At 46.4% G+C, this 72,089-nt stretch overlaps 1 long non-coding RNA gene across 2 annotated transcripts; it reads right to left on the minus strand.

Annotated features, from left to right (window-relative positions):
* Positions 1-20,915: 20,915 nt before the first annotated feature.
* LOC144772623 (uncharacterized) lies at positions 20,916-38,967 on the minus strand. Of its 2 annotated transcripts, none has more exons than XR_013599811.1 (3): positions 38,728-38,967; positions 28,281-28,636; positions 20,916-23,396 (listed from the first exon to the last, which is right to left on the minus strand). It is a non-coding gene; the product is annotated as an uncharacterized LOC144772623 (long non-coding RNA). The 2 variants fall into 2 exon arrangements; XR_013599812.1 differs by lacking the exon at positions 38,728-38,967 and adding an exon at positions 32,624-34,122.
* Positions 38,968-72,089: the final 33,122 nt, after the last annotated feature.

The following is a 72,089-nucleotide window of genomic DNA, read 5'->3' on the forward strand; positions in this document are numbered from 1 at the left end:
GTGTAGCGCCCTCAACATTGGCATGTCTGGTCCAGGCCCAATTCATAATGCGCTAAAGTACTGATTGGTGGCTGGTGACTCTTGCTAGGGGTCGCTGTGGTGCCGGGCATTGACCCCAGCTATGTCTCCATCATCATCCTCTCCTGCTGGCCCCAAACTTCATGTGACCCCTGTGAGGTGCCACAATGGACTTTGATCTCCTGGTGCCCGTAGTGGATCCCCTTGTTGAGGTGCTGGGTGTGTAGCTGAGACCAGTCATGGGCAGAAACAAAACAAAAGTAGTGCAGGACTCGGAGCGGGCTGGCTCCCCACCTTCTGAGACGTCCTCCATACAATCTTATCGGACTGATGATGAGGTCTCTTCTCTTCCTCCCGTTGAAAAGCTGGATGTGATACTCCTGGATATCCGTGAATCTCGTGCCACTATAGCGCAACAAATTGGCACTATCTCCACCGAATTGAATTTGCTGAAGCAGGATCATAAAAAGTTGGCGGATAAAGTGAAAGACATTTACCACTCAGTTTCAACGCGGCAGCCTCAGGTAAAGGAACAAGATACGCACATTTGGCTCCTGCAACAACAGGTTGAGTCCTTGCAGCCCCGGGCAGATGATGCTGAAAGTAGGGCCCGATGCAACAACCTCCATATCGTTGGGCTCCCGAAGGGTCCACACCCCACGACCTTCATTGAAGATTGGTTGCGGACCAAAGTGGCCCCCACTGGCCTGTCGGCGCACTTCACGGTAGAACGGACCCACAGAGTACCTACGCACAAAGCTATCCTGGTGCTAATCCTAGACCGCTCTTGGCCAGAATCCTTAATTACAGGGATCGCAATGGTATTTTACAAACAGCACGAGAAGCTGCCCCTATTCTCTTAGATAATACCAAAGTATCCATTTTCCCGGACTATACACTGACAGTCCAATGCCTGCGTTCCTCGTTCATTGAGGTCAAGACCCGATACTGCACTGAGGGATTGACATTTGCTCTTTTGTTCCCTGCCAAACTCAAAATTATTCATAATCAACATGCTTGCTTCTTTGAGATCCCGGAAAGCGCATGGGAATGGCTGGATAGGAATTTCACAGACACTGCCTGTCCTATGCACCCTGCACAGCTACAGCCAAAACCGCGGCGCCTCCCATGCTGTAGACGGAGGGGAATCACTACGCACAGTACTGTATGTAATACTCCTTTGCAGCAATCGGTGCTGGAGAGCAGACGGGCGGCCCTCCGCTCGGCCTGAGCATTGCGAACTCCCATGCGCCTATTAGCATCAGCCCATCAGTGGAGCTATCCTCGGACTCAGACTCTGTTGGCAGTTTGGCTTTATTTCCGTCTGTGTCCACCCAGCTTAGCAATGATCCACTGGTTGAATAAGTGATGTAATTATGCTGTATCCTATGATGTGAAGAGGGATGTTTCACTCTGATCTCTTGGTAACTGTCCGTCCCCGGTTGCAAGCGCAGACCTTTATGTTTTATGCTCTGCCACATTTGTTGTGTTATGCTTACGAAATGGGCGGCTCCATAAGAGGCTGCTGGGTCTCATATGTTGTATTATGCTCCTATATTGGACAGCTCTGTAGGAGGCTGCTAGGTAAGCTTTAATGATGCAGTCCCTGGCCCGGCCTGTTTTGGATTGCTTTGCGTTTTTATAACTGGTTCTTGCGTATTTACAGTGCGTAGCCCACCCCACTGGCGAGAAGCCTTTGTTTCCTTATTCAGTGAGTTATGTGCCTGGTTTGTGCACAATTTGGTCGACCGAAGTTTAATCGTTGGACCCTGTATTGGTTCATTGTTGTTTTGTATATGCTACTGATCTGTTTCTTGGTGCTCCTGTGGGTGTGAGGGTGTGGGAGATGGTGGGCAGCGGGTAGGACGCATGGCTGGATGATATGTCTGTAACGAAATCATACATTTATCTCCTGGAATATACAGGGGATGGGTTCTGTGCAGATGCGCCATCGGGTGCTCAATTACACCGTTGTCGAGCACAGATAATATGCCTCTAGGAAACGCATTATAGGGCCCGATGTAGGTAATCCCAGATTACCGATTCTTAAATACCGAATCATACCGATTCGGTATTTAAGAACTGGCAATCGGGATGTACCAAATTAATTACCGAATCGGTATGATTCGGTAATCAATTAATCGGTATTTACCGATTCTGTAATTGCCATTGATTCCTATGGGCCTTGAGGCCCATAGGAATCAATGGCAATTACCGAATCGGTAAATACCGATTCGGTAAAATTACCGAATTTGCAAGAGGGACAGGGTGTCACTTTGACACCCTGTTGCACCCCTGATTCTGGCTTGTGTGCCATGTGGCACACATACATGCCCTTAGGACATGTATGTGTGCCACATGGCACAGGTGTACATGCACAGATGTGCATGTACACAGGAATTCGTTATTTACCATAACATAGTATGTCATGGTAAATAACGAATTCTTAAGGGCCAGTGGCACTGTTTTCAGTGCCACCTACATCACAAATTTGAGATTCGGTAAATTTACCGATTCGGTAATTTACAGAATCTGTAAATTTACCAATTCTGTAAATATACCAAATCGGTAAATTTAAGGCCCCCTACATCTCAATCACCAAATACCGGTCGGTAACGGCCGAAATCGGCCGTTACCAACCGGTATTTGGTGACCTACATCTGGCCCTTAGTGTCTTCTGAGCTTGCCAAAGTACAGAGACGATGGAGGGGGCAATTATATGGTACTGTCTATTCTGCCTTCCCCCGTGGAGTGGCAATTTGTCTGTCGGATAGTAGGATCGACGACCAGAGGAGATATGTACTTTTACGGGGCATGCTGGATGGTATTGTGGTGGTCTTGGGATCAGTTTATGTGCCCAATACGGATCAAGACGCTTTCCTTTACCGCCTTTCGAGAGCCCTGTCAGACTGGGCACACTACCTGTGGATACTGGGTGGGGATTTCAATGATGTATTTGATGTGGATCTTGATAGATCACACCCCCCCTTGGTTAGCGTAGCTTCCACTACACAATCGACCACCTTAGTTAATTGGACGAAGGGGTGGTGACTGTTGGATGTATGGAAGATGCAACATGTTGGTATGCGTGAATACTCTTTTTATTCTTATCCACACTCCTTGCACACACACTTGAATCATTTTCTGTGCTCCCCAGACTTGTTCCCTAGTTAGCACATACCACATATTTGTCTGGTGGCTTAATGGACTAATGCATCCACTGCAGGTGCCTATGTTCGGCCTCATGGTCACAGGTTCAAATCCTGGTGGGTTCACTCAGCCTTTTATCCATCTGAGGTCAATAAAATGAGTATCATCTCCGTTCATAATCCCCTGGAGTTGGTGCTTAATTTGGGTCGAACCCCTGCGCCGATTCCCACGTAGTGTCTACATCCACTCCAACTGGAAGATCGGATTTACCGGGATACTTTAGATACCACCATTACCACTTATTTTGCGGGCAACAAGGGTACTGCGTCCTCTAGGATTGTTGAATGGGAGGCGTTCAAGGTAATAATCCGAGGTGCCTCTATGGGGACGTTATGTTATGTTATGTTAGGGGACTCTTATATAGCACACGACTCACCCGGGGGCATCTCGGCGCTTGCTTAGCAGATAACAGGAGGCAGGAAAAATAGGAAGGCGGGTGGAGAGAACAGATCAATACAGAAAGGCCTTTTGTGTTTCCTAAAGACCAAATAGGAGGTGCATTTGCGTAAGGCCTCTGGAAGTGAGTTCTAATACTTGGGGGCAACATACAAAAAGGCTCTGCCTCCCGTGCGGGTAAGACGGATACGAGGGGTCTTTAAAAGGGCTAATGAATTAGAGCAAAGATTGCAGCCCGAGACCAGTTTAAAAAACTTCTTTTGCAAGTAACAGGGACCCTTTCCCTTTATTGTTTTGAATGTGAGGCAACAAATCTTAAAATAGGACCTTTTTTTCACTGGAAGCCAGTGAAGCTCTCTGAGCAGAGGAAGTGAGGGGGACCCAAGGGGGACGGTTTAATACCATCCTAGCTGCCATGTTTTGGATCACTTGGAGCTTAGCTAATAGTGTCTCGCCTACTTCTGCCAAAACCGCATTCCTGTAGTCAAGGCGGCTCATGATCATCGCCTGGACCACCGTTCTGCGATGTTCCAAAGGCAGGTAGGGAAGTATCTTACACAGAAGACGAAGGCTATAATAGCAAGAGCCAATAGTGGTTGTGAAATGGTCCTTCATTGTAAGCATTTGGTCCAGTTACAATCCCAAGCTTTTTCCTGAGGAGGCTGGAATGGGGGCTACTCCCAAATGGGGAGGTCACCAGTCAGCCGTCCAGATGTTTGATGATTTGCCCAGGAGCCTAAGCTTGGTTTTTTTCGGGATTTAGTTGAAGGCAGCATTCTGTCATCCACTTTGAGATGGCAAGCATTCCAGCAGAGAAACGCAGTTTTTCATATGCAGGATTAGAACCCATTGGGAACAGCAGCTGAGTATCATCAGCATACGATATTATTTCAAACCCATATGGTTCAACAATCTTGGCAAGGGGACGTTAAAGAGCGTGAGACTGAGACACGAGCCCTGCGGCACCACCTTATCTAGCAAGAATTTTTGGGACAGATGGGGAGCCAGCATTATGGTTTGCCAAGTGTCTGATAGGAAATCACTAAGCCATTTTAAGGCTAAGCCCCGAATACCACACTCATATAATCTCTCCACTAGCAGTCGATGAGAGACAGTATTGAATGCTGCTGAGAGGTCCAAGAGGATCAGTATCATTGATCCTCCTGCATCAAGAGTCTGTCTTATGGAATCAGTGACAGCCAAGATGTCTCCAGGCTGAAACCAGGGCGGAAGCCCGATTGTGAAGGGTCAAGGATCATATTGGATTCTAAGTAAAAACGTAGTTGTTTATTTATTGCGGTTTCCAATATTTTTCCAAGCAAGGGCAACAGAGATATTGGTCTATAATTACTGAGGACTTGGGGAACGGCCGTCGGTTTCTTAAGGATAGGCCGGACATAGGCTTCTTTCCAAACAGAAGGGGATTGAACCTGATAAAACTGAACAATTGAAAATTGGTGGGGATTCAGCGAGAAGCCGTACGTGATCTTACCGACCACGAGAGTAAATTACAATCGATGGAAGTCACTGCACAGTCTGACGATGGGAAAGAGCCGGACCTCCAAGAAGCAAGGGTCAGATATGCTGAATTATTGGAACACTTGAGAGTGATAGATTTGCATGCATACACGCTGCACACTCATGCTGATTCAGACAGGTCTGGTATGCTCTTGGCCAAGTTAATTAGACCACATCCCTCCCCCACACCTATTCTAGCCATACATAATGCCCAATACGAATTGCTCACCACACAAATGGACATTAATAGGGAATTTTGTGATTATTATACAACTCTTTATGCTGCTCCCCCTCATGACACCACGGGGGCAACTACTGCATTCCTGGGGGAGGTGGTACTTCCTACCATCACAGCAGCCCAGGCTGAGGAGTTTGCAGCCCCTCTAACTGCTCCCGAAATCCGTTGTGCTATACAAGAAATAGCCCATAATAAGACCCCGGGCTCCGATGGGATTCCCATTGAATTTTATTCTACTTTTGCAGCATCCATGGTCCCACTGCTCTGGAGGAAGGTGCTTTACCCTCTACCACACGGGACGCAATAGTGACCTCTTTGTTGAAACCTAATAAGGTTTCAAAAGAGCTTTTGGCGTATAGGCCCCTATCGATCCTTAATACGGAGTACAAAATTCTTAGTAAGCTATTGGCGACGCGACTGCTCCCCTTACTCTCCACTCTAATTCACACCGACCAATGCGGATTTGTGCCTAACCGCGGTACTTCCTTGAACATAAGTCGCCTATATGCCCTGCTGTACTCTGCCCGCAATTGCTCCCCCCTCGCCAGCTGCCTCTCATTAGACATACGCCAGGCGTGCGATTCTATAAGCTGGTCGTACATGCTGGCCACGCTGGTTAAATATGGGATTCCCCCTGCTTTATTCAATGGGTTAAGCCCCTCTACACCGGACCTATGGCAGGGCCATTACCAGCCCCAATATTTCTACAGCATATGATGTGTATCGGGGTACGCGGCAAGGTTTCCCGCTGTCGCCCTTGTTGTTTGTGCTTTCCCTAGAGCCCCTGGCATAACAGCTGCGACTTATAGTGGCACAATAAGGCATCCCTGTGGGTCAGCTCTGCCACTCCGTTTCGGCGTATGCAGACGACATGTTCAAGTTCAAGTTCAGGAATTTATATAGCGCACTACTCACCCAGAGGGTCTCAAGGCGCTTGGGGAGGGGGTTCATTATTTATCGAATAGCCAGGTTTTAAGTTCTTTTCTGAAGGAGATGTGTTTTTGTGTAAGGCGGAGGTGAGTGGGGAGTGAGTTCCAGGTCTTGGCCGCCAAGTAGGAGAAGGATATGCCTCCCATGGTGGATCTTTGGATACGCGGAACTGCGGCGAGGCCTTGATTGGAGGATCTTAGTTGGCGGGTGGGTGTGTAGAAGGATAGTCGAGTGTTGAGGCATGCGGGCCCTAGTTTGTAGAGGGCCTTGTGTGCGTGGGTGAGGAGACAGAATGTTATTCTCTTGTTGACGGGAAGCCAGTGGAGGTCTTTCAGGTGGCTGGTAATGTGATCTTGGCGAGGGATGTCCAAAATGAGTCTTGCTGATGCGTTTTGGATGCGTTGGAGTTTTTTCTGTAATTTGGCTGTAATTCCGGCGTAAAGGGTGTTTCCGTAGTCTAGTCGACTCGTAACCAGTGCGTGAGTGACAGTCTTTCTAGTCTCGGCGGGGATCCAGTGGAAGATTTTTTTGAGCATACGAAGAACGTTGAAGCAGGAGGATGAGACGGCGTTGACTTGTTTGGTCATCGAGAGTGAGGAGTCTAGGATGAAGCCAAGGTTACGTGCGTGGTCTGTGGGCGTAGGTGCTGAGCCCAGGTCCGAAGGCCACCATGAGTCATCCCAGGCAGAGGGGGATGATCCAAGGATGAGCACTTCCGTTTTGTCTGAGTTAAGTTTTAGGCGGCTGTTTTTCATCCATACGGCTACTTCTTTCATGCCTTCGTGAAGATTGGTTTTGGCGGTGTTGGGGTCTTTGGTGAGGGAAAGGATCAACTGGGTGTCGTCAGCGTAGGAGATGATGTTAAGGTTGTGTTGACGCGCAATGGAAGCGAGTGGACTCATGTAAACGTTGAAGAGGGTGGGACTAAGTGATGATCCTTGCGGTACACCGCAGATGACTTCGGTGGCCTCTGAAATGAATGGGGGAAGTCGGACTCTCTGAGTTCTCCCAGCTAGGAACGAGATGATCCAGTCCAGGGCTTTTCCTTTTATGCCGATGTTGCTGATGCGTTGTATGAGGGTGCTGTGACAGACAGTGTCGAAGGCGGCGGAGAGGTCGAGTAGAATGAGGGCCACTGTTTCTCCGTTGTCCAGTAGTGTTCGGATGTCGTCTGTTGCTGCGATGAGGGCGGTTTCGGTGCTGTGTTTGGCTCGAAAGCCGGACTGTGAGGGATCGAGGGAGTTGTTGGATTCGAGGAAGGTGGCGAGTTGGCTATTGACGGCTTTCTCGATGACTTTGGCCGGGAAAGGGAGGAGGGATATGGGACGGTAGTTTTTAAGTTCAGAGGGGTCTGCTGTGGGTTTCTTCAGGAGGGCGCTGACTTCGGCATGTTTCCAGCTTTCTGGGAAGGTGGCAGAGTTGAAGGAGCAGTTGATGACGTCACGGAGATGGGGTGCGATGATGGAGTCTGCTTTGTTGAAGATGTGGTGGGGACATGGGTCGGTTGGCGAGCCAGAGTGGATGGAATTCATTAGGTGGGTGGTGTCTTCAGTGGTGATTGGGTTCCAGGCGCTGAGGTTGTTAGAGGGCGGTTTAGGATCTGAGGGGGGTGGAGAGGATTCTTCGTTGGAGCTGTTTTTGAAGCTGTTATGTATGTCGGCAATTTTGTTGTAGAAGAAGGAGGATAACGAATCGCAGAGGTCTTGGGAGGGAGTGATGTCGTTTGAGGCTGCGGTGGGGTTGGTGAATTCTTTGACGATGTTGAATAGTTCGTTGCTGTTATGGGCGTTGTTGTCGAGTCGACTCTTGAATGCTGATTTCTTGGTGGATCGAATCAGCTGGTGGTGTTTGCGGGTGGCTGCCTTGAAGGTGGTCATGTTGTCGGTGGTTGGGTTTTTTCTCCATGTTTTCTCGAGAGTGCGGCATAGCTTCTTGGATTTCTTAAGGTCATCGTTGAACCAGGGGGCCTTTTTGCTTTCTTGTTTGGTGTGGTGGTTTTTCAAGGGTGCTAATTCGTCAGCGCTGTGAGTGATCCATTGTTTGAATGTGATGGCGGCTTGGTTTGGGTCCGATGAGAGGGCGGGTGCGTTATGGTTGAGCGATGTGAGGAGTTGGTCGGTGGTGATTTTGTTCCATTTTTTTCGGGGAATAGGTTGTGGGGGGTTGTGGGTCGGGGTGGTTTTGTAGCTGAAGTGAACACAACTGTGGTCCGTCCAATGGAGAGCTGTGGTGCGATCAAAGGAGATGTGTTTACTGGAGGTGAAGATTGGGTCGAGCGTATGTCCGGCTACATGGGTGGGGGCGTTGACCAGTTGATTGAGGCCGAGGTTGGCCAGGTTGTCGAGAAGGGTGGTGGTGTTGTTGTCGTTTTTCTTTTCCAGGTGGAAGTTGAGGTCTCCCAGTAGAATGTAGTTCTCGGACGCGAGGGCATGTGGGCTGATGAAGTCGGTGATGTCTTCGCTAAATTGTTTGCGGGTTCCTGGGGGTCTGTAGATGAGGGTGCCTCTAAGTGTGGTTCTAGGGTCGGTGTGGACTTGGAAGTGGAGGTGTTCGGCGATTGTAAGGTTATCGTCGGAGCTGGTCGTGACCTTGATGGTGTTCTTATGGACGATGGCGATGCCTCCTCCTGTTTGGACGGTGCTGTGTTTCCGGATAATCTTGTAATTGTCCGGGATGGCTGTGGCGATGTCGGGTGTTGATGATGCGTTCATACATGTTTCAGTAAGGAAGGTGACGTCCTGAGATGTAGTGTCGAGTAAATCCCACAGTTCGGTGGCGTGTCTGTGAACCAAGCGGGTTTTCAGCAGGATGCACTTCAGGTGGTTAGAGTCGGAGCAGCGTTTGGGGTTGGAGGAAGTGGTATAGGACTTGAAGCTGGTATATTTGCAGGGGTGGCAGGAGAAGGGTCCGTGGGTGTATCCTGGGGCAGCTACGCAACAATGTGGGATGCGTCCGGGGTTGAGGGCAAGGAGGGTGGCGGCGGCATATGTTATGCGGGAGGAGTGCGGTTTGCGGGGGCCAGGAGGTCTGGCGCTGGGCGCGGTCCAGGCGCGGACGGGCGTAGAAGGGCTTACCTTTGGCGCACCTTCGGCGCGCATGGGGTGCGTCCGCTGCGCGTGAACGCTGCGCGATAGAGCATCTGTCATAAGAGGATAGTGGAAGGGGAGGGGCGAGGGAGGGTCAGCTGGGAGGCGGGAGCGGGGAGGAGACACGGGCTGGGAGTGGACACAAAAACAACAACAAAATGGCCTCCTAAATAGAAAAATGAAACGGGGCACAGCCGAGGACCGGCAATCACAACAATATCCAAATGAAAAACAGTATCAGGCACAGAGCAGCGCAAACGTGAGCAAAAGCAAGCAGCTTGTTCAATTATGAATCCCCAACAGGCTGGCTATGTAATATGAAATTGTCAATGTGGCGCAGGAAGGGCACTGATAGCGCTTAGCGGTAACGATACCAGGCGCTGAGAGAGTGCGCTCGATCAAGGGTCCAGCAGGGTAGCAGGCAGCAGTGAGGTATGCAATCTGGCAGCAGGCGTGGGAGCGTGGGTGAGCGACCGCTTCGGGGCTAGCCCAGGTGGTCACAGCGCTAGGAGGGGAGGAGGGACGGTCTTACTCTGTCTGTGGGTGGGAGGGTCAGCTGGGAGGCGGGAGCGGGGAGGAGACACAGGCTGGGAGTGGACACAACAACAACAACAAAATGGCCTATCCAAATGAAAAACAGTATCAGGCACAGAGCAGCGCAAACGTGAGCAAAAGCAAGCAGCTTGTTCAATTTTGAATCCCCAACAGGCTGGCTATGTAATAAGAAATTGTCAATGTGGCGCAGGAAGGGCACTGATAGCGCTTAGCGGTAACGATACCAGGCGCTGAGAGAGTGCGCTCGATCACGGGTCCAGCAGGGTAGCAGGCAGCAGTGAGGTATGCAATCTGGCAGCAGGCGTGGGAGCGTGGGTGAGCGACCGCTTCGGGCTAGCCCAGGTGGTCACATGTTGCTCTACTTTGCAGATCTGCATGTAGATATGACGCTTATCGCCTCCCTGTTTGAACAATTTGAGTAAATTTCGGGATTGTGCCTTAATGCTTCTAAATCAGTGGCCTATTCCTTCTATGACACCTATACACACCCCACACTACAATTTGGTCCACTGCAGTTTAGGGTGGCACCTATTACCTTTAAATATTTGGGGATTCATATTTATAGAACTGCTTCAGACATAGTTGATGGGAATGTTGTCCGAGCACTTAACAACCTCAAATCCCAAGTGGCGTTTTGGAATACTTTGCCTTTAACTACTGCAGGTCGTGTAGCTCTCTCTAAGATGGTTATGCTCCTTAAACTACTGTATCAATTTGCACATCTCCCAGTACCACTTCCTGCTTGGATCTATAATTTGGGGACAGGGCTGTCATGCCCTTGCCAAACTACAACTACCTAGTACTGAGGGTGGAATGAGTGTGCCAGATTTTAAAGCATACTCTAGAGCCGCCCAATTATAATGGTTGGCTCATTGGCTGGCTGTTCATAATTTATTTGAAATAGGTTATTCGCCTGCTTGCTTACGGGCTGGAACGCTCTAATCCTTATTATGCCCCGAAGTGACTAAAATTAAACTAGGTGACGTAGGAGCCAAACAAAACCTGCAGACTTTGTAAGGAGGTGCAACAAGAGGTTGCTGGGCACTTCCCTACCTGCGCTGGACTTGCCGCTTGACCTGGGGGGCTACTGAGACCTGCTGCAAGTCTCCCCGCCGCAGCTAGAACCAACACGTGGCCGCCGAGGGGGGAGACTACAGCCCCCAGGTCTCCCTGCTCTATCACCCCGCCCACTTCCGCCCACTTCCGCGCCCGGAGACGCTCTAAGGCGAGGCACTTCTCCGGTGGAGCGGGGGCTTTATTTACAGTAACGGAGGTGCAACAAGAGGTTGCTGGGCACTTCCCTACCTGCACTGGACTTGCCGCTTGACCTGGGGGGCTACTGAGACCTGCTGCAAGTCTCCCCCGCCGCCGCTAGAACCAACACGCGGCCGCCGAGGAGGGAGACTACAGCCCCCAGGTCTCCCTGCTCTATCACCCCACCCACTTCCGCCCACTTCCGCGCCCGGAAGCGCTCTAAGGCGAGGCACTTCTCCGGTGGAGCGGGGGCTTTGTTTACAGTAACGGAGGTGCAACAAGAGGTTGCTGGGCACTTCCCTACCTGCGCAGGACTTTCCGCTTGACCTGGGGGGCTACTGAGACCTGCTGCAAGTCTCCTCTGCCGCCGCTAGAACCAACACGCGGCCGCTAAGGGGGGAGACAACAGCCCTCAGGTCTCCCTGCTCTATCACCCCACCCACTTCCGCACCCGGAGGCGCTCTAAGGCGAGGCACTTCTCCGGTGGAGCGGGGGCTTTGTTTACAGTAACGGAGGTGCAACAAGAGGTTGCTGGGCACTTTCCTACCTGCGCTGGACTTGCCGCTTGACCTGGGGGGCTACTGAGACCTGCTGCAAGCCTCCCCCGCCGCCGCTAGAACCAACACGCGACCGCCGAGGGGGGAGACTACAGCCCCCAGGTCTCCCTGCTCTATCACCCCGCCCACTTACGTCCACTTCCGCGCCCGGAGGCGCTCTAAGGCGAGGCACTTCTCCCGCGTCGCGGGACGCGCGCGGCCGCCGCCGGGAGAAGCCCGGGACAAGGGCGGGACCGTCTGTGGCCGTCCAGGGCCGGCAGAGGCCGGGCTGGGCGGTTTACAACCATTACAACGCAACTATTACAACGCAGTGCTGTTACAACGCAGGTTTTACTACGCATACCATTACAACGCATTACACTGGGGGGCGCTCCAGGATAGGGAATACGTTTAATTTACTATCCAACACCTTCCCTAGTGTCCACGGTGACTGGAGTTGGAATAGTAAATTAAACTATTCACTATCCAGCATCCCCAGGTGTAATGCGCTGTAATGGTATGCGTAGTAAAACCTGCGTTGTAACAGCATGCATGGTAAAAGCATGCGTTGTAACATCATACATTCGGCTGGGCCCTCCCCCCAACAACTTTCGACCAGGAACGGACTGGAGAAAATATCTGGACCACTTTGTCGGTTAGTGACAAGAAGGGCATTTGCCTATTGTGCTAAGGGGCCAACACGAGACTGATTTGGGGGGCCACTGATTGACAATTGGGTGTGGTAGCGGGTGGTTGCAACTGACTGCCAGCGCCTTGGCACCTCTGCTAGTTATTGTTTATTTACCTGTTATTGCCAGGGACACATAGTCTATCACTCCGTATCATCTATGGCTGGCACGGTTTAAACAAGGTCCTCTAAGCACACCAAGTGTACAGCCGCAGACCCCTGTCGAAGCAGTAACCCAAAGAGAATACCGCCCCTGATTGGTGATAAACCGACAGCAATAGATAGAATGCTGCGCTAAGCGATAGGGGAAGTGACAAATGAGATAGAGCAAACCGAGAGACGCCTCTCAATAAACCCCCAGATAGATCTAACAGCCTCGCAACTGGATGGGGACTTAGAAGCTTTAGCAACCCCACTACATGCTCCACTAGACCCTGAGATTACTGATATTCCCTGCGCACAAGGGGGGACCCCATTCGCCCAGGAGACATCCACAAGGGGGAGACACCACCTCAAACAGGCAAGAAAAGCAAAATCAACAGCAAAAAGACTAGGAGAAAGAGGACTATACCCATTGAGGTCCCGCTTGAAAATTCCCACATAGAGGCAAGGGGACATTTAGGGGGCGAATCAAACACACAAGTCCCCCCAAAGTGGGTAGCTCAAATTATATCCAACCTACAGAACCATTTACAGCAATTCATTGCGACCCAAACAAAACTAATTCTCAATAGGCTGGATAAGGTAGTTGCTCTGGTGAAAACAAAGGGACTGGATGGTGGCCCCAACCCCCTCCCCCCATGTAACATCACAGTGGGGGAATCCATGCTTATAAGCCCAGACACGCTACCAACAAGTCACCCTTCAAAAGGGGAAAGTACCACTGCCACGCTCCCACCGCCCCCCCGACACACACAAATGTCATGCTTGGCTCAGGTTTCCACAGGTCACGCCAATATCCCTAGGGAGGTTACTCGGGGAGCGTCAAAAGGCACCCATCAAGTTATGGTTCACAGACAATCTTCGCCTTCACCTATGACCTGGTGTCAAGCTGAAAAATCTATGCCCAGTCCACCCACTAACACGCCAGTATGTCTTAACTTACCCCCTGATGTAGCCCCATACGTAATCATTTTAACAGGAGTACCGGAGCTGAGACCAGACCAAACAGAGCCCTATGGTGAGCTCAAAAACAAAACCATGTTCTGGCTAAACAAGTATAGGCCCCTAGTAGGGAACGAACAGGGGGAAATCTAGATGGTACGCAGGGTGAATTGGGTGGGAAGCATTCCTAAGGACCACGGCGGGGATTGTGTGGTAGTAAACTTTCGGAACCAGCGTGTCGTAGACCAGATATTAAGTTGGGGCCCTGTCACAGATTCGAGCAATATTAGATCTATGCTCTTGAGTTTTTTCTACCCCAGGGGACACCACAACACGGGGTGGGCAAAGGAAGGTCAAAGCAGCAGGGAGTGGAACCGGGACGGGTTCAATGGGACGGAAATAGAATGGAGCATATACAGTGATCATAACCCCCTCGTATTGGATCTAAAAGGCCCGATTACTAAAAGCAGGATCCGAGGGGTAGGCACTGTAGAGAGGGCAATAGACCATGGGAGGCGACTCAGATGGTCCAAAATTAATGGGGTCACTTTTTATAGATCTCCAATGGCAAAAGGGGAAGACGCATTTAACGTGTGTCTTGATCCCCTGTTGCCGTTGTAAACGCATTTGAGGAGATGGCGCACTTGATCAATGGTCTATTAAAAACCACCAAGAACGTGAGATCAAATACCACCCCTAGATGGTTAGATAAAGACTGTTCACAGGCACACAAAGAGCTGAAGTCTAGTTTAAAGTCTTTACCCAGAGATAAACCCTACATTGCCCAATGCAGGCTGGCATACAAACAGGCATTAAAAAAACGGAAATTTTGCCTCCAAACGCAAGCATGGGAGGGCCTAAGGGAGGCTGCGGACAGAAGGAACCTGACAGAGTTCTGGAAAATCATTAACAAACCGTGTTTCCAGGACTCTAATGCCCCAGAGATCTGCAATACTATCTTGCCAGAACAATGGCATCGTCATTTTAATGATTTATATAATCACACTGGCAAAATCAACGATGACGAGGGCCAAGGGCTAAGATGGGCCGCAAGGATGGAGTTTCACTCTGACAGAAGTAGAAGGGGCCATATTAGGCCTATCAAAAAATAAAGTGCACGGGCCAGATGGCATTCCCCCTGATCTCTATTTAAGTAATGTGGAGATGTGGGCCCCTATCCTGACGAGGATCCAGAACGCGGCACCTGAAGCCGGCTTGCCGCATTCCTGGTCCTCAGCTATAATAGTCCCAATTTTCAAAAAAGGGAATAGGGACAATCCCCAATGTTATCGCCCGATATGCTTGATCGATGTCACGGTGAAGGTGTTGGGCCGCGTTATCCCTAATCGCCTCACAGAATGGGCGGACACGCATCAGATAATCACTGACACACAATATGGGTTCAGGGAGGGAAGATCAACAACGGACCAATGCCTGAACCTCTACCTCCTGGTCGCTAAATATACCATAGCGATACAAAAGGGGATGATGGACGGAGCGTTTGTATAAATCAAACACTCACCCCCAGTCAACTGATCTGGGTTTAATCCATCACCATTCTTTAGTTCACTCAGCCACCCCAGTTCAGACATGGCTATATGCTTGGCAGTTCGGGCTGGACTGTTCCCATGAGGCACAGGGTCAGACTGATTTGCATATGGCCATGTCTGAACTGGGGTGGCAGAGTGGGCTAAAGAACGTGATGGATTAAACCCAGATCAGTTGACTGGGGGTGAGTGCTTGTATTGTCAACGCTCCGTCCATCATTTCCTTTGGTTTTTCTTTGTTGGCCATAAATTGGCAGGGTATGCTCAGACGTGAGTCCCTTGCTCACTTTGCCACTGGATTCAAGCAAACCGGGCTGAAGAAGGCTGAAATGCCAGAAACCGGTCCTCGGTAGCTTGTTTCCGGTCCAGGGAAGACATGGCTTGGCAGTTCGGGCTGGACTGTTCCCATGAGGCACAGGGTCAGACTGATTTGCATATGGCCATGTCTGAACTGGGGTGGCAGAGTGGGCTAAAGAACGGTGATGGATTAAACCCAGATCAGTTGACTGGAGGTGAGTGCTTGTATTGTCAACGCTCCGTCCATCATTTCCTTTGGTTTTGCTAAATATACCATAGCCAGTTATGAGGCGGTGTATTTAGGGTTCATGGATCTCTCTGCCGCGTTTGATCATGTGAACAGAGAGAAGCTATGGGCCCTGATGATAAGCCTAGGGGTGGACCTTGATTTAGTCAACATACCTAAAGCCCTGCATTGGAATACCACCGCCTCAGTACGTTTCAACTCAGACGGAGGTTTAACACCATCGTTTCCGTGCAATAGTGGGTTCGGCAGGGCTGTATTCTCGCTCCTTTTCTGTTCTTCCTTTACATTAATAACTTAGACAGAGAACTAGGTAAACTAGGAGTAGATTCCCCCCAAGTAGGCAGCCGTCCGGGTTCCGTCCTGCTTTACGCGGACGACGAGGTGCTGTTAGCCCGGAACCCTAAGGGGCGCCAGAGGCTGATTGACGGGTTCGTTGGCTTCATGAACACATTAGACCTATCCGCAAATTTGGACAAGTCTTATGTCATGCTGACAGGGGCCAGACCCGACAAGAAGTTTTCCTACAAGATAGGTACCCATAAAATAGGGCAGGTTCAGTCCTTTTCCTATTTAGGCCTAATATGTGATGGGCTGTTAAATTTTAAACTCCTTGTGGAAAAACACCGCTGAAAACTGGTGGCCTCAACTGGGGCAATAATGAATTATGGTCGCAGGCTGGGAAGGTGGTCACCTGAACAAGTCATGAACTATCTGTTGTGCTAAAGTAGCCTACGAGGCAGAAGTCTGGGGCTTCACAAACATCCACCAGCTACAGGCAGAGGAAAATAAATATTTTAGAAAAGTGCTTAAAATCCCACACAATATCCCTGCCTATATCATACACGAAGAACTTGGTGGGCTTACATCGAAGACCAAATTAAGGTTAGGCCGCTTATGGCCTGGGTGAAGATCTGGACTAACCCGGAGGCAGACTTAAGCAGACAAATCATCTTAGATTGCCTGAAAAGAGACAAAGGAATGCGTATCTCTTGGTTAAACTATGTAAAGGGCTCCCTCGAAGGTATCGGCTGTAAGATCCTTTTTAGTAACCCAGAAGTTATCACGACCCAAGATAAACAGAGAGTCAAAAAAATGTTTAGGGAACGGGCAACTGCACGTAGGGCGGCCAGTGAAGAATGTAAACACACAGTTGTTTGCCTACAGCCTATTGAAAACTGAGTATGGGATGGAACCCTATCTTGCACTCATACATAACGCACAGGACAGATTTTTTATGACCCGTTTTAGGCTCAACCTTTTACATCACATATTGGCTTATCCCCCTGGTTTTACTGCAACAGTTGAGCAGAAGGGTACCTGCGGCTGCGACAATAGGTCTCCGCAGGATACCCTTCATTTTGTTTTATTATGTCCCTTTTATACATTACCTAGGCGCAAGATCCTGGTGGGAATTTTGAAAAAAGCAAAGTTTAAACACGCCAAAGTAGGTTTATTGTTCCTGCAAAAGGCTAACGATGCTTATACCCTGTTTTGTATTATGAATTTTATTAAGATGGCGGTCAGGACAAGGAACTCGAGAGGGAGGTGCTGACTGTATTGCCTGTTAACTGATGACCCTTGGCCAATGAACTGTATTTTAAGGCTTTTTTATAAATGTTTTATGCTCTTTTATGGTATTTTGTAAATGCTGAATAAAGAAATATTTGATTTAATTTGATTTGATTTGACTAAAATGAAAGACCCTCCATTTCTTTTACATATTGCATTCCATCATTTGAAGTTGGTGCTGAAATATACTAATTTATCAGTGCCATATGCCCTGGATATACCTTTATGTGGCTTACCCCCGGCCCAGGCAGTTCTGTCCGACACTAGTCTGCGGGATGGATGGAATCTGGTGTGACAACTGTTGGGGACTTGTTCCTGGAAGGAACCTTACTGCTGCATGCAGAATTTGTACAAACCTATTCGGCTCCTCCTACATTGTTTTTAACACACGCAGCGATCACACATTAGTGCGTAGGTACTGTCTCCTCAGGCTCTTTCCACTTCCTAAAAAGGCAAAAGTATTGCGCCGCTTTCTAAACCTCATTCTCATGCTAGCTAAGAGGCTTATCACGCAACAATGGAAGTCAGCTACGGCCCCACGCAGAGGGAAATGGCAGGAAGAAGTTATAAAATGGGCCATAACTGAGAGGAAGGCATTGTACCGTGAAGAGCACAGAGGGTTGAGTCGGAAACCGATATCCTTGGAGTGGGCTCAAATGTTGGAGCTTTTTAGGATACGATGTATGGATAACACTGATGAATATTTTGTCCCGTACATATATCCTTCCGGCTTGCCCCCCTCCCCTTTTTTGGTCCTTCCCCACACTCCTTCCCCCCTTCTCCTCCTTGCCGCCCTCTACCCGGTGCCACTCCCCTGCTCTCCCCCCCCCCCCCCCCCGCTCCCCACAATGGCAATCAGAACAGACACTTTATTTATCATAGCATAGTTCTTTATTATGGTTTCCTCTTTTTTTATGTCACAAATGTAAGATTTCAATACATGATAATATGTTCAGCAGTTGGAACCCTAAGCATAAATTTGTTGGTACTTGTATATAATTTACTCATTGATGATTTTGTGAAGGTTCGCTCACATTCTTCATTTTCACAGATTGTGTGCATACATTTGTACCTTGTACTGACCCTTGTACTCACGTAGTTTGAATAAGTCATTACTATGTGCATAATATATTGATTTTGATCTCACAGAATGTTCTGACCTTCATAATGATGTACCACAAAACTAATAAAACGTTGTGTTTAATAAAAAAACTCTATTCTCATTGGCAATTAGTGCTGAAGCATCTACCCTGAAGCTGTAGGGCTCCAATACGGGGAAAACCTTAAAAAGTTAGGATTCATTCACTCCAGTTAGGAAAATGTTGGATGGGATGTCATTTCAAGCTTGGAAGGAGGGGGGCTGTCAGGTGTTGGCATGCATGTACCCAAACAAAACCTTTATCTCCTACGAGCAGGCTTGTGACTGTTTCATGCTGGGGAGGGCGGTTCCTTCAATATACTGGGCTGTTAGATCTGGTTCGGGCTACGTGGTTTTCATTCACAAGTATACCGCCTACAACACAAACACTGGACATAATGCTTACCTGCTGGTCTGGTCGTAGGCATATCTCACTTCTTTATAGTGGCATAAGATCAGACGTGATGGGCCCCCCCACCAGGGCCAGCTCAGCATTGGCCGAGGAACTGATGGACCCCTTGACCGATTAACAGTGGAAAGCGATAAACACACTCACATGTACACTGTCCTGCAATGCACGCTTTAAGTTCAACTACTTACATCGCACATATATGACCCCGATAGGGCTGAGCCGCATGACCAACGTGCGCTTGGATGCGTACCCGCGGTGTGGCACTACGGAGGCAGACTTTCTGCACTTGGCCTGGGGCTGCCCTGAGGTACATTGCTTCTGGACCTGGGTAGTGGGGTCGGTGAAAAAGTGGTACGGGTCTCAGGGTACAGACATCCCCACTACATTATCTACTTGGATATGTCACAATGCCCAAGAAACGCAAGTTGGAGTATAAATTGCTACAGCTCCTCCTGGTCCTGGCTGAGCGCAGAGTGGTGATGTCCTTACTATTCGGTTATTGCTGTCAGATGACTGGTATAGTGGTCGGTAACCATGTACTATATTGTAATCTTACATTCTGACGTAGACCTCTCCAAGCTGTACATGTTTTACTGATAATCTCTGCCTCTGTTGATTTTACTGTACATATAAAAACGAAAAAAAGTTTTTTTTAAAAAGTTAGGATTCATAAACAGCTTATTATTTTTACTAGCTGGAAAGAAAAAAAACTGTAGAACAATATTTTTAGACTCTTCAAAAAGATAAAACTGCATTATTATAAAATGGAATAGCCCACTAGACAAATAAAATATATAACACAGTATAGTCTGCTGAGTCTTGTAGAGTGGGAAAGAACAGCTGTTTTTGCATTATTGTCCAACAATGTATCTTTCCTGCCTCTTTCACAATCTCCTATCAGCTTAGCTTTCTCTCTTAGTTCGGGCCTTCTTCCAGCCATCTCTATTATTGTTTGGTATCATTAGCCTGATAAACCCGAGTATTTTATTCCTGGGATTGCAAAGTTAAGAATTTCTTTTGCTTCTTCCAAAGTTTTGGTGGAATATGCACTGCTGTAGATTAAGAGAATGAGGCAGAAACAAATCTCCATCTATATGGAACCTTTTGATTTCCTGAGATGCATGTGAGCTTCGTTCATGTCTCTTCTTTAGGCAAGAGTCATAGTGATCGATTTCCCATGAAACCACAAGGATGTTCTCCTTTAGATTGAAGAAATATACCCTGGTAAGCACATCGGGAGTTAACTTATCTTTTATCTGCAATGTCGTGAACACTATGCCTACAATCCAAGACAATCTCATGGTCATTATTTGTTTTAAGTATGCGATCCAATTGATTATGGACATGTGTTTCAAGAACAGTGTTTCCCATTTCTCTTCTAATGCCTCTTATCTGTTTGGGGTTACACCGAGTACAGTTCTCTGAGTCACTCAATTATTCAAGTACAGCTTGTTACGGTCTAGGGTGCTTAGGTAGATGGTATGTTGATTTTGCATTAGAATGCAATTGGATGACAGTTGGCGTTGCTTCTCGGAGGACTCAACAGCAATGGCTTCATTGTCTAGAAATCTTCACTAATAAACTTATTTTCAAGTTACCTGCATTCTCGTTGGATCGTTCACATCATATTTTGGCAATGAGCTGAAGTCAGTGTCATGAATCCACACGCATTTGTGTTTCACACGATCATCTCTTCACCGGTGTTCCTGCGCTGTGTGCTGAAAAAGTCCTGGTGTTTGGCTGCTAGGTCAATGTTAAAGCTGTCAACATTCGTCAAGGTCGTTTAACCTCTGAGGGGACTCTGGAAGGCATATTTGGCACTAAGGTGAGTCAGAAGCCATCTCTACCGTGGGGGGGGTTCTAAGTCGACAAAGCAAGACTGAAAGTCACAGAGCAGACGTGTCACTAGCAAGACCCTCTGCCTGTAAAAGCAGGGCTTAGCCCTCTCACGCTAGCCCAGAGGTGGGACAATATGCATTCAAGCATACAAGCTCTATACCCTCCTGATATAGCCCACGCGAACGGCCGCCATATTACATCGGTGGGTTTTCTGTTGATAGTATTATGGTCTAGTACTTACCTAGGTCCCGTACACCAACTACAGACTCTGGGGTATAGATGTCACCTCACTACCCCAGGCAAACAGTATTTGAAACCACACCAAATTTAATATTTTTGGATTAGGGGGGTGTAACCACCCCAGCCGTATTTATTAAAAATTAAAAAACAAATTTTAAACATTATATACAGAAATGTATGCAGAAAGTACAGATACATTGAAAGACAGATGTTGTTACGGAGCTAACCTTAACACAGTCTAATACACAAGGCACTCCTACCGTAAATCTAACAATGCATACATTTACTTTCTGCGTGTTCCATCTAGAGCCTACGGCAAAGTCAATGACTGACAGCTTCCCCGATCCCAGTGTACTACCAATACTACTCTCAAAGTAAGGTTGCACAAGGGATACAGCTTATCGGGCGGATACTTTCTCCCAGGCCCCCCTACGCCCTGTGCCTTAAACTCCTTTACGGGGGCTGCAGATTTATGCATATTGGTGCCTTGATGCGCATGCGGGTGTGGCGCCAGGCCCACTGCGAAGGATGACTCCCCCGGCCCCCGCACCCTGACAGCCTACTTAACAGCTGTCAATACCCCTGGGGTTACATGGTGCTCACCGCTAAGGACCGAAGACTATGCTTACCAATCATGACCTTACCGCCTGACCAGAGATACCACTAAATACGACAATATTAACTGAAAAAATTATGAACTTCAAACTTTATTTACACGCTCATACAGAAATATTTACGTTCAATACAATAAATAAAATGGGCAAGGTAAACAAAAGACAATTATCCATACTACCCAAAACAAAACCTACCAACAAAATTTGCCTTAGGGGATGGTGGGTGGAAAGAAAACTGAATACGGGCCCGCAGCCGGCCCGGTGGTTGTTCCTGTGAGGAGCAAGAACAAGAGACTGTTCTGCTCCCCACTTCCCACTTATAAAGAGGTGGCGACCAGGCAGACCAGCCCAGACCGGTCTACCTGGTCGCAGGCTGTACGTTTTGGGGCCAGAAGCACCGAAGTGTTTCCGGTTCACAAACACCGCCTCCTACCATTGGCTGGCATGCCGGGGAACACCGTGTCATTGCTTACCCCCCTCACCAGGACGGGGACTAGTGCGACCGCCATAATGGCGTTGCGAGCTATTCTAGCCCTCGCCTTTTCTATATGGTCTTGTACTTACCTAGGTCCCCTACACCAACTACTGATTCTGGGATATGGATGGCACCTCCCTCCCCCAGGCTAACAGTATTTGAAACCACACCAAATTTTATATTTTTGGATTAGGGGGTGTAACCCCTCCAGCCTTATTTATTAAAAATTAACAAACAATTTTAAAACATTATATACAGAAATTTATGCAGAAAGTACAGATACATTGAAAGACAGATGCTGTTACGGGGCTAACCTTAACACAGTCTAATACACAAGGCACTCCTACCGTAAATCTAGCAGTGCATACATTTACTTTCTGCGTGTCCCATCTAGAGGCTACGGCAAACTCAATGACTGGCAGCTCCCCCGATCCCAGTGTACTACCAATACTACTCCCGGAGTAAGGTTGCGCAGGGGGTACAGCTTATCGGACGGATACTTTCCCCTGGGCCCCCCTACGCCCTGTGCCTTAAACTCCTTTACCGGGGCTGCAGACTTATACATATTGGCGCCTTGATGCGCATGCGCGCGCAGGGTGGCCCCAGGCCCACTGGGAAGGATGACTCCACTGGCCCGCACCCCGACAGCCTACTTACCAGCTGTCACTACCCCTGGAGTTACATGGTGCTGACCGCTAAGGACCGAAGACTATGCTTACCAATCATGACCTTACTGCCACAGGCCAGCGTAGTTGCCAGACTACCTGGCCTCCCCCTCACTCACTAGGATGGTCATGTACTGCGCTTCATACTCTCCAGCCAAGCTAGGATGTCCTCCATGAAAGCCTGATTCCCTTTATGAGAGAGGTGCACCCCGTCCTGCATAAAAAATTGTTCCCCTTTGATGTATCTGTGTCCTATTGACCTCTCAATTTTGGGGTCCTGAACAACTTATCAAATTTGTTGTTGATCCGCTTTACCACGTGGTTCAACGCTCTAACTGACTCGCCCCCCCTCCATTGGAACCTAGGGATCATGTGCGACCATGCGATTATCGACTGGGGACACTGCTTCGCTAGCCACCCTTCTTATGTGAGCAGTTCGTCCACTAGTACCCTTCTACCTAATCGGGCAAATCCCCTAAGTGCAGGATCCAGATCACGGGTGGTCCCTTACTTGCTTTCAAAGTGCGGTTCACCAGCTCCCTGAATTGACCTACGCACAGACCACCCTGTCCAACAAATGATAACCCAACCCCTAGCTGATGGGCCCTAGTCCTGACAGGCTCTGAAAATAAATTCTTCAAACGGCGGACATATGAATGCCCTATCACCCAAATATCTTGATATTCTTGGTGCGAAGAGTGAACTTGCGCCACCACTACTGCTTCCTTGAAGTTCGTCGCCCGACGGTCTCCCGGATGGTCCTGCGGCTTGTTAGTGCGAACGAGTGCATGCTTCTCCCCGGAGTCACAGGGTGAAGAAACTGCAAATAACGAGGAAAAAGAGAGCCAGAGTAAATGCATTGCCACGTTGGCATGCTGCACACATAACAAACATGCACGTAGCACTTTCTGATAGTGGACTACACCCTCCTCCCTGAGTCACAGGATGAAGGGACAAACACAATTTGCTGGTGAATGGACTGTCGCCCTTGCTAGAGCATGTGCAGACGCACATATCTCTTGTAACAGTTAGAGGACCACCTACCGATCCTCTTGAAATGCTCGTCCCCCAGTCCTCTTGTTCCTGCTTCTGTGGCTGCCCCTATCCTAAAAGAAGGGGACCCAAATTCTTCAGTGTCTAACCCGGCATTCTCCAATGCTAGAACCATGACCCTTTTGAACTGAAATACCGTGAGTGGTGACCCGTCCCCATGTATCAGGAGAGGCCCCCTCCTGTCATTTGCACATAGGGCCATAAAAGCCTCCAGCCTGTAGACAGGGCAACATGCAGTGTTCCCTGCCCTGTGTAATACTATGCTCTTCCCCCCTCCCCTCTTGATCAGTTTTTGACTTCAGGATGGATATCAGCACTGAATCCTTCCTGATGTTCACGTGTCCCATCTGTAGGCCCCCTAGCCAATCTTTCTTGTTTCTTGCGACTAGCTTGCCTACCCTAAAAGCACCATAGAATGCAAGCCAGAATGCTGCTTGGAACAGGACCACCTCGCCCGGGGAAACACAAATCTGTGGTAGTGCCTCTACTAGCTTCCCTAGTGTTTCTAGTCCTATGGGTCTCCTAACATCTGGCTGCACTCCCTGGAGGCATTGCCATCCTTTCAGTGCCTGTCACACCACGAAATTGCTCGTAGGATCTCCCTTTCCACCTATCTTTGCAAAGAATGATATTGCTGTGATATGCCTCCTTGCCCCTGCTACTGTGCGCCCTTGTTCCCTCATGAAGGCAATATATGCTACCACTGACTCTGGGTCATGCCACCTGTGCTCCCACTGTTCCCCCAAGAAAAGACGAAAAGACCCGAACGCCCCTTTGTAAGCACTCCTGGTTCTGGGCACTAGGCTCGCTGCCACAAGGTTCGATACTCGGGGGCACCAAGATGCCAAAGCTGTAATGGGAAAGGTGTTGGGTGCACCGCTGCCTCTGGGATGTGCGACCTGAATGCCTGCATTTTAAAACGAGACAATGCATCAGCTGCATGGATCACAATACCTGGCACGTGTTTAGCTCTAAACAGGACATTCAACATCATGCATTGTAAAACAATCTCCTTCATCAAACGCAGCATCATGCTGCATTTAGCAGTTTGGCTATTTATGCATTCCACTACCTCCATAAAGTCAGACCAGAATATTACAGACTGGTCCTTCAGTCCTTCAGCCCATACAGACAGTGCCACCAGGATTGGAAAAAGTTCCAGGAAGCTTATGTTACTCGTGAGTTCAGAGTCCCTCCACCAGTCTGGCCATTGCTGAGCCACCCAGTCATACCCCAGAATGGCCCCGAAACCTTCGCTGCCCACTGCGTTGGTCATCAAGCCCAGTTCCGGGCTGGACATGGGTGGGCTGGGCCACACCACTCTGCCATTAAAGTCACGCAGGAATGTTTTCCAAATCAGCATGTCCTGCCTGACTTCGCCGGACAGCCTGGTGTGGTGATGCTTTTCTCTGAGGCTTGACATGACGTGTGCAATGGTGTGGGATAATGCGCAATGCAAAATTCAATTGCCCTACCACCTGCTGTAACTGGTGCAGAGTAACCTTCTCTTTGTTGAGGCAGAGTTGCAATGCAACCCCGAAGTCTTTGACCTTATCTGCTGGCAATCTAGACACCCCTTGCACAGAATCTAGTTCAATCCCCAGGAATTCAATCGTGGTGCTCGGACCCACTGTCTTACCGGGTGCCAAAGGAACCCCGAAATCCCGCATCAGGGTACAAACTTTTGACAAAGCTACCCTGCAATCCCCTGAGCCTGGTGCCCCTAGAAAAAGAAAGTCATCCAAGTAGTGGAGCACCCATTGATGCCCTCAGTCTCTCCTGAATGCCCACTCCAAAAAGGAGCAGAATTTTTCAAAATAGGCACAAGAGACTGAGCAAACCATTGGCATACACTTAGTACTTCCCCAGAAATTGGAAACCCAGCAAGTGAAAATCTGAGGGGTGAACCGGCAGCAATCTGCAAGCGGACTCAATGTCGGATTTTGCCAGCAGCGTCCCCTGACCTAGCGATCTGAGCATGTCAACTGTCTGGTCAAAAGATGCATATTTCACACTACACAGTGTGTCTGCAATGGCATCGTTCACAGAACTGCCCCTAGGCGCTGAAAGGTTGTGGATCATTCTGAATTCGCCTGGCGTTTTCTTAGGTACAACCCGTAGGGGTGAACATACAAAATCCTCCTTTGGGACGTCCTCAAAAGGTCCTGCCACCCTACCCAGGCTTAATTCCTTCTGGATTTGTGCTGTTGCTATGCCCATATTGGGCCTAACTGACAGCTGATTCCTGCAATGTGTCACCCCATTGTAACACTGGGCTAGTATCCTTAAACCTTCAACAAATCCTTCCCTAATCGTTCTGGCTGCCTCAGGGCAATTGTACAGCTCTAACCAAGGTATCATGGCGCTAACGTTAACTGGGGATCTAGCGATTCCTAAAAATTCTTGTTTCTTGCCCCTTTTTTCTCTAGATTTCTTGTGACACTTGGATTCGGGGTGGGATGCATTACGACAGTAACAACAGGAATCTTTGAACCTACATGTACCTGGTGTCCTACTGCAGGATCTTGTGTTAAAGTCAAAACAGATGCCCTTTTTTCTGGTGCTCCCTGATTTGCCAGTGACTCCCCCCCCGTATTACCGGTGGGGCCCGCTTTAAAGGGCTGAAACTGCCCGTTATGAGGTACCTGTCCCCGCATGTTATCTGTTGAGCTCTGCACCAGATGCCTCAAATGGATAAACATGTCAGTCTGGTTCCATCTTAGAGTAGGGTCCTGAGCTTTAGCCCTCCTAAACTCTTTGTCCTATTCCTTCCACCCATCCCCTCCTTTTGTTGTGTGTGCAACGGTGATCCTATTCTGGTAACATGCCATTTTAAACCCCACCTCTGGGAAACGCTCCAACATGACAGCCATGTAAATAGTGAAGCCAAACTCTCCTCTACTCTGTACTTCAGAATAATGTTTGACCATTCCTTGTGATGTGTCCATTCCTTGTTTTTTCTGGCCTCTTCCCTCTCTGCCTCGTCTATCAGGAGGGAAAACATACTGACGTATTCCCCCTTCCAGATTGTTTCCTTAATCTCTTTAGACAGATGCCGCACCAAACGTTCCCTCCCGGAGCGCATCTCCCCCAAACCTAGTGGGGCTAATGTCGCACTCGTACCTGCTGGTGCTGCCGCATCAGCCGTCTTGTGCCCTTCCGGGTTATTCACGTTGCTGCTTGTTCCCGGGACGCCTTCGCCACTGGGGACCGGTATTGTGGCCGTGGGTGTTGCACCCACCGCCGGTACTGCCGGCACCTCCTTTGGCTTCCCTTTACCTAACTCAGCCATCAATTTCTTTGCCCTTTCAATTGCATAGCCTCCCGGAGTTCGCCCCTCGGCATGGGACCAGCTCCCCACCGTCTCCAGCCATGGGAGTACTGCCACCAGGCAGCCCGCTATCTCGGGCTGAACAGGTGTGGCTTCAACTGCCCCTCCCCCTTTGGGGGGGACACAGGGACAATAGCATGGCCCATGTTAGCCCCACGGGCCCTTCCTCTTGGGGGGGCACGGGGAGAATAGCTTGGCCCTCTGATGGGCCCACGTGCACTGTGTCACTTGGACCTGGCGTCGGTGCAGGCGGCACCTGTGGCGAATCTCTCGGTGCCACCCCTGGTCTCCCCCAGCCCTATTACCACTGGGCCTGTGCCTGTTGCGTTTTGGAGGGGGTGGGGAATAGGTTCTTGGCGGCACAATAGGCCACCTGGGCTTCCCCTCTAGACCCTCCACCTTATCTTGCAACCTGTTAAAGGTCTACCCAATTGCCTGGACTTGTGCATTAAAGTCTCCAGCATAACGTCTGTGCGGGACCTCTTCTCATTCCGCCACACCTTAGGGGCCATGGCGAATGAGGCTGACGTATATGTGCCTGCCCGTGCGCAACCTGCAACACCCGTGGACCGTAGATAGATGACCGTGTCACCTCTTACCTCCAAGGAGTAGCAGCCCCAGCCAACCTTTGCATCACGCAACCAGAGCCACGACCTACTGGCTAACCCAGTAGGCTCAGGTGAGCCGCACGCTCAAACCCTCTGTGGCTCCAAGAAGCGATGAGATGCTGGCTAGCCGGTGCCGTCCAAGCAGATTCCTCCAGTGACCACCAGCGACCTTTTGAGCTAGGAACAGTCTCGACCTCCCAGCAATGTGCACTGTGCCTATGAAGAATAAACAATAATGGTTTTGCTGCGCAAGGCCCTGCGTCTGTCACTCTTGGGCACCTCAGACTCCCCCCTACCCAGGCAGACTAGCCTCTCTTCACTTTGTCGCCTGCTAGCACCCCGTCTTAGTATCTCCTGCACCTGGCCCCAATCAGTATCCTGGAAAAGCAGCAGGTGAAGTATCAGGCATGCAACAGGCCCCACCTCACGGGGCACGTTACCCAATGTTCGTCCGATATGTGCAAGAAACCCTCTTTTGCCCCCAGCTTTATCCTGAGGAAGTGCGTGACCAATGGGCGCGTCACGACCAATCCCCGCGCCGACTCCCTATACGCCAGAGATTATCCTGCTAAAATTACCACTGCCCCAACATGGTATACAAACAGGGGCCATCAACCCAATGCTCGAATACTGAGCGATTAGGTGTTAAATTCACACAAGCGCGCTGACCTGGCGTGACACAGTACTTCTACCCAGATGTACACGCCCTTACCTTCAAATGAATGCTGCTTGCTCGTGCTGGCTTCCACAGGCGCCAAAAGGTCCCAGCTTGTGTCCGGTGCCCCGCAAAGTGCGCTGCTTCCGATAGGAGCCGCTTCGATCTTCCGGCTCCCGCGTGAACCTGCAACGACCGGGGTGAGCGAGCTGGAGAAACAAAGGCTCCTCCCGTAGCACTGGCAATATCGCTCCTCTTCCGCTACTGGTTCCCCGCAATGCCACAACTGTGTGTTTCACCAGGAAACACAACAGTATTCCCCGAACAACAGTCCTCTTCTCTCTGCATCGAAGACCCCAATTTTTCCGGTGTGGAATCCGGCTCCTGATTTCCGCTGCTCCGCAACCAGTAACCTGCAGAAAATAGAAAAAAGAAAACTGATTACGGGCCCGCAGCCGGCCCGGTGGTTGTTCCTGTGGGGAGCAAGAACAAGAGACTGTTCTGCTCCCCACTTCCCCCTTATAAAGAGGTGGCGACCAGGCAGACCAGCCCAGACCGGTCTACCTGGTCCCAGGCTGTACGTTTTGGGGCAGGAAGCATCGAAGTGCTTCCGGTTCACAAACACCTCCTCCTACCATTGGTTGTAATGTGGAGGGAACGCCGTGTCATTGCTGACGCGGCTTACCCCCCCTCACCTGGACGGAGACTAGTGTGACCGCCATAATGGAGTTGCGAGCTATTCTAGCCCTCACCTTTTCGAGTCTTAACACAACAAGCTCCACTCACGTTAAAATTGTTAGTGCACAGTTTGGCAGCCATCTTTATTTAGGTTAAAACTTACTTTTCTGTTCACCGATGGTGATAGAACACGCTCTACTTCAAACAGACGTTTTGACAGGGAAATATTTTCCCATTAACAAGCGTGCACTGGGTTTATGGAGTAACAGTGACACGTACACCTCCTTTTTAAATCAAACTGTGTCCTGGTTACATGGATTAGCCGTGACACACAAACCTTTATGTGTGTTTGACTATATTGGGCTAGATGTAGGTAACTGGGAAATACGATTCCTAAATACCGAATTTTACCGATTCGGTATTTAGGAATCAGTATTTCAGATGCAGGTAAGAATTCAGTAAAAAATACAGAATTCTTAATATTCGTTATTACCGAATCGGTAATTGAGATTCGGTAATAATGAATACCTACCCATTCATTCCTATAGGCTTGGAAGCCCATAGGAATGAATGTGAAGACATTCTTTATTACCGATTCGGTATTACCGAATTGGTAATACTGGGAGGTATTTCAAGGGTGCGAGGGTGTCCAAAGGACACCCTGTTGCACCCCTGAAATGTGCATGTGTGCACATGTGGCACACATGCATGCCCTAAGGGCATGGATGTGTGCCACATGGCACATTTCAAAAAGAAAAAAAATGCCTTTTGAAAGGAAATCGCTATTTACCACCAACTTGGAGTTGGTGGTAAATAGCGATTCCTTAGGCTGAGGTGCACTGTTTTAAGTGCTACCTACATTGCATTTAAGGAATCGGTATTACCGATTCCTTAAATGCAAGGCCATAAGAAATCGGTATTAAGGAATTGGTATTTATCGATTCCTTAATACCGAATCTTCCCTACAGCTGAAATGCCTAAATACCGGTTGGTAACGCTGAAATTTACAGAATTTCGGCGTTACGGACCGGTATTTAACCACCTACATCTAGCCCTTAGTAAGGTGGCAACTGTTGGTAGATGCCCCTTACTTCTGTCAGCAATTCACTTTAATTCCAGTTTTGATAGATAATGTGTATTGTGACAACTTATATTTTGTTTTGGGGTTTGTTTATTGCTTTAAATCCTCTATGCAATCTGTGAAACCCCACAATCCTTTTTGGAAACTCCAGGGAATCTGTCGATTCCGTGGAAGCAGTGGTTCAATGCATTTGAAATGTATCTTGGAGCTATTGGTTAATCACACGCCAGACCAGAAAGGAAAAAGCTTTAGTTATTACATTCTCTGGGGTTTGAAAGGAGGGAAGTATTCAAACATCTTCCAGAAACAGTATTATCAGAAGGGGAGTAGTTGGATTAATATCAAGAGGTGTTAAGAAATTAGAAAGGAGATTTGATGTGCAACCTAGTTTGGTGGTGTCACAACTTCTTTAAAAGATCACAAACACAGAGTGAAAATGTTGATACTTATATAAGGGTTTTGCATAAGTTGTGCTTGCAGTGCCAATTTCGGGAGTTTACAGATCAATTAATCAGAGACCAATTTATTGGTCACTGTTCCGACAAGCATATTCAAGAAAACTTGCACACCATGGGTAATCTTACTTTGGAAGATGTCATCAAGGTAGCTTAAAGTGTAGAATTGGCAGTTATCTCTGAAAGAATTGAGTGTAGCATGGGGTTAACATGCTCCAACAGGGGTACCAGTAAGGAAGGATATGAGATTCAATGAGAAGAGTTTCTTTAAACAGAATAATATTTATTTCAGGTGTGGCAACTTACCACATGGTAGAGGGGGAAGGAGTGCCCCGCTAGAAATGTTAGATGCTGCAAGTGTTCTAAAGGGGGTCACTTTTCAAAAGTATGTCAAAACAATCAAGCTATTATGTCCAACATGAGCAGTGTGGTAGATGCTGGTATTTAGGGTGATGTAGATCAACAAATCATTAGTGAATTTCAAGATATGATTGAGGTTGTTTCCATCGATACTGTTGTGAGTGGGGACCGCAGCCGATGTGGAGACCCGTATATTGATGTCTTTGTGGGAGGTAAGTGCTTGCATCTCTTGGTGGACTCTGGAACAAGGATTATGTTTTTTGTGAAACATGAGATGACAGAAAATTGTTCCCTTCTGATAGTGCACCAATTTTGTATGAATGCAGAAAAATTGAGATGGAAGGCTTCATCGTCATTGAAGATATTCTGGAATTTAAAGGGCGGGGAATTCAAGGTAAAATGTATGTCCCAATAAGAGGCCTGAACATTTTAGGGTGGTTATATCAGGTTCTCTTTGGCTTGGTGCTTAAGCCTGGCACGAGTGAGCGGGTACTTGTCATAAAGAAAACCCATGACTGATGGAATTGAACAGGAATTTCCTAGTGTGTTTTCTGCCAGTTTAGGAAAAATGTTGAGGTTCAAGCACAAGATCAAAGTTAAATATGGTAACATTCCAGTGAAGCATAAGATCAGAACGGTACCATTTAGTTTGAGGGTTGATTTGGAAAAAGATCTGTCTAACTTGCAGAGTAAAGATGTAATTGAACCAGTTGAATTATGCTTGTGGTTGTCACTATTAGTTAAAGCCCATAAATGCAATAATGATATGAGGCTTTGTATAGATTTGAGAAGTCTCAACAAAGTTTTTAGGGTTGATTCATACCCGCTACCCAGAATCAGTGATTTGTTGGAAAATCTGGGTGAGGCAGAGTGGTTTTCTAAAGTAGATCTTGCCTCCATTTATCACCAAGTGGTACTAGAAGAAGCCGCTGGTCACTATACCGCATTCAATTCACCTTTTGCCACGTTTCAATTTTGTTGTATGCCATTTTGTTTGGTGTCTGAAGCGTCTGTATTTCAGCGCATAAAGCACCAACTGTTCGGGGATCTGAAAGGCTTTCTGGTGTTTCAGGACAATGTGTTAATTCATGCCAAGTGGTTGAAGGAGCACAACAAGATATTTAAATCAATTCTTACGATTTTTTCTGGTAGAGGGGTGGTAGTAAAAAAATAAAAGTATGAACTTGTAAGAGAAGCACTGAGTTTCTAGGCTATAGAATTTCAGGTGATGGCATTTGTCCTTGGCCAGGTTTAGTCAAAGCTGCAGTGGAATGTCCCAATCCTGAAAACAAAGATGAGCTACGTTTGTTCATTGGACTATGTGAGTTTTACTATAAAATTCATACCTGGGTATGCTACAAAGATGAAAAGTCTCACCAATATGTTAAATAAAAATGTTCCATTTGTGTGGGATGAAATGGGTCAGGATACCTTTGATATGGTTAAGTCAGAAATGACTAATGATAGGGCATTACGTTCGTACGATCCAAATTTCCTATGTGTGATTACTGTGGCTATGAGTAAATATGGGTTGGGAGCTATACCGACCTAAAGGACTGATAAAGGTGAGGTCACCATAAGCTACTCCTCCAGGGTTCTCTGAGAACCAGAGTTGAACTACTCAGTCATAGAAAAGGAGTTATTGGCCTGCTATTAGGCTATACAAACGTTCAGATGGTAAGTGTGGAGAAGAAGATATGTTCTCCAAACAGATCACAAACCTCTTATGTATATTCCTTGTGGGAATAAGGTTACATATAATATGTCACATATTACCCGGCTCACCACTAAGCTGCTACAATATGATTTTGCAGTTGAACACGTACCTGGAAAAGGCAATGTTACAGCAGATGTATTGTCCAGGGCACCAGTATGTGATATTGATGTTGTAGATCCTGATGGTAACAAAGAGAACTGTTTTATTGCTGTTGTTGATGTTTTGGAGCTCAAAGCTTGTTCAGAAGTTGAGTTGAAGAGTGCTTGTGAGGAGGATGTGATTCTGGGTCATTACGGGTGGCCTTCCATTGACAAGGACATTGACTCTGTCGTAAAGAGTGTGTAGTTTGTTGCAAAGTGGAGAAGGATCCTGAGGTAGGGACGCCACCTCACGCTACCCCTTCGACCCATTCAGTTCCCTGACAGACCACGGGTGAAAGTGGGTATTGACATGGCTGGCCCATTAAAGTTTTTGCCTCATCATCAACATTATGTGTTTGCGTTGATGGACTATCACAGTAAGCACCGGGAAGTTGTTTTTTTCTCTCTCTCAAGGCAGGTAAGGCTATGATGTTTCTGAGAGACCAATTTCTGAGTGAACATTTCCCAAAGCATATTGTTTCGAATAACAGGGTTCAATTTGTGGCTACAGAGATGGAGACATTTCTGAATTAGTCAGGTGTGAAACATCTTAAGAGTTTGCTTTTTCACCCTTAAACCAATGGTTTGGTAGAAAGGACCAACATAATGGTGATTGAGTGTATCAGATGGGCCAAGAATAATGGGTGCAGCATTGAAGAGGCCAACAGAACTATGTTATGGTTTTACAGTATAACTCTGCACTCAGTAACCAAGGTTGCTCCTTTTGTTTTGCTTAGGGGACGATCACCAACGTCTGTCCTTTACCCGGCCTGGTCATCCAGATCCATTCATGGCAAGTGTTAAAGGGGTGTAGATAGAGAGCCATATTCTCTAGAGTGAAAGAGGGATAAAAAAAAAAGGGAATTATGAACTAAGAATTCATGCCAAGCAACAATTGTTTCATGTTGGTGAAGTGGTTTGTGTGAAGAAATCCATTTTCTGTATAGAAAGGGGGATGCTAATTACAGTGAACCGGTGACAGTAGTAATGTGTGTCGCAATTCAGTGAGAGTTGAAGGTAGATAATAATAGAATATTTGGGAAGACTGTCTAAGTACATGGTAGGGAACCAGAATAATCACCAGGACCAGGGACTGTGGAAAAGGTTTCTTCACCAGAACTGTCTCCGAGTCGAAAGACTGAGGAAAACGCATCTTCGTCTGACAAAGCGCAATACAGATCATCTTGAGAGAAGTTCCTACCGTGGAAACTGAGAAGACTTTTATTCTCTTACAGGAGCTGTGATCTCTATATGGGGTGAACATTTCTTTTCTTATTGCATTATATTTCTGTTTAAAAAAAAAAAGTGAGATGTTATGTTGTGTTCTAGGGTGCTTAGTTAGGTATCTGGTATGTTGTTTTTTTTTTCAGAACAAAATTTTATTAGATTTTAGAAGCTGACAGAATACAGGAAATAGATCACCGCTCCCTAAGAATCAGAGAGGCAGTGTGCACATAAATGGATCTTATGCAAGTACATTCAGTCAACATTCCCCCCCATGTCCCACCCTCCGCTAACCCACCCGGTACCCTCCCACATCCCCGCACGGTGTCTACAGTGTCCATCAAGAGGAGCTTAGCTATTAGAAGAGCTGCACGTGTACCTCTTCACCCAGAGTCAGGTAGGGCGCGATCTATGTCGGTGGCCCGAGGCGCCGGGGGGTCCAGCAGTAGGCCCCGGTAGTCCGCCCACTTCTTCCAGACCTTAAAATGTTTTGTAGGGCACCCCCTAGCCTCAAAAATTGGGCGTTCCAATCCCATATTATAGTCCAAACCCCGTTTCCATACTTCCAGCAACGGGGCACTAGGTGCCTTCCAGGCCCGGGCGATATCTCTTTTGGCCACAACGAGGCCCAATAGGAGCAGATGACGTTTATATACATTCCCCCCCACTTGTTCCATAACATGCAGGAGGCCCAACTTCGGTGAACGGGGAAGCTCCCAGCCCAGCACCTCCTCCAGGCAATCCCACACTCCGGACCAGAATCTCTGCAGTCTCAAACACTCCCACACCGTATGAATAAAGGAACCCGTCTCACTTCCACATCGCAGGCACTCCGGGGAGGCTATCAGCCCCGCCTTCCACAGTCGTTCCCTCGTGTAATATGCCCTATGGAGGTACTTAAATTGAATAAAGCGCAAGCGCATCGCAATCGCAGCCCCCCTGGGGGCCTCAAGAGCTTCTCTCCAGTCCTCCTCCTCCAACCTCCCCAGCTCGCCCTCCCACACCAGTCGCAGTTTATCAAGGGACGGGGAACAGTGGGTAACTAACGTTTGATATATGCTAGAGATTTTTTTGGTTTCCAATTCCCCCATAAATAGTTTAGCCTCCTGGGGACTGAACTCCGGTAGAGAGGTCAAGTCCGCTATTGCAGGGGTCAGGGCATGTCGGAGCTGTAGGTATCGAAAAAATTGAGACTGAGGCATATCATATTTGTCTCGCAGAGCCTGAAAGGATTTGAGGACCGAACCCTTCATGACGTGGCCCAGCGCCGAGACACCGATAGCGTCCCAGCCCTCAAAGCCACGCAGGGAAGCTAGAGCCGGCAATTTCCCATTGTGCCACAGCGGGGTCTCCCCAGTCAGCTTGTTCCACCAACCCATGCGTCTGAGCGCCTCGCGCCACACCGGAAATACCGTCTGGGTGACCGCCGGGAGTCTTCTCCGGAGGGCCGCCGAGTATAAGACTGTATGGAGCGTGTGCGGGTCCATCAGGTATCTCTCCAGGGCATAGGTCGGGTCGCCACGATCCCCATACCACCAGTCATTGAGGACCAGTAGATGCGACGCCTGGTAATAAGACTGGACGTCTGACGTAGCCAGCCCCCCACAATATGTCACTGCCCCCCTGTCCATAAGAATCGACCCAATGCCGAGTTCACTTGTCGAAACCATTGCGGCGAAATGGGGTACGGGTGGTTCTGTAGTTGGTACAGGATACGGGGCAGAGCTACCATCTTAAAGATGGCCGAGCGTCCATAGACATTAAGGGGCATCCTGGACCATATTTGCATATCCGACCGTATTCTATCCCACACGGGGAGCACATTAAGGGTCCACGAGACTCCCGGCACATCGGTCAGAAAGACTCCGAGATATTTCAGGCCTCCCGCCGCCACCTGGAGGGCCGAAGCCCAAGGACCCAAGGCGTCGCCACCGCCCAGGACCCACAATTTCGATTTCTGCACATTGAGCGTGAGACCGGACACCTCGCTCAAGATGCGCATGATCTCCAGGACTCTAGGACCAGATCTGTTCAGGTCCGTAAGAAAGAAGAGGACATCGTCCGCATAAAGCGCAATTCTGTCGGACGGGCCCCCCATCCATTCCACCCCACGCAGCTGTGCATCCACTCTCACCCAAGCCGCCAGCGGCTCCATCGCTAGAGCAAACAGGTACGGTGAGAGGGGGCATCCCTGCCGGGTACCCCTGCCGATTAGAAATGAGCCGCACACCGCTCCCGCTACCCTCACCGCCGCCGTCAAGTCAGTATATAGTAAATGAATGTAGGACAGGAAACGCGGGCCCAAATTGAGACGGAGAAGGAGCGCTCGGAGATACTGCCAGCTCAGGGAGTCAAACGCCCTATCTATATCTGCTAGTAAAAGGGCCGCCGGGATACCCGCCCCCGCGCCGCTTCCCCCACCAACTGCGCACGTCGGATGTTATGCCGCGTCGCTCTATGGGGCATAAAACTGGCCTGGTCGGGGTGAACCAAGTCCGTAATGTAGGGGAGAAGGCGCTTCGCCACGGCCTTGGCCAACACCTTTGCCTCAAAGTTAAGTAAGGAGATCGGACGATACGACTCAGGGCGATCCGGCTCAGGGCGATCCGGCGGCCTCCCCGGTTTGCAAAAGACCACCACCTCCGCGTGTCGCCAGTCCATCGGCAGACACCCACAGTCCCTGGCCGCCTCCAGAGCCTTCCTGTAACGCATCCCTAATTGGAGATTAAACGTTTTCATGAATTCACACGGGAAGCCGTTAGGTCCAGGGGCCTTGCCAGAGTTCAGCTCACCCAGAGCCTCCCCCAGCTCCTCAGCCGACAGCGGGAGATCTAGACGGGCACGATCGTCGTCCGAGAGCGCCTGGGGCGGGAGGTCCGCCAGGAATTTGTCAATCTCTTCCGCCGGGAGAGACTCCCGGGGGGGCGTATTGTGTCGCGTAGTATTGCGCAAAGGTCTCGGCCAGGACCTCCGGGGCCATTATAGGACCACCCATTTCGTCTCGAAGCCCCGGCAGGGGTTGGGCCTGAAAGGTACCCTGGCACAGCCTGTAGAGCATCGTGCTGGATTTGTCCCCCCATTGATAAATTCTACTCTGTGTAGCTAGCCAAACCTGGCGGGCCTCATCCAATAATGAGGAGTACACCTGCCTGATGATAGAGCAACTGCCCCACTGCATCGCCACTTCCGCCCGACGTGCTTTCCGCTTCCCGGCTACGGACCTGACTTGCCGCCTCCGCGATGGCCAACTGACGGGCCCTACGGTTCGCTGCACACCACGCAATGTCTACTCCGCGAAGCACCGGCTTCAGGGCCTCCCACAGGGTCATGGCGTCCGTTTCCGGGCCATCATTCTCAGTCCAGTAATGCGCTATCCCCTCCCTCATATGAGACTGGTAGTCATCACGCTGCAGGTGCCACGTAGAGAGGCGCCAACGAAACGGCTGTCGCTTTGCATCTAAAAGCAGCGTCAATGAGATCGGGGAATGGTCCGACAGGCCCCTCAGAAGTATTGAGGTAGAGCCCACCCTCCCTATCCAGGGCTGGGGGACAAAGAGGTAGTCGAGGCGAGAGAAAGATTTATGGACTGCAGAGACAAATGTGTACTCACGACTACATGCATGCTGGTATCGCCAAGCGTCTATCCAACCCATCCCCTGCACCATTCTGCCCAGTTTCGTGGTAGCCTCAGGCAGCAGACCCATCCCAGGCCTATAACGGTCCAACCTTCCATTCATCACATCATTCCAGTCCCCGCCCACGACAGTCAACACATGTGGGATTTCGGCCCAAACATCAAACAGTCGTTCTATCAGGGCCTCTTGCAGCGGAGGTGGGGCATAAACACTGCCGAACACCATGGGCTCATCACCCACCATTCCCTTGACCAAAGCAAACCGACCATGCGCATCCAGCCACTGTGTCTCGTGGGTATATCGTACTCTGCGGTGAATCAAAATCGCAACCCCTCTGGACCCCCTCGCAAACCCAGCGTGGAACACCTGGTCGAATCTATATCTACGCAGGCTAAGGGTTTTGGTGCCCATAAGGTGGGTTTCCTGAAGGAGCAAGACATCCGCCTTTTCTTTCTTCCCCATTCGTAGCACCGCACCCCTTTTAATTTTATCGAGCACCCCTCTCACATTCCAGCTCAAAATGCGTAATGAAGCTCGGGGGGGTTCCACCTCCTGACCATCAACCACCATCAAAAGGCCAGATCTGCAAACTGGCGGGCATCAGAGGCCACACACTTACACACACCAACCTCCCGACTCCCGTATACACCGTGCATAAACTAAAGCTACCCCCCCCAACACCCCCCCCACCCCTACCTACCCCCCCACCAACCCCCCCACCAACCCCCCCCTTCCACAAACTGTGACAACAACCCCCCCTCCAGCCCCCAACCCCATACCTCAGCAACATTGAAGTACCTGTCGCGGCGCAGGCAATCCCGAACCCCCAACGGGAGGCCAAAGACTCACTGCACCAATGGATCCCTCCCAACTACCCACCAAGCGTCAAACAACCCCCACCCAACGCGTGGGAACGAAATCCGGGAGAAGGCCCGCACTCTCTCGAGCGTCTCCCGACCCACATTCCACCCACTTACAGACTATCATGTAGTAACAGTTCAAGTGGCATGTCCGTAATCAGCATCTGCCCCCCCCTCACCGCCATGGAGCCTCCTCTGCCCCTTCGGGCCTCAACAGTAGCCAAGTACCGGTATGTTGTTTTTGCTCGTTGGTAACATTGCACTAGATGACAGTTGGAGTTTCTCCTCAGAATGCTCGACAGCAGTGGCTTTGTTGGCCAGAAATCTTCACTAACAAACTTATTTTCAACTTACCAGCATTCTCTTTGGATTGTTCATGACAGAGCTATGTGTTGTTGCTCTGAGTTACTTCATTGTGCATATGTGTCAGGTCTGTTTCCTCATGCCTACGCAGTTGTCAGCCTACCGTAAAGAATGATAACGGTCTCATAGATTTAATGAAACTGTGGTAGAAAAGTGCTAGCTCTTGCAATATGTGCTGAATGTCGCCTTGCGTGGGCGGGCCATGTAGACCATTTACTGATGGTGTTTTTTCAGCTTGCTGTTCTGTGGAGAGAAAAATACTGATATCTTATTTTTGTGATGGAAATTACAGAATCGCTAAAAGCTAATTACAAACAGTGAGTAGCTATTTTGATTTACAAAACATTCGCAATTAGGAAATTTGTTAAAACACTGCACAATACCATGGATTTAAACAGGTGGCAACTAGGTGAAAAGTATGAAAGGGGGCCCAAAATACCTTGCAGTCCTTCACAATGGCAGCACTCTATGGTGTAGTGATAAGGATACGAATTCCGAGAGCTCAACAAAGGAGAATCAGGAGAGAAAAGATACTCAGGCAGGGGGTGACTTTGTTTGATAAAACTGATGAGAAGGTGTATGCAAGACACAGATTTACCAAAGAGGTTATTTTTTCGGGGATTAATGATAAGGACCATGCTTTAAGTGCACCTTTCCAGTGCAGTGTAGCAATAACTACACATATTCAGGTACTGTGCAGTTTACATCTACTAGCTTCTGGTAGCTACCAACACACTGTGGCAGTTGCAGGTGTCATTCCTCAAAGTAGTTTATGTAGGGTTTTCTGCAACTTTCTAAAGGCAAAGCTGTCTAAAATTAGTACACACAATTCTTTCCCTGGCATCCCTGCACGGTTAGAAAGAAAAAGTTTCAAGTTTATTTGTAATTTGTGTGTGGTTATTAAACCCTTACATGCACAATATGCAAAAGGTGACACGCAAACATATTTAAAACCTATTCAACAAACTAAAGTGCATAAGTCGATAACATATGTTGACTTAAATGTTATTGCAATGAAGTTGGTAATTTGTATCAAGATTATTAAAGTGTCTCGTACTGCAATACATCCACAGCCATGCTGTAAAAATTAGCTAAAATATTATGAACTAGTGGGAGGTGTGGTTTTTTGGGTAAAATCTTCCTAGGTGCATGGACTCCGTGTTGCAGTGTCCCCCACGTCTTTTTTCTTTCAAATGATCATGATTTTTTTATTTTGGCTTCAAACACAGCTAGTAACTTCACAACCATTACATTTAGGTGCACATGCATCAAAGGTAGGAATTGCGAGTCCTTAATAGCAATTATTAAGGAATCGCTATTAAGGAGTAGCAATTACATATGCATGTAGGTTTCCCCCCAAAAAATTGATTCCTACATATTCCTTAATGAATGGCTCCCCATTCATTCCTATGGGCCTAGAGGCCCTTAGGAATAAATAGTATTCGCAATTTGCGTGTACCAAATAGGTACTAGCAAATTGCATTCACAATTTCAAGGGTGCTAGGGGGCCAAAAGGCCACCCTGATGCACCCCCAAAAAAGGTAAGTATACACATGTATGCACCACAATGCACTCTGAAAAATGCATTTTTTGCATTTTTCAAAGGAATTGCAAATTACCATCAACTTGAAGTTGATGGTGATTTGCGATTCCAAATTGTGAAAACTCGATTTGCGAATGCATAATGCATCGCATTTAGGGAATCACAATTTGCGATTCCCTAACTGATTTCGCAAAAAAACTATTTTGCAAATGGCTTTAGGGTTGATGCATCCCAAATGAATATAGCACATTACAACATGTGCTTTTACTCCGCAGTATTTCACAATCCGGTTGTTCCAACGACCACGGAGTTACAACGCAATGCCATTACTGTGCAAGTCATTACATCGACTTGCAGTAGATGGGGCCGTAACATTAGGAATGTATAATTTACTATTACAACTCCAGCCTACGCAACAGTAGGGAAGGTGTTGGAATAGTTACACTATTCAATATGTTAGAGCGCCATCTACTGCAAGTCGATGTAATGACTTGCGTAGTAATGGCATTGTATTGTAACCGCGTTGTAAAGGCATTGCGGTCTAATGACCGAGACGCAAAGGTTGATTCCCATCCGAAATGTCAAAATACTGGTCGCTTGATACATGTGGCCCCTCGTTGGGTATTTTCTGGATTTCATTCTGCAATGAGATCTTATCTGCAAGATATGGGGAATTGTAAGCGAGCTACTCACCCGTGAGGATCTCAAGGCGCTGAGGGGGGGTGGGGGGGGGCACAGATCTGTTGGATGTAGAGCCAGGTCTTGAGAGTCTTCCTAAAAGTGTTCGGGGGGGTGTCTGATGTCTGCCGGTAGCTCGTTCCAGGTCTTGGCTGCAATGTGAGTGAAGGTTTTTCCGCCTGGTCTGGCTCTGTGGATGCACGGGGTTTCGGCCAGTGCGAGGTTGGAAGACCGTGGTTTTTTTTGGGGTACGTGGAAGTTGATTCTGTCGTTGAGGTATTTGGGTCTGTTATTGTGTAGGCATTTGTAGGCGTGAGTTTGGATTTTGAAGGTGACTCTTCTCCACTGGGAGCCAGTGGAGACTTCGTAGGTGTTGGCTGATGTGTTTGTTCCGGGGGATGCCGAGGACGAGTCTGGCGGCGGTGTTCTGTATTGTCTAGAGTTTGCGGAGTAGGGACTTGTTGATGCCGGCGTAGAGTGCGTTTCCATAGTCCAGTCTGCTGGTGATGAGTGCGTCGGTGATGGTCTTCCTTCACTCAGGGAGAATCCATTTGAAGGTCTTGCGAAGGATGTGGAGGGTGTTGAAGCAGCTGGAGGTGACAACGTTAACCTGTTGGTTCATGGTCAGAGATGAGTTGAGTACGATGCCGAGGTTTTTGGTGTGGTCTGAGGGGGTAGGTGAGCTTCCGAGGGCAGTCGGCCACCAGGTGTTGTCCCATCCTGAAGGGGTGGTTCCAAGGACAATGAGTTCTATCTTCTCAGCATTGAGCTTTAGGTAGCTGTTGGTCATCCAGATTGCGACGTCTTGCATTCCTTTCTGGAAGTTGAGTTTGGCGGTGGTGGGGTTTCTGGTGAGGGAGAGGATGAGCTGGGTGTCGTTGGCGTAGGAAACGATGTTGAGGCTGTGTTGTCGGATGATGGCTGCGAGCGGGCCAGGTAGATGTTGAAGAGGGTCGGGCTCAGTGATGACCCCTGTGGGACTCCGCAGGGTGATTTTCCTGGGATCGGTGAGGGAGGGTGGTAGTCTGATTCTTTGGCTTCTTCCAGTGAGGAATGATTGGATCCAGTCCAGGGCTGTTCCTTGTATGCCTGCATTGTGTAGCCTGGCGACTAGTGTGCAGTGAGAGACGTGTCGAAGGCCACTGACAGGTCGAGTAGGATGAGGGCTGCGGAGTGGCCTTGGTCCAGGAGGATGCGGATGTGTGCTTGATTGAATACCATCTGTAGTATCCTTCAGTGCGTGGCTAGTATAACCGGACAGATACATATTATGTGTATCATGGGGTCTTTTGCACAGCCACATAATCTACACACGACTGCTCCTGCTGTGTTTAACCAAAGCAGAGGTGCAGAAACCTATGTTTAATATGGCTTGAGTCTCCAGTGTCAAAGTAACATTGAGGTTTTACATGTAACTGTTCATAACTTGCCAGGCTTGGGCATGCTTGCAAGGGACGCTTTATCTTCCTGCAAGGATAGCCTTCTAGCAGCGTTATTTACAAGCCTTTTGAACTCTTGAACTGAAACTCAGATGTTGCACTGGTTTCCAACCTACAGGGAAAGTAAGCAGGAGTAAAACAAAATTCTGATAGGTAACTCAACGCGCTGCGTGCTGATTTCTATCCGAGCACGGTTAGCTAAGGAGTTGGATTCAGAGCATCAAAGTCTTAAAAAGACGCACTTCATGGCCCAGGTTTGTGTTATTAATCCAAACGTGAGACGCGTCTGGGCCTGCGAAGTGTAGCTTGGCAAATTAAAGACTTTTGTAAGCCTTTGCTGTTAATGTGTCAAAGAGCTGTGCCACCATTCCTCTTTTTAACTTACATCCATATGTAATAGTGGGGAGTAACTCTGCTTCATTACTTTCAATAGAGGGACAAGTATTGGACCTTGTAAGGACCTAAGCAGCGTGTGGAATCCTCAGGCCAAGAAACACACCTGCACTTTAATCACATCTACAGCAGGCGGGAAAGTGCCCCTTGAGTCAGTTAACAGCCCAAGTTATTTATGTTGTATTATGTTGGCCAGTCAACAGCCATTAAAATTCCATAGCCATGGGATTTTTGTATTCTTGGTAATCTTCATTACTTTAGCTTTGCCTTAGTTGAGCTCCAAGTTGTTCCACTTTGTGTAATTAACTAGGACATCAAGGAGTCGCTGGAGACCTACACATGTTTTACTCATGAGGAAGAGATCATATATGACAGTGAATGTCCCCGAAGTTTAGGTGGATGTATGTTCACCAAGTCTAGCTCTCATGATAGGTCTGAAATGTCCAAGTTAAAAATCAGAGGGGCTAACACACACCCCTCCCTTAATCCGAAGAAAGTATCAATTTTTCAAGAGAGCTTACTGCCATGAACTATTTTCACACAGCGACATGTATCAGTGTATAACGTTTGGATGGCTCTGAGAAGTTTATGTGGGATCCCAGAAGCTATTAGTTTATGCCACAAGTCCAGTGGAACACAAAACACATAATGTGTATTTGTAAAGCGCATGTTCACTCAAGGGTATATTGGCGCTGAATAGCAGATGTTTATTATTACCCAACTCAATGGTACTCATTTTATCAATCTCAAAAGAATGAAAGGCCGGGTGGACCCACCAGGATTTAAACCTGTGACCATGAGGTCGAACATAGGCCCCCACAATGGATGCATTGATTACTAAGCCACCAGGACCGGCTTGAAGTCCATAAAACAAGTAAACAGTGTTGTTTTAGCAGTGAAGGCATATAACTAGGGTGGCAAGATTTGAGAGGGGCCCAGGCCTGGGCAAAACCCAGTTCGATTCCAGGGATTATATCCTGACTGTCAGCCCAGGGTTGGAGATTCTGTAAGATAAGACTTGCATAGTATTTGCCCTCTATCTCTAGGATGGTGATTGTTAGAAATTGGGTTTTTTGTTTGCTATGGTATGCACCTAAGCCAGGCAGAACCCACCAGTCTAGTCAGGGTCAGGGAGTTTCACACACACAAGATAACCCCTGCTCACCTCCTTGGTAGCTTGGCAGAGCAGTCAGGCTTATCCCAGAGGCAATGTGTAAAGCAGTTGTGCAACACACACACACCAGCGGCACACAAGACATACCACAAAAAAGAGACTCCACACACGGTTATTTAAAAATATCTCATATATTGTATATAAAACACTTAGGCCATACATCACATTGTAGTATGTACAGCACATTAGACCACAAATCACATAAACCACTTTGCCATTAGGCAATTGTCATAACAGTACATATCATAAATTATTTTGCAAACTAGGCAGGTGTCATTACATTACATGTGGTGCAATAAACCAATTGCTTATCAGTTGCACAAATTATGAAACCATTGGGAAAAACACAATTGCTGTACATGGTGCACAGTTCCTTAAATTGGTACTTGTTATTCTGCCTTCACAGCAATTAAAACGACATATAACACCCCACTAGAAAATGAGATGCAACCATGACACCCATGAAACATCATATGGGCCGGGAAAACTCAATGCAAATCAGGCCCGGAACATAGGCTGCAGGAACACCTGCAAGCTTGCTATCTATCAGCCTTAGTGGTAATTCCTCCGTGCAAGCTCCTAGGAGGGCACCTTCATAAGCTCACCACCCTAGGACGACAAGGAAGAGTAAGTGCCCTTCAACAGTGAGAGGCAGCTTCCCACAGGGCCGTGGTGCAGCTACCAAAAGCAATGTGGCAAAAAGGCAGAGGATCACAGTGCCCCAAGGTAGGTACCAGGAAGGAGTGGCAGCTGCCCACGATTGCACAGAGGGGCAGCTGCTGCGGGGGAACACAGCCTCAGACGGTGAGGAAACCTCGCTGGGTCCCCCCACCCTTCATAGAGGCCTGAGATAATGAAGACTCACCCGCATTCCAGGCAGGTTGGGAATCCTCACTTGCTGACGCTTAACTCTAGGAGGCGGGGGAGGTGGGGAGGTAGAGTAGGTGGTGGAGTAATACCCTGTTGACTGCGCACAAGTCACTTATTGTCAGTGTCTATACTAGCATTGCATCCCGAGGATTTGAATCTAGCATCTCCTGTTATATCTGCTACTGTTGGAGCCATACTAGGACTGTGAACTGTATACACCTGTATCTATCTATACTGATGCCAATTTTGGGGGGGACTGTATTGTTTATTTTACTGAAAAAAATAAAGTTTTTAAAAAAAAGAAAAAAAAAACCACAAAAAAAACTCTTGGAGGCGGGCCAGGCGGGCACGTTTGAGGAATTTGGGCTGCTACTGGGGGCCTCACTCACTGCCTTCTCCTGGCTGCCTTACGGCGATCACGTTGCTGACCCACGTGGTCAGGGATCCGGCGCCTCTTCCTCCCTTAGGCTTTACACATCACCGTTCCTTATCCAGAGGGAGGTGGGGCGCACAGAGGAGTAATACTGGAGTGCGGTGCTGACTGCTTTCCTTCTTTGTGAATTTGCAGAGAGAGCCCAAGCCTTGGGCTCAGACAACTAGATCATTCATTGCTCCCCATGCGCTTACCAGGTACCGACACAGCGCTTCTATGTGGCAAAGACACATACACTGGCTGCCAGGTGGGAGGGGGAGAGCAGTTCCTCACAAGTAAGCTCCCCTTCCCACTGCTCCACACACAATGGGGCCAGTGCAACACTCACATGCACTTACTTCTTTTTATTGCAAACAGAAAGGCACCAGGGCAGTCCAGTCCTTTTCCTGCTCTAGGCAGGAGAAACTACTGCAGGCCGTCCTTCCCCCACACACATCAGGGGCAGCATTCCTCACACAACTTTTCCAACTCTCCTCTCAGGCAGGTTATTTAAAATCCAGCAAGGATCTTTTCTTATGTAGTCTTTTATTTCCCTGAGACTTCCAATAGAAGGCAAGCACACACAGGCCCTTTGAGATTTCTTCTCAAACAGGATACCACAGCAGGGCAAAAGGAGTTACTCCTCTTCCTCCACCATAGACAGATGCAGCAATGTGTGGCCAATCCACCCCTCACTCAGAAAAGGCAGCACTCCTCACACAGTCCTTCTGCTCTTCTTCTTGGCAGGGTCCTCTTGTTTTTTGAAGTAATCTACAGTCCTGGGCCTTTAGGTTTAATACTTATACCCCATTTTGTCATTGTTCTCTTTGTGTCAATGGTCTCTGAACCCAGTCCAATCCAGCCCTGTCCTCACTGCTGCAGCATGACTACAGGGGATGGAGACCACATAATGTCTCCTTTTTACATTGTGAAAAAGGGACAGAACCAATTCAGGTGCAAGCAAAACTCCTCCCACCACTCTAAATACAGACCAGGTCTATTTCGGCCAGCAATGAGCCACCCAAGCAAGGCAGGGCACACCTCAACCCCCTTCAGTGACTGTCTAGAGTGAACGCACATTCCCAGCTCCTGTCACTCCAAAACCAGATGTTGAATACTCAAACAGTCAGAGGTACACAGGCAGGGCCGGACTGGCCGTAGCGGACACCAGACGTTTCCCTGGTTGGGGCCAGTTTTAGACCCCACCAGGGACCAGTTTTTGTTACCGGAGCCGGTTTTGCAGCATAGCTGCAATATCAGCCCCCTGCAACAAAATCGGCACAAAGCTTGCCACTAACACCCCCCATACTCCCTCCCCCAGCCTGGCCGACCTCTTTGCCGTGGCTGGTTTCATTTCCCAGTACGGCCCTACACACAGGGTAGTAAAGTAAGAAAATGCCCATTTTCTAAAAGTGGCATTTTCAAACACAGAATTTAAAAAACTCATTCCCCAAAAGGTGCGTTAATAAATTCTGAGTTTAGAGAGCCTAAACTAAATTTTTCCATCTTGTCCCTATGGAACGTTAAACTTGTAAGCAACTCTCATGTTAGCCTATGGGACGGATAGCCTTTCAATAGTGAAAAACAAAATACACAGTATTTCACTATCAGGACATGTCACACCCACCAGTACATATCCTACCTTTCACATACACTGTACCCTGCCAATGGGGGTATCATGGGCCTATCTTAGGGGTGCCTTACATGTAAGGAAAGGGATGGTTTGGGTCCGGCAAATGTGTGCAATGGTCAGCTTAACATTGCAGTTTACAACGAAGGGCCCGATTCTGATGCGGGTTGGACAGCATTCCTACCCAGGGCCTGACTCTGATGCGGGTAGAAAGGCCTCCTAAGGCATTAGCTCCTTCCAAACAGGATCGGGAGCGACCCAGTGCCCAATTATGATGCGGTTAGGAACATGTGCTCCCATTGAAGTCAAATGGGAGTCCAACCAAATTGTATCCGGAAGCATCCGGATACATCGTACTTGGTTGGTCGGACTCTCCCGATCCGAGTGGGTCGGAAACCATTTCCAACCCGATTTGGTCTCGAAGCATTTCCAACCCGCATCAGAATCAGCCCCTAAGTAGACAGAAGCTGCAGTGGCAGGGCAGAGATACATTTACAAGGCTACTCATGTGAGTGGCACAACTACTGCTGCATGCTCATTAGTAGCATTTGATTTACAGGCCCTGGCACACTCAGTGCACTTTACTGGGAACTTACCAGTAAAGCAAATTTGACAATCATGGATAACCAATCATATCATATTTATAAGGAGAGCATATGCACAGTACACTGACAAAATAATGACACTCAAAGTATCCCAATACAAAAATATCATGACCAAAATATCGATGTAAAAAATATCTACATCCTATACTTATAATATTAAATACAAAAATATCGGGGGGGAATATCGATTCCATAAATATAGTTGTACAAAATATAGTTTTTTACATGTATAAAATAAATTAATAAATATTAAATATATTAAAGAATAAATTAATAAAACAAAATCGATTTAAGATATATTTTAACACATATAACAAATAAACTTAATTGAAATAAGTTTAACACAAATATATAATAATTAATTTTTTTTTACTTCAAAACATTTATTACACTAATAATTTTGAATGCATTTTATCATTATAAAATTATATCAAAATTTAACAAATATATATATATATATATATATATATGTATATATATATATATTCACAGAAAAAACCATAGGTTATAGACCATATATAGTTAGGAATTAGCATTTACAAAACCTTGAAAATTCACTGAAAAAACCATAGGTTATAGACCATATATAGTTAGGAATTAGCATTTAGAAAACCTTATTTTACTCACACAAAACCATTGAAATTCCATATATAGTTAGTTGCACTAACTATATATCGCGCACCCGCAATCCACTGCTGATGATGTCACATATTACATCATTCATGACATGGTCAGTGACATCACTGATGACATCTCAAATGACATCACTGATGACATCATCTAGTGTCTGTGTGTTTTTGTAAAGTTTAAATACGTTTTACATATTGAAGAATGAGTGGATGTATGGAAGACTGAGTGTGTGTGTGGCTGGCTGGGAGGTGTGTGACTCTGTGCATATCAATGTGTACTTGTATCAGTGATTGTATAAGAGAGTAAGTATGTGTTAGTATATGTGTGAAAAGTATGGTGTTCTGTGTTTAACTATAGATGAGGAAATCGAAGTGTGATTGATTCTTCACAGGACTGACTAGGTGTATGAGTGCATATGATAGTGTTCTAATAATAAGTGACTGTATGTATGAGTAATTGTATGGGTGAATGAGTGAATGTGTGTGTAGACGTACGAATCAGTGAGTGTGTATGTAGTAACTGGTATTGGTGTGTCATGATGTCATCAGTGATGTCATCAGTGATGTCATTTCAGATGTCATTAGTGATGTCATCAGTGATGTCACTGAAGTATGGTGTTCTGTGTTTAACTGTATAGATGAAGAAATGGAAGTGTGATTGATTCTTTACAGGACTGGCTTGGTGTGTGAGTAACTCCATGGATGAGTGGCAGTGTGTGACTGTCTGCATAGGTGTATGAGTGCATATGATAGTGTTGTAATAATAAGTGACTGTATGTATGAGTGATTGTATGGGTGAATGAGTGAATGTGTGTGTAGACGTAGGAATCAGTGAGTGCTTATGTAGTAACTGGTATTGGTGTGTCATGATGTCATCAGTGATGTCATTTGAGATGTCATCAGTGATGTCATCAGTGATGTCATTTGAGATGTCATCAGTGATGTCATCAGTGATGTCACTGACCATGTCATGAATGATGTAATATGTGACATCATCAGCAGTGGATTGCGGGTGCGCGATATATAGTTAGTGCAACTAACTATATATGGAATTTCAATGGTTTTGTGTGAGTAAAATAAGGTTTTCTAAATGCTAATTCCTAACTATATATGGTCTATAACCTATGGTTTTTTCAGTGAATTTTCAAGGTTTTGTAAATGCTAATTCCTAACTATATATGGTCTATAACCTATGGTTTTTTCTGTGAATTTCATTGGTTTTTTAACAGCTAATATCTGTAGCTGTAAAATGTATTCTTCTTTAAATCCAAAAAGATATTTTATATGTTTATGAATAATTTTTTTTTTTTATATTTTTTTTTCTTCGTTCCCGCTTCGCGAATCGGGAAGCTTCCCGTTAGCTGACCTTGATGCCGCGAAATAGACCGCGAGCCGGTAAACGTTTCTTTACCGCAAGTGCCGCGTTAGAAAACAACATCGTGACGCCTCCCGTCCGCATGACGTTTCACGTTGTCGCGTGATACGTCATATGACGTACAACGTTAGCGAACTGGTACGCGGAGCGAGTCGCAAAGCGCAGGTTTCTGGAAGCAAACCGGGAGGCCCTGCAAAGCGCTTAACGTAAACACAGCAAGTCATGTGACTTGGTAATAACACTTTTCATTGGTTCATTTCACTTTTGGTTTCCTAATGATGTAAGACTAGGTCATATAATCTAAAATGAACACTTTTGATTGGTTGAGAACTCTTGTTTTTCCCAAATGATGAAAATCCATCCTTCTTTCCTCACTCTGACTTTCATCATTGTGAGAGAAAGACCCTTTGTGATCACTGAGCAATGGCTTCTTTAGTAGCTTCAGCTGGTGCTTCCCCACCACCTCCACCACATCCAAGGAAGAGTGGACCACCTGCTCAAGTTATAATTCAACAAGGAGAGGAAGAAGAGGAACAGGAGGACGAGCACGAAGAGAGGCAGTTTTTGCCTGAGCAGCCCAGGACGTCTCACCGGAAAGAAAACTTCATTTGGCAATTTTTTAAAATTCCCAAAGGTCAGAAAAAAGTAAATGCAAGATACGTAACTTGCCTTATATGTCAAGATAGACTGTCCAGAGGGACCGACAAAAAATACAGTTTCGGAAACTACACAATGCATCGCCATATGACTAGGTGGCATCCTAACAACTACAGTGCTGCACAGTTTCGGAACGACCTAGATAATCTCCCTATTATGGCCAGAAGATCTGTTGTACCGGAAGTAACGGGACCAGAGGGCAGGCAGATGGTGCCAAATATACAAATGAGATTTGGTGATGTAAAACACATCTGCGTATTTTGCGATGGATTCATTTCCTACGGAGAAAAAAGCATCACTCTGATCAACAGAGCTATTGACTATCATATGCAAGTTTGTACGAAACGCCCAAAATAATAAATACTTCTTTTTTTTGTTTTGTTGCTCCTGTTGAGCCCTTTACAATGAATCGTTTTCATTGCCCCCTCCAAGAAAAACCCAAAAAAATATAAAACTGTTCAGAAAAATTCAAAAAAAGTAAAAAAATGTTCTGAAAAATAAAAAAAAAGTTCTTTTCAGAACTACCTCCCCGTTATTAAAAAATTGGTACAATATTTGGAACTGTGCCAACCTCTATTTCTCTTAGTTCGCTTCCCAGTTCGCTCCCCGGTACGCGAACCGGAAGCGAACCAAAAACAGTAAGTATAAGGGAAGGAAACAGACACTTATGTTAAAAGAAAGACAGCTATAGGGGAGTAAACTAGAGATACTATTACCCGTAATCCACTGCTGATGATGTCACATATTACATCATTCATGACATGCTCAGTGACATCATCAGCAGAGGATTGCGGGTTTTTTGGCAACGTGCCTTATCCACGGTTTAATAACGCTGCCTTTTGCTTTATATAAGTTTTCAAATTGTATGAAATATATACCAATAGGTCGTTATGAACCTTTAGGTAGTGCTTTTCTTCATGAGGTCTGGTCGCTTCCATACACATACAGATGTTTCAAAGATGATCAAGAAGTTTATCTGAATGGAGAGGAATGCACTGAGACGCCAGATCATTCACTAATGTGTAGGCACATACAGTTACACGGTTCATGCAACAAACACCGACCAAATATGGCTTGCGTGTTGCAAGGCACGCCAGTTCCTGCTATCATCCCCACGTTCAAGTTGTTGGAAAATGGTAGTTATTTGATGCTCAATAATGAAGATTGTTCTGAGTTAATTAAAAGTATTCCTTTTATCGTAACAGTAAGTGAACGGGTTATTTGCTGCAGAAATGTTCTATTTCCTCCCACACATGAACATAGGGAGTTTTCAATCTGGCCACAAATACCAACCTTGGGACAGATTTCAACGGCATGGCAAGAATAAGAGCTCTTTTGTCTCAGAGAGAGGTGGCCTTGAGTTCGGCCCTTGAAACTTTCGTGCTTCACATAGCGAACACCCGTACAGAGGTGCACACACTTTTCAATTCAGATTTGCCTTTCAAATTCAGCAAGATGGTTCCGACTATCTTTAACGCATCCTCCGCAAAGTCCCTGGCGCACTTTTTTAAAGTTGTTACCAGTGGTCTCGTGACTTCATTTGAGAAAATCTTTGGACTCATCCCTGCTTCCTTTCATTCTATTTTCTCCACTCTGGTTCGTGGATTGGCATTTTTACTTGCATTACCAGCGGACGCTCTTGTGCTTTTTTACATTTTTAAATATGGATGTCCCTCCTATGCAACCTCCCACCCTGCAGCTGCTGACACTGTTCCGCAATCGCATGCTAGAATATTATGGCACAATGCCGTTGGCGATATTAAGCACGGCATATGGATTATCTTTTCGATTCTCCTACTTCACCTGTGTCCAGCCTGTATTTCACTGCCTGACCTGTGATTTCGATTGGGCCATTGATTTGTGTCTCTGCGGACCGGTTTCTCCTGACGTCGACTTTAATCAGCTGATGACTCCTATCATTACTCACGAGTTGGTTTGTCCTGGCGAAAGGATTATGGCTGTGGCATTGATGCATGGACTACTTGGTCCCTGGAATTTACTGGCGGCAGCACAGTCTTTCTTGGAACAGAGCTTTCTTGAAAACCCACCGAGCTGTCCTCTGATGGTGATAGAGGATCCGGTGCTGGGAGAGCACGTATGTTCTTTTCCGCTTTTAAATTGGATGGCTGAACTGTTTTCGGATGAAGACGGTGACTTCCTATTGGAGGCTGTTGCAGCTTATTTTGCATACACAGTTATGTCATAGACCTTTTTCATGTTTGATATGCTGAGTACTAGCATTTCATTGACAATTCATTGACTTATTTGTCAAGTTTTTATTATTTACCTTGCCTATTGGCTTAAGACTCGATAAAGTACTTGGCTGTTTTATTTTTCTTTAGCATTAAATTTTCCTAGTTTTTAATGCTTTACCTTGCGGACCGTCCACATATAAACTTGCAATCTGCTCTCATGAGATGGCACTTCTATTATCTTATTCAGTTCGTTTCCGGATCATGGGGAGGTGTCATCTAGGTCCTGGATATCTTTACACCGTGTTAAGTTAGCATGGGCTCATTACCGGTTTAAACGCCATTTTTCCTTTTTTGCAACTTCTGCACACGACACTTAGTTGTTGCTTTAGCTTTCCACCTAGTAGTTCATCGTGGTTTACATGAGAATAATATGTTATTGCTCTACTATCTGCTTTGCTTGTTAAACTATATCTGTACAGCGAGTGCTAAAGTTTCAAGAACAACACGATACAGAATTGTTATGAGGTCTGATCTCCACGACTTCATACTCATAACATAAGTGCAACTTCTGCCAATTCTGGGCATGAGGCGGGTTTTATATTGCTTTGCCGAACACACATACACAACAGTTGATGCGGCTCACATGAAGAGAGAGCTGGTGTATGCTGATGTGATTCCTTCAAATCTAAGACACTAAAGTATGGGCACGCCCTAAACCAACACAAAGAGACCTTCTTAGCAAATAATATAATATGTGTATTAGGGAGGGTGAGATATAAGCAGCCGCGGGCCGTGGAGGGAGTTACGGTGAGGCAGGGAGGCGGGGAGGGGGAGAAGCAGGGTGGAGCCCTCTCTACCTTGCCCCTCCCCCTCCCCGCCTCCCTGCCCCACCGTAACTCCCTCCACGGCCCGCGGCTGCTTATAAGTGTTGCTAACTCTTATTCATTTACAGCATGTTAACATACTATCACCATTCGCTTTTTATGTACTAGTAACTATGCTGGTAATTTTGCTACTGATAATATGTGTACTTGTATTATCTAAGATACTACGCCTGTGAAGACGGCATTAGTAAATAAACATTTCAAATACACATGTGTTCTTCTTAACTCCATGTTCTGGTTTCTAAGAAATATATAACGACCGACTGTTCATGAGTTCCACGTATCCTGAGGTACTATAAGTTCATATTCTGGATTGTCTAAACATTGAGAGTTTGTTATATCCAATGTGACACTGTACCTAGCTTGCTAAGGAGTTTTTGATTACTAACGTGAGTTTTGGGACACCCTAATTCGCCGAGGTTCCAATCCTCTGTCCACAGTTCTGTGTGAGAACAGAAACCCTGCGACAGGGGCACCCCCGACCCTTGCTGGAGCTTCATCACACTTGCGATACAACTCCAGCAATGCGCCACCTTTACGGCACAGATACATCACGCATCTGTGCTGTTTTTGCCCCATGATGCGCCGCATTGTAAATGCAGCACACCATAGGTGACGGAACAGCGGCACAGAATGACTAACACATCCCTGGTGATGCGCCAGTCATCATAAATGTATCCCTATGCTTCTTATCTTGTTAGAGATGAACCGCCATATGTATCATCAAAGTTTTTTGCATTTCCTAAATAGCGAACTTTAAGGAATAAATAGCGATTCTTTACCATTCCTAGTTTGCGATGAGCTATTTGCTAATTACAAATTACCCATTCATTTCCTTCATTTCCATAGGGCGGTTGGACTCACTTTTAGCTCGAACGGCTGAATGGATTTCCACGAAACTTGGCAAAATTGTAGGGACTGGTAGCCCGATGTGCCTTTGCTATGTCTCAAGATATATGCTCCAGTGGTTTTTACGAAAATTAACTTTGAAAAATATATATTGGGCTACATTGGCCTATATATATGTTGGAGCCCAAATGTAGCCCAATGTAGCCCAATGTAGCCCAAAGATGGCCGCCAGACACACAAAAAAACAAATGTAGCCCAAATATCAGCCAGATGTAGCCCAACTATAGCCCAGTGACAGAATGACCAATCAGCTTCGCAAACCTCCGTTACGCGAAGCGGAGCGCTGTTACAGATATATATCTTTTTTTGAACGTTAATTTCTTAAAATCCACTGGAGCACATATATTGAGACCTAGCAAAGGCACATCGGGCTACCAGTCCCTAATATTTTGCCAAGTTTCGTGCAAATCCATTCAGCCGTTCGATTATTATTATTATTATTTTTTTTTGCCCCGCGGGGCCCTTTTAAAACCTCCACATCAAACCTAGGGGGTCAGCGAGGATCTACTATGCCCCCTTATAGTTATTTCCCCCTTTGTTTTGACCTCCTCTTGTCTCTCGATCCTACCGAGAGACAAGATGGCGGCCGCTACGGACTGTTTGGAATGTTGACAGACGCCGGAGAACCAATCAGCTTCGCTTCACAAAGCTCCGTTGCGCGACAAGTACGCGTCCTGGGCCGCTGCCCGGTCCGCTGTTACAGATATATATCTTTTTTTAAATGTTAATTTCTCAAAATCCACTGGAGCACATATATTGAGACCTACAAAAGGCACATCGGGCTACCAGTCCCTACAATTTTGCCAAGTTTCGTGCAAATCCATTCAGCCGTTCGGGCTAAAAGTGAGGCCAACCGCCCTATGGAAATTAACATGGGAAAAACGCGTTTTGGGACCCCCCTTTTTTCTCGGCCCCCCCTTGACGAACCCCCCCAAAATTTTCAGGGGCTGCTCAGAAACAAAATGTGCCATTTTCCTGAACATTTCAGCCAATTCCGTCCACAAACGCCAAAGTTATTAGACATAGAATTTTCAAAAATCCCATAGGGAAAAAATCCTAACTATATATACCTACTGGCGACCGCCAGTAGGTAATATCAATACCATAAAATCTATTTTAAATCATTCTATTATAAATTAAAACATTAAACTATTAAAAGAATCTTTAAACTTAAATTTCCCACTCCAGTCAGTGCAACAGTAGGGAAAGTGTTGGTAAGCGAAGTGGTAAAAATTACTATTCCCAATCCAATGAGTGCAACAGTAGGGAAAGTGTTGGATAGCAGCAGGATACAAATTATTATTCCCACTCCAGTGAGTGCAACAGTAGGAAAAGTGTTGGATAGCGGAGGGATACAATTTACGATTCCCACTCCTTTGAGCGCAACAGTAGGGAAAGTGTTGGATAGCAGAGGGATACAATTTACTATTCCAACTCCAGTCAGTGCAACAGTAGGGAAAGTGTTAAATAGCGCAGGGGTAAAAATTACTATTCCAACTCCAGTCAGTGCAACAGTAGGGAAAGTGTTAAATAGCGCAGGGGTAAAAATTACTATTCTCACTCCAATATGTGCAACAGTAGGCTAAGTGTTGGATTGCGGAGGGATAACATTTACTATTCCCACTCCAGTCAGTGCATCAATGGAGAAAGTGTTGGATTGCAGAGAGGTAAAATTTACTATTCTCACTCCAGTCCGCTCATAATTATAAACAAACAAAATATCATCAACAGAATAAAAATATATTTTTTAAAGTAAGTAATATAAATATATAAATATGTAAAAAATAAAAATATATTTTGTATTAAAAATAAAAAATGCATATTATAATATTAAATATATATCACAAATATCTACAAATAACTTTGAAACACATACATATTTTTATTTAGAAATTATTTATTAACAAAAACATTAATTATTATATAAATATAGTCTATTTACTTCCTAGTCTATAACACCACACAACTGACCACCCACATTGGGAAAAAAAATGTATTGGAATAATTAACATAATTAAACAAATATTTTTAATTAGAAAACAAATTAAAACACATAAAATGTAATTAAATTCCCACCTTTTACACCTATTTTTTTTTTAATATCATTATTTCATTTTATCTTTTTTTTGCTCCATACAAACCAAACATTGGTGCAGGTCGCACTTTAAATCAGTATCAGTGTTACTATTCAATATTCAGGTATATCATTAGAAACAGAGGTGTACAGCCCATACGTGGTTCAACTTGTAATATCACACAACTCAAATTTGCTCGGGCGGGAAAAGGTGAGTACCATAACCGCCTGCGAGATATCCATATTTTAAACATTTTAATCACAACTAACGAAAACAAAAGAAAATCAAAAGAAAAAGGGAGATATCCAAATTTGAGACGAATGTGTATCTGGCATAGTAGGTGCTTTTCGAGTTTAGTCATATCTAGGCTTGTGGGTTTGTAGTGAATGTGGGCTGCTCTTCCTGTACTGTGTATAAGCGCAGGGATACTAGGGTATCCTATATCTGAAGTCGTGTCTATAAAGTGCTATGATGGAATGTGGGGTCATGGCCTCTCCCGACAGCGATGGCCGAGTTGCTTTGCAAAGGCAGCGTGTCCCTTGCACCCAGACGACATGCTAGGCATTGTCCCCTGTTTGATGCGTGGGTGATGCATGTGGTGCATCATTAGAATTTGTAAGGGCTTTGAGGATGTCATCCCAGGCCTGTGCGAAGGGATACTTACGTAACCCTGCTATTTCTTCCCTGTGCAAAATAGTACTCTCCGTCTGTGCCCAGATCTCGAGGGACTTTTAGCCAGTGGGGTACCTCCGGGGGGTCCTTGTGTTTCCACCTCTTGGTTATCAATCGCTTCGCGGTTATGAGGCCCAGGTCACAAAATCTAGAGCTTACTTTGTTAGCTTTCGTTCGTTTATCAAACCCTAGTATGCAGACCTCCCATGTGTTGGGTACCTCGGTGCCAGTGCTGTTTGTAAGTGTCTCTGTTACCACGCGCCAGTAGGATAGAAGTGAGGGACAAGACCACAGCATGTGTAGGAGGTCAGCGCCTAGCAGATGGCATCTCAGACAATCGGAGGTGTTGATGTTAAAATATTTATTAAACTTATCTGGTGAGAGGTACGCTCTGTGCAAGATATACGTTTGTATTAGTTTAAATCTCGAATTGTGTGGCATATGTGTGGCACTGGCTTGTGTTGGTTTCAATACATGAGTAAGTAAGGCCTGCACTAGCCAGTGGATCACGTGTGACCCCTCCCCCATCACATGTAGATACTGCAATAGCTGATGTGTCAGTAGCTCATTTATCAAGCTCCCCATGCCGATGTCAACGATAGCTGCATGCAAGGGGAACTGGCCTACCGGCAATCCACTGTCCACCGCCAGGGTGATAAAAAAACAGAGGAACGGTGCACCCCGACCAAATGGGCTACCATTTGCACTCTTTAAGGAAAACCCCGAACTATGGGCACCTATTCTAGAGAAATTATTCTTAGAAGTTATACTTACAGGAACTGTCCCCAAGTCTTGGCGAGGATCCCTAATAACCCCAATTTACAAAAAAGGAAACTGGGCACTAGCAGAAAACTACAGGCTAATCACCTTACAAGACACGGACGCTAAGTTGTTTGCTAGAATCCTGTTGACTAAATTAACAGAATGGGTGTCGGAGAATAAGAAATTGCCTTTGAATCAAACAGGCTTCATTCAAGGTTTGGGAACAACCACAAATATTCTTATTCTTACCCTACTTATTGACAAGTCAATCAGACAGAAGCAACCTTTATATCTATGTTTTATAGATTTTAAATCCGCATTCGATTGTGTAAGTAGGAATTTACTTTGGGAAAAACTCAAAACAATGAAAATACCATCCTCACTACTTAAATTGATTTGTCTCTTGTACACAGACACTTGGGTGAGTGTGAGGATGGGGCACGGCAGTACATTATCTAAGGAGATTCCAGCAAAGGAAGGCCTAAAACAGGGCTGTGTTTTAGCTCCCCTCCTTTTTAATTTGTTTCTTGCCGACCGAACGCCAATACAGGACAACGAAAACGCGCACCCCCCGAAGTTAGCAGATAAGCGGCTCACGAACTTATTATATGCGGATGATGTGATATTATTGAGCCATACCAAAGTGGGTCTACAGCGATTAATTAGGAGGACTCACACGTATTGTAAGGCAAACGGTATGGTCATAAATGACACAAAAACCAAGATTATGGTAATTACAAAAAATAATACGAAAAAACACACTACTAAAATGTATATGGATAACACCGAGCTGGAGCAAGTGGAGTCATATAAATACCTGGGGGTTCTATTTGATGCGAAAGGCAACTTTCAACTACAAAAAAGGGACATCCAAAGGAAATCAAATGCATTGTCTGCTGCTTTTAGAATTGTGCAGAAATCACTTCCCAGCCTAACTTACGGCCCTCTCCTCAGTATTATTTCTGCAAGACTAGAACCGACTATCACATATGGTAGTGAAGCTGCAATGGGTAGGGATACTGAAATCCTGAATAAAAACATAACCAGAGTATATCGGGCCCTATTTCGGCTTCCAGTAAACGCTTCCCCTGCACAAGTAAGGTTGGAGTTTGGACTAATTAATCAACAACATAAAAGGCAAGCACACTTCATAAAAGATTGGAATCAAATAAAAAATGATCACCAAAATCAAATATCGCAACTTTTATGGAAATAATTAAGTAACAATACGAACTCTCTGGCAGGGCTGTACCTAAAGAAAGCAAGAAAAGATTTTGAGGTGACGTCAATATGGGATAAAAATATAACAAAGTCAGCGTTTAAGAGAATAATTAACAAAACTGCAACCCACCTATCAATTCTGAACGATAAAGCCATCCTTACTAACAGAAAACATGCTTGGAAAATAATAAATGGTTATAAAAAGAAAGAAATCCAACAATATCTGGTGACTCCGTGGACGGAAACAAATAAACAGGTGCTCCTCAATGCAAGATTTGGAAAAATGCCAGGCCTGTGCCATCGTCCACCCTGGGAAAGAACGGTAATACAGACAGAATGTAGATTGTGCAACACCGGTGAGGAGGATATCCTCCATCTTCTCTGTATTTGTTCGGAACTTTCCCAGGAGAGAAAAACTTTGCTAAATGCACGGGGCATAAGGTCATGCAGACAGGCCCTGATAAGGTGTTTGGACTCGAATGATATTATTTTAAATGCTACGTTTGTGAAATTTCTAATGACAGCTAAAAAGAAACTAGGAGATGTAACCATTTTAAATACTTACATTTTGAATGATATTTTAACTGTTTTATGTATGAATATAGTTTTTATTGACTTTTTCGAATGTGCAATATTGTAAGATTTTAAATAATCAACACAATAAACTTATACTTATACTGTCCACCGCCAGGGTCACAAAAGGCATAAGGGCTCCGTCCGCATATAAGTCTCCTAGCGTCTCCACTCCTGCTGCAGTCCAGGGTGTCATCGCTACAGCCATCACAGAATCCCTGCCTCTGGGCGTCCCAATAAGCGGTAGTATTGGGGCATAAGGGATCATATCTTTTGTGAGCTGAAGACTCCTTCAGTAGCATCTATGGGCTACGTCTATATGTATCTGTGGCGGGCGGGGAAGTTTTGCCAGCGGGTGAAACAGACTATAGATTTGAGTCTGTGTCCATGTCAATGACTCGGTCGCCGTGTCCACCAGGTTCTTGCCACTCAGCCACTTTGCGACCCATTGTAGCTGTGCGGCTAAGTAATATAGTTCGAAATGCGGGACTGCCAAGCCTCCGCTCTCCGGTGGTGCATACAACTTCTGTAGTGCTATCCTGGGTCGCCCCGGAATTCCAGATGAGACTTCTGATTAATCCCTCCAACTCCCGAAACAGACGTACCTGAACATATACCGGGAGGTTTGCAAAGTAATACAACAGTCTTGGCAGTACTATCATCTTCACTAAGGTGATGCGGCTCATCACATTGAGCGGTAGAGTCTTCCAGAAATGTATCTGCGCCCTCACGGAGGAAATGGCACGCACTAGGTTACCCTCCAAGATGACTGCTGGGAATCTATACATATAGATGCCTAAGTATCTGAATGTGGTCGGATACCAAGTAAGCACAGTCCTGCCAATAACAATATCAGTTGCGGTCGCGTCTTCGTGGAAAGAATAGACACCCGATTTAGCCCAATTTACCTTAAGGCCTGACACTTTCTCGAAGTCACGAAACAGCGCGGATATGGCCAGCGGCACGGCATGAAGGTCCCTTATGTACAGCAGTAGGTCATCTGCATATAGGGACACTGTGTGGAGACCAGCATCCAAGGGGATGCCCCAGTCCGCGCAGCTCTCACGGAGCATAGCCGCCAGAGGTTCCATGGCAAGGGAGATGAGCAATGGAGACAAAGGGCATCCCTGCCTGGTTCCACGTCTGACTCTAATCGGGTCAGAGATGAGCCTGCCCGTGCGGGCCCGTACGGTGGGGTGTTGGTACAATAGTTGCACCAGTTGTAAGTACCCGTCTCCCAGCTCGTACTTGCGTAGGACCGCTGCGAGATAGGGCCATTCGAACGAATCAAAGGCCTTCTCCAGGTCCAGCACCAAACATCCAGATCGTGGCCAGCTCGTCGTTGCGTACTTCTGGACCTTAAATAGCCGACGTATATTAAGGGAGGTACTCCTCGCTGGGACAAATCCATTTTGATCCGTATGTACCAGAGCCGGCACAAATGGGGCTAATGGTTTAGCTCGAGCAGAGGCGAGTATTTTATAGGCCGGGTTCAACAACGCTAGTGGACGATAGGAACCAAGGAGTTCAGGGTCTCTGCCAGGCTTTAAGAGGGAGATCAGCGCCACCTCATTTTGCGCGGGTGTGAGGGCTGAGTCACCCAGAGCTGCTTTATAGACCCGCAACAGCTCTGGGATCAATATGTCCGAGTAGGCTTTGTAAAATTTAGCCGGCAGTCCATCCGGACACGGCGATTTACCATTCGAGACGGAGAAGTTGCTATCCCTTATTTCCTCCGGCAGCAGAGTAGCACCAAGCTCCTCTTGCTGATGCTCTGTCAGCTGCGGCAGCATCAGGGCAGAAAGAAACTCCTGCAGAGCCGTGTCTGTTGCTAGCAGGCAGGACCTGTTCAACGCCGAATAGTGTTCTACAAAGGCGTTGTGTATAGCACTTTGGGTATGCACCACGTCGCCTCGTGTATTTCGTATGGACGTCACCGGCGTGGTGACTGCATCCTACCGTATCAGCCACATCAGCAACTTGCCAGGTTAGTCTCCCATATGGTGTGTGCGCGCCGAGTGTGCTGCATAGTTCAAGTTGCGGAGCCGGTCTAACAATCTGGAATGTTCCTCTCTGTCTTGCGCCAGGGACCCATCGGTATCACCCACTAGTTCCTCACTCTCTCTGCGGAGCAGGACATTTTCAAGGCGTGTAAGTTTGTCCTCTAGCTGCCTTCACACAGAGGCAGTCGCCCCTAACCACAACCTTAAAAGCGTCCCATTCTACTTGAGGCGTTGTAGCGGTGTCAGTATTTTCTTCAAAATATTGTGAAATATTAGTGGCTAACAGTCCACGGAAGGGTGCATCCAGTAGCATATCTGGTTGCAACCGCCAGGTTGGGATTGGAGGTTGGGGGTGCTCCCACAACAGCTCCAATATATGTGGATTGTAATCTGAGTGTGTCCTGCCTAGATAATAGACTGCGGATAAATGTGGGAGTAGCTCCTCCGAAAGCATATAGCGGTCCAGCCGCACATGTAAGTCATGAGCACCCGAGTAGTAGGAATATACCTTATCGTGAGGGTTGTAATGTCTCCAGGCATCGGTGAGGCGCCATTGTGTTGCCCAGGCAGTTAACGCCTTCACAGTATTGTGTGTGCTTGTGCCCGGAAGGAATGGGAAGGAGCGATCTAGTGATACATGAAGGACGCTGTTATAATTTCCCCCTAATAACATAGGTATATCATGCCATGTCACCGGAACGTGCGATATATTGTCAAAATAAGAAGCCTGCTCTGTGTTGGGAGCATATAATGATGCAATTACGATCTGCTGGCCATCTAACGTGCCATTTACTACAACGTACCTGCCCTCAGTGTCTATCAATGATTGTGTGGTTTTAAGTGGGACCCCTGGTCTTACCCATATTAGCGTGCCACGTGCAAAAGCCGAATATCCTGTGGCATACAATTAGCCACGCCATCGGCGGTGTAAACGTTGGATTTCCGATTTGGCCAGGTGAGTCTCCTGCAGAAGAGCTATTTGTATGTGGTGTCGTTTAAGGTACGAGTATATCTGATACCTGCGTGACGGTGAATGCATGCTCCTTACATTCCATGTGCCTATTTTAAGCGCAGACATAGCCCCTACAATGTATTAAGTAGCCATGCACCCGTGTGGTGCAGATAACCCTAAAATGCACAGCTTCCCTAGCACACTAACTTGTGGCATGTTGTGTTGTGTGAAACAGTATTCAACAAAGGATATCTCACAATATAACCAGAACAAGAATATAAACATACAATTCTAAAAGGGCGAAAGTGTAACCAGCAATCGTCCAAACTCTCAATAGAGATAACAGTCAAGAAACAATCCTGGGGGGTGCGCTGCGTGCTACGCAGAGATAACTTACAGTATATATGCCCAGTGTCTTAGAGGCTCCCCGTCATCAGGCAGAATATAACATATAGAGGGCAGTCTGTGCGCACCAGTTCAGGAGAAACCCTGCCGGGCGAGTCATGTGTGCTAGGGGCTGTGCAGCAGTGACAGAATATAGGAATAAGTCCTACTACCCCCTCCCCATATCATGACGCCACCCACCACCTCATATGAATATTCGGAATCACAGTAGCGTTCATTGCACATGGCTATAACGTCAACGATTGCATACCCCCACACATCAACTACAATACCTCAACTCGCAGTCCAATCAAGGATAGGGTCTCGCAATGTGTATATTATCGTGTCAGCCGTATGCGGAGTGACATCTGGCTGGTCAGTCGAGTCCTGTGAGTTTTGCAGGCCATAAATTCGCTCGTCATCACTGGAGAGGTCAGGTTGGCTGGAGTTGGATGCGTCCTCAGCCACCAGAGAGCCGCTGATTTCCGCCACCGCCTGCAGGGTGTTGCGTTGTCCATTGAGAATCAAATCCGAGTTTGGAACTACAGCTTGAGAAGGCGGCGTCCGTGCCCCTGACAATCTACGGTCTCTCCGGCGTCGGCGGAAGGGGCTCCTCAGCTTCGGTAGGGTCGTCGTCACAGCAGCGTCACGAGGTCCCGCAGCAGCGAAGGTGTCCAGCCAGTTCTCTGCCTCCTCCGGCGTGGCAAAGAAATTAGTTTTATCACTTGCAGCCACCCACAAGCGTGCCGTAAAAAGCAGTGAGTATTTCAGGTTGTTTTGCCGAAGGTGTTTTTTCACTGCCATGGAGAATTTCTGCCTCTGCACCTGGATGGTATAGCCTGGGAAAAATATTATTTTAACCCATCCTTTACACCTATAATCCCCACAACCCACACCTAAAATGAAACTGTAAAAAAAATTAATTACACAATAAAAAAAAATCTATTAAATAACTAATGGGATGCAACAAATAATTATAAAGTAAGTAAAATGTATTTACTCCCCACCCTTCACCCCTATAAACCCAAAACACAAACACAAAAAAATTAAACCATTACCCTAATTAATTATAAATTAATTAACATTGATTATCAACTAATTATCAATTAATTAAAAATAAATTACTTCCCACCCTGTACTCCTAAAACCTCCACAACCCACAACTAAAATTAATTACACCATTTCCATATTTAATTGTGAATTAATTCATTAATATTAATTAACAACCAATTATTAATTAATTATAAATAATTACTTCCCACCCTTTACCCCATGAACCTCACAACCCGCACCTAAAATTAATTACACAATTACCATAATCTATTGTCAAATAATTATTAAAAATGAATTAACAACTAATTATTAATTCATTACAAATAAATTACTTCCCACACTTTACCCCTATAAACCCCACAACCCACACCTAAATATTACCCAAAAAATGAAAAACACAAATAACATTATAAAACCTCAATTAAATAAATAACTACAAATATTAAAAAATATAAACAATACTTATACAAAAAATACTTCAGATAAATGTAAAACATATACTAAAATACATAACACTAATTAAAAAAATCAATATTTTAAACAACTATATTTTTGCAAACGATATTAATGACTTCTATATTTTTTACCGATACAAAAGTCAATAATCTTGACCACAATATTCTTGCTGTCGATATTTCTGTGTCATAATATTTAAAAATTGATATTAGTGTAAGCCGATATTTCCAACTCGATATTTTGACTGAATACCCATATGCACTTTAGCACTGATCAGCAGTGGTAAAGTTCCCAGAATCCTATAGCCAACGAAAATAGGGTGAGAAAAATAGGAGACAAAAGGCAAAACGTTTGGGTATACACCTGTCAAAAAGGCCAGGTCTAACAGCGATCAATCAGTAGTTGTCAGAGTTTCTTCAGTTGCCACCTATAAAGATATGGTGTAATATTTTGTCCCTGCATAAGACTCAGATGGCTTGTTGTGACCCTTGTGATGTCGGGTCTGGTGGCGCAGTGGATTAATGCATTCACTGCAGGGGCCTGTGTTTGACCTCATGGTCATAGGTTCAAATCATGGCAGATCCACTCAGCCTTTCATCCATGTGAGGTTGATAAAATGAGTACCATTGGGTAACAAAAAAACATTGGTTATTCAGCACCAAGATACAAACGTCAGGGGTGAACGTGTGCTTTACAAAATGCACATTTTATGTTATGACCATACTGAATGGTACAGCTTGGCTAAATTTTCATCCCAAAATACCGGACCAGCTTTAAATGATGCTTGGGGGAGACCGTTTGTCCCTGGGGCCTCAGCAGCTCTGCTTCTCTTAATTATTGCTTCTAATTTGTCAGGACAGTTGAATCGGTCAATACGATCTGTGATCCCAGTCCTGTTCTGCAGGTCAGTTCCTATCATATTCCCTTCTCCTTGTGTCGTTGTTAGTGGCCCTAAAGCAGCCTTATTGTCTTTTTTCAGCTGCTGCACATTTTTTTGCCAAGCCTTTTGGTACAGGGCTATTGTGGCAAGGACCGCTTACTTAAATAGTGCTCACCATGTATGTTTCCACTAGTACTATATTAATGGAGTAGTGTTTTCTCAGATATGTGACCCAGGTTTCCTCTTTTATGTTTGCATTAAATGTTTTTGTAGGGCCCTTTTCTATGTCATTTATCACTTCCTAAAAAGATTTTGAATCTTTTGTTTAGTGACGTGAAAACGTTTTGCCTAGTACTGGTCATTATGGTCTTCTAGGCCATCCAAGCGGCTTTCTTATATGCATGCTGCATCTCTCTCACCCTTATTCATTGCTCCTCCAGTGGAAGGTCAAAAGGGGGCCTTGCAACATTCATTAGCCTCTCTCTTATCTCTGAGATAAAAAATAAGCAACTGAATAACAGTAACATCCAGATCATTGAGATCGGTAGGGGAAAAACAGCACTAACTCTAGTCAACTTTTACAACTCGTTAACACCAGCAGGAGAGTGTAACATTAGCAAGCTCCAAATCTATGTTATGTTATGTTATGTTAAGGGGATTTTGTATAGCGCACTGTCACCGGAGGTATCATGGCGCTGAAAGGGTGCTGAGGAAACAGAGGGGATTTAACAGGATTGTGGGAAGAGCCAGGTTTTTAGTGATTTGCGAAATTGGATGAGAGTGCCGGAGGTCCTAACTGGGAGAGGGAGAGAGTTCCAAAGTTTGGGGCCGAGGAAGGCGAATCTTCGACCCCCAGATCTACAGAGTTTAAAGGAGGGGACCACCAAAAGATGTAAGTGAAGTGATCTAAGGTTACGTGAAGGACAGTAGGGTCGGATAAGGGATTTCAGAAAAGCGGGGCAAGAACCAGAGAGAGACTTAAAGATAAGACAGCCAACCTTAAAGGCGGCCCTTAGGCTGACCGGGAGCCAATGTAGTTTGACAAGGAGGGGTTTGGCGGACTGCCACTTCGGAATCCCGAGGGCCAGTCTCGCCGCCTGGTTTTGAATGATTTGCAGCCTGTTGATGGAACATTTGGGCAAACCATAATAGATGGAGGCCACCTTCCTAATCCTGCGTAGCTGGAACATGCAGGAGGAAACCACCGTCCCCACCTGCGGCCCGAGAGAGAGCTCAGCGTCGATAGTGACCCCAAGGCTTTTCACCGAGGCTACCGGGGTGGGAGGGGAGCCAAGCTCTGCCGGCCAGAAGTGTGGACCCCAGTGGACGGTGCTCTTACCCGGCAGGAGGAGCTCCGTCTTTCCTGGGTTCAGTTTCAACTGGTTCTGACACATCCACTGAAAGATATGGGACATAACTGCCTGGAAGGTGGGAATAGCAGAGGGAGAGTTTAGAGGGAAAATGAGTTGTAGGTCGTCCGCGTAATTGAAGACGCGGACGTCCCACTGCCTCAAAGAAGAAAGAAGAGGGTGAAGATAAAGATTGAAAAGAAGAGGGGATAGAGAGGAGCCCTGGGGGACCCCACAAGGCAGATGTTCCCTAGGGGCCCTAGGGGCCCTGAATGTACCTAGGCTGAGAGACTGGGATCTCCCCATAAGGAAAGATTTCACCCATGCCAACGCCAGGCCCTGGATGCCGGCCTGTTCGACACGGTGGAGAAGGATGTTGTGGTCCACCGTGTCGAAAGCGGCCGACAGATCTAATAATACCAGGGCCTGGGAGGTACCCTTGTCAGCTCCGTCTCTCAAAGTGTCTAGGACAGCCAGGATCACAGCCTCCGTAGAATGACAAGGACGGAAGCCGGCCTGGTTGGCCTCGAGAAAGGTGGAACTCTCGATGAACCCCGAGAGGCAGGCAGTGACATGGGCTTCCAGGATTTTTGAGAGAAAGGGTAGGAGAGAGATGGAACGGTAGTTTGCCGGGACGGCAGGGTCGGCTCCAGGCTTCTTCAACAGGGGCACTAGAACGGCCTCCTTGAAGGAGCTGGGTACCGTCCCGGAAAGAAGAGAAGAATTGAGCAAAGGAAGGATGCAGTCAGGTAGGGAATGGCAGATGTCGCGAAGTATGGAAGGTGGACAGTGGTCGTCAGGAGAGCCAGACTTGATCCGGACAGCCAGGTTGGCTAGAGATATGGAGTCTAGTGGAGGGAGCTGAGTGATAGAGAAAGCATTATGAGGGGATGTGACGGGATCAGCATCCAATGAGGTGACCGGGATAGTGCCCTTAATCAAAACAATCTTCTGCAAAAAAAAGGTACTAAGTGCATTGCAAGATTCCTGGGTAGGGGCCTGAGACAGGAGCGTTCTGGAGTCAGACGAGAATTCGTCCAGAACTCTAAAGATCTCCTTCGACTTACAGGGGGCTGACAGGATGCGCTCGGAGACATAGGCTTTCTTGGCTGCAGAGATAGCGGATTTATACCTATTGCGAGCTGCCACATAAGTATCTCTGCTTGACGGGCAGTAGTCTCTTCTCCATCTGCGTTCAGATTGACGAAGTTCTAACTGTAAAGTTTTGAGATGAGGCGTGAACCATTTATGTGAATGGTTATGGCGCGAGCGAGGGAACTTAGTTAGTGGGGCGAAGATGTCGCTGGCTGATATAAGCCAGCTGGAGACTTGCCCATCTAGCTCATTAATGTCAAGGTTATTGAGGGAAGGGGGACGTGTGTGAGACAGGTGAGTTAACAGTTTGGAGGAATCAACGGCCTTCCACTTACGAGCCATGCCACCCTCCCGCGGAGGGATCCTAATCTGACCAGCCACAGAGATGGTGGTGTCGATAAGGCGGTGGTCCGACCACACGCAAGGTGTGATAAGCGGGTGGGAGGGCTTCACCCCATAGACCCAGATGTGGTCAAGTATATGGCCAGCACTGTGAGTGGGAGAGGTGACTAATTGGCTGAAGTTTAGGCTCGAGAGACCTTCAAACAATTCAAAAGCGTGGGGACCAGCGTCCCTGTGCTGAAACCAATAGTTGAAATCCCCGGCAATAACTATGCGTGGAGAGGAAGTAGCAATGCTAGCAAGCTGTTCAATAAACAGCGCAGGGAAAGAAGGCATGGACTGGGGGGGGCGGTAGAGTACCATGAAGGTAACTGCGCCCACCTCGGTTCCAAGACTGAAGACCAGGTTATCTACATCAGGAAAAGTCATAGAGGTAGGAGTGATCACCTGAATATCCTTTCGTATCTGCAAGATAACCTGATAAATTTACCACGTAACAAAGTAATCGTCGGTGATTTCAATGTACATGTCTGTGGAAACCCGTCCATGACAGCCTTGGACTCCCTAGGATGTGGATACAGGTCGGGACTTCACTTTGCGCATTGCCCGCGAGGTACAAACATGAACAACTTAACAGATGGCCTGAACTTGAGGGTTGCAATGTCTCTGAATGTGGATTCGTTCATTTTTGACACACCAACATATAAAGGCTCAGAGCATGGCTCTTTTATCGACCACATACTTCTCTCTGCCGACCTGACTATTTCAGTGTTAAAATTTAATATACATGAAAGTATTTTCAGCGACCACAATCCAATTTCAGTGGAACTGGATAAGGGCTCCTTTCGATTACGGGAAAACAAAAAGGATCCGGGAGCTTTGAAACTAACTAGTGGTAACCGCCGTTTGAAATGGACGATGATAAATGGTGATACCTTGCATGAGTCTGTTAAAAGGAGTTGTGAACAGGAATTGTATCTTTGTGCCTCTAACTCTACGCCTCCTGAATCTATTTTATCTGCTTTCACCGTACTAACCCAAAGAATTGATAACATGCTTTCTGTCCCTTCAAAAGTTCCAATTGACCAACAGCCAAGATGGTTCGATCACGCCTGCTCAGCTGCAAGCCGAAATTTTAAAAAAGCCCTTAAGAATAAGCCAAGGGACTTTGCACAAATTAAACTACTGCGAGCAGAATATAAATTAGCTCTGGCAACACGTAAAAGGTCCATAAAAACGAACATTTGGGATTCCTTACTTGACCCATCAATTCTTGGCAATAGCTCCAAATTCTGGAGCATTATCAACAAACCAATGTTCGATGAACCTAATGCTGCCAGCCTGGGAACTGTCATACCCGAGAATGAATGGATCTCCCATTTTAGTCAAATTTTCAAAAGCGTCGATCCCCAGATGACTCAAATATCCCATTCTGGGCCCCTATTCTCACGGCGGTTGTTAATGCTGGAGCTAAAATTGGGGCTCCAAAATCCTGGGGGACCTCGACTATTGTACCAGTCTACAAGAAAGGTGACAGAAGCAATGCGGCATGCTACAGGCCAATTTCTTTGATAAATTCAGTAGCCAAAGTAGTGGGAGCGATCATTTTAAACAGGCTGACCAACTGGGCAAAAAATAACAACATATTGTCACCCGTTCAATACGGTTTTAGACCAGGCCTTTGATTGTGTTGATAGAAGAAAACTTTGGGAGGTACTGCTAGACATGGGAGTTGAAAAAAACTTAATTAATTTCCTAGCGGACCTTCACAGTGACACTCGAGCGAATGTTCGTTATACTAAAGACTTGAAAGTATCCAGAGACTTCAAAATAAATCGGGGGGTTAGGCAGGGCTGCATTTTAGCACCTTTTCTTTTTAATTTATATGTAAACGGTCTTGAGGAGCATCTTTTAAAAACAAATACAGATTATCCATATATAGGGAATAAGGGCGTACCCATTCTGCTTTATGCAGACGACGCCATCCTCATCTCTAGAACTGCTCTTGGCCTTCAAATATTACTTGATTCTTTCTTCCAATTTATGAAGCTACGGGGCCTGGCTATCAACAACACCAAGTCATTTGTTATGAAGGTAGGTCCTGGTACAAAAAAATCCTACCCTTTCCATATCAATGGGGAAAAAATACCCATAACAAAAACTTTTTCGTATCTTGGTGTACTGTTTGACCAAAAACTTACCTGGGGCCCAGCAGTAAAGAAAAAGAAAGGAGAAATAATAAGGACCAATGCAGCAATAACTGATTTTACGCGCAAAATGGGAAACACACCAGTGGTTGCCACGATGAAATTATACCAAGCAAAAAGCATCGCCGTCGCCAGTTACGGGAGTGAGCTCTGGGGCTATGTCCCAGTGGGCGACCTCGCAACCACAGAAAACAACTTCTTAAAACAAGTCTTGTGTCTACCAAAAAGCACAGCTAATTTTTCTATTCATGAGGAACTGGGCATGCCACACCTAGCTGACAAGATCGCCGTAAAACCACTGTTGTGTTGGCTTAATTGTTGGCTGAATGATGAAATCCCATTCACTCAAAATATTCTACTCGAAGCACTCAACTGGGAAGGGAAACTCAAGATCCCATGGCTAAAATATGTTAGAAACTGTCTTCAAGATCTGGGTAGGCCGGATCTCTTTCTAACACCACAGCAAGTACCCAAGAGTGATATAACATCTATGAAGGATGCTTTTCTGTTGTCTCGACAGCTTGTCAGGGAAGAGTCAGAATTGAAGAAGGATAGTGTATTGAGACATATTCTAACTAAATCATATTTACAAATTGAACCATACCTATCCTGGCCCATTTCCAGATATGAGCGCTTCTTGTTGACTAGATTTCGATTTGATTTATTCCATCTGTTGCTAGCTGTGCCCAGTGGAGCCCATAGGGGACAAGTGTTGCCAACTTGCGGCTGCGACAATAAGTCTCCGCAAGACTTGGCACACTTTTTATTTGTATGCTCCTATTACATGATACCAAGGAAAATGTTTTTAAAACCTCTTCTTAAAAAAATGAACTTTGTGCAAATAAGACCAGCACTATTTTATCTTCAAATGTTGCACTGTGAAAGCACTTTATTCATTTGTAATTTTTTTAAGACAGCCCTGAAATTTAGGAAAAGTATGGACGGCTAACCCCCATTCCTCCCCACTACTGTAAATATGTCTCTGATTAACGGTATACCTACATCTGTTCGAGTTTTCACATTCCATCTAGTGATCTCTACCCCTGTTGAAACGTCTTTTTAACTTTGGTGTTTTATATATGTATGTGAATTTTTATGACACTTTTATGACTGTTTTGCATGCAGTCGAATAAAGAAATTTTGAATTTGAATTGAGTATGATAATGTTGTAGTTACAAGTACTCTCTATTTACGTGTCTTTTGGGTTGCAAGGTCCGTGACTCAGTGGGAGGGAGGGTTCTCCCTTACATAGATGGCAACTAGAACCATTCCCAAGTAGCTATATTTTTGAGTTTGTCAGGTGGTTTTCAATCAACAGATCCTACAATTGGTTAGTATTTCCACCTGTATCCCTTCTTGCCATCCTAACTTTACGAGATTATTCGTTGTTACATCAAAGATGAAAATATTTGATCCAGAATACTTAAATTTGAGTTGTGGAAATCTACCTTTTTAGGGGTACACTGGTGCAGGGTCACCCTTTTGTCCACGGGTTCAAAGACCAACAAAGTAGAGATCAGCACTGGAGTTGGGAATAAATACCACGTTTATTAATCACTCATGAGTGGAACCAGATCCACACAGTACTCTCAAGGGCTGCCTGAGGTAGTACACTGTCTTCACAAACCAGGGCCCTCTTGATACAGGTTTTGGGTGGTGTAAGCACGTAAACAGAAATGGAAAGAACAGTTTTAGAAATAGTTATCAGCAAATAAAGACAGATAAAAACTACATGGTCAGCAAAGTGGGAGGGGGAGCAGGAGTGCTTATGGCAGCAGAAATGATTGACAGACAACAGATGTACAGGCAGCTACAAACTCTCAGCACGTACATTGCTTTTAGCTGAGTCAGGAAGTCAACTAAAATAGATAGCACAGGCAGGAAATGATGAGTAGCAGAGGACGGGAGAATTATGAAGGAAAGGAAAAGGACACCA

Source organism: Lissotriton helveticus, chromosome 8 (assembly GCF_964261635.1).
Source record: "Lissotriton helveticus chromosome 8, aLisHel1.1, whole genome shotgun sequence".
In the NCBI taxonomy this organism is placed as follows: Eukaryota; Metazoa; Chordata; class Amphibia; order Caudata; family Salamandridae; genus Lissotriton; species Lissotriton helveticus.